The 60,948-nt window shown below is 32.8% G+C and overlaps 1 protein-coding gene across 1 annotated transcript; it reads right to left on the bottom strand.

The window, feature by feature from the left end:
* Positions 1-6,101: 6,101 nt before the first annotated feature.
* Positions 6,102-33,995, bottom strand: LOC118201175 (calcitonin receptor-like). The gene is made up of 3 exons (XM_085812357.1): positions 33,819-33,995; positions 26,385-26,463; positions 6,102-9,676 (listed from the first exon to the last, which is right to left on the bottom strand). Exons 1-3 carry the CDS (start codon positions 33,945-33,947, stop codon positions 9,576-9,578), a joined length of 309 nt encoding a protein of 102 aa, XP_085668483.1. The 5' UTR covers positions 33,948-33,995; the 3' UTR covers positions 6,102-9,575.
* Between the last annotated feature and the right edge of the window lie 26,953 nt (positions 33,996-60,948).

Raw genomic sequence — 60,948 nt, 5'->3', positions numbered from 1 at the left:
CAGTATAATATACAAGTCACATATAAACAAAATTCTGAAGTTCTACATAACGTTACATGAATATGTTAGGTGCAATATTTCCGAAATTTTGTCTTAAAACAGACTGAAAATTCCGGTATACAGATATGAATTTTATTCAGCTAACATGCTGTATCACATTTAGGTTTAGTAAAAATATAAAGTTCTCTCTCAGTATCATTCACAGTGTATTAAAAATTACTTTCTAATATAAGTTAGGTAAAAATATGTTTTACTTTTTCAGTATAATACGTGATAAATGTTTTGAAAGTTTTTGGACGCTTCCCTTTCAAAATAGCCTTCACATTTAGAAAATTTTAGTCTTTTATGCTGAAGTAATACAACAGATAAATACCAGAAAATATTTAATAAAAATAACACTGAGCATTTAAAACATACTAATGCTCGCGTGGTGGAATTTATAATTTCGAAATCTTGAATTTTCAATAAAACATGCTATATGATTTTTAATACCATAGATTAAAGAAGGCTGCGTAATTTTAATATTGCTTCTCTATGTAGAGTATTTGTGCTCATGAAACAATGAAAAATGTGCTATGGTTTTCTGAGCGTATGAAATATGAGATTCTATAACAATGAAATTTTCTTTTATTGATAGAATGTTTTTGAAAAAGAGTTATTATAACAAAGAAGAAAATATATAAAAAAATCTGAAACCTTTCAGATTTTGTATTACGCCCAATCGTGCGTTTTTTTTTATTTACAGACACATATACGTTTCGAGAGCATTTGGGTTAACGCCACATTGGACTAAAAATATTTGAAAATAGCATATCTTTAGAATTTCTGATTGACAGTATTTCGTGCTCTGGAGATAAAAATGTTTTATTCCCTACAATGTTGCCACTGCTTGCTTTGAAATTATTGAACTTTTAAATAAAAAATTCGTTAAAGTTTTATAAAATATCAAATAGACAATAAGACAAATTCGAAATTCCAAATTCGGGCTTCCAGGTGCCCATGTTAGGGTGGAGGGCTATGCTATTAAAAATTTGGTGACTCTAGGTACTGTTGTTTTTTTCAAATAATATTTGGCACAACAGTTTGAAAAGTAATTCGGACATTTAAAATGATTCAACAGAAAATGCCGATTCGAAAAGAATAGCCCTTTTGGGCTAACGCCTATTTGGACTGAAATTTTTGCTTGATTGCGACGTTAAATATTTTGATAATATTCTATACGTTTACTTCACGGCAAACACAAGAATGAGACAGCTTCTATTGGGAAAAATAAAAAATGTTTCCTAAAATCAAAAAAATTTATTTTTATATGTAATCAATATGCCTGTAATGTTTGTAAAATGATGCAAACCCATCTCATTAGCTTTAAAAATCATGAATTATACAGGATGTTTCAAAATGATTGCTCAACAACTGTTGAGAAATTCATCGTAATCCCATGCTCCCAATAAAAACTGCAGCAATAAGATATACCTTTTTGACTACGAAAATTTTGATCTCGTAATGTGTTTTAATAAAAATATATACACATAAATTTTTATGCAGAAAAAAATGTTAAGAAAAAGCTTCATGGAAAAAATATAAAATAAGGACATATTAGAAACTTTATGAGAAGAAACATTCTATGCAAATCGCAAACCAGGGAAACCTAGAAACAGTTCAATCAACAGCCAACAGCCACAGATCGAACCTAGAGCAAAATTACAAGTGGGCCTTTTTTATCAACTTTTATGGTAGATTATAGAACAATTAGTGAAGAAGTTAGTTAACGGCATTTTATACAACTCCGATGAACAGCAAATAAAAGGAACAAAAGCGATAATTAGAGGTTTCTCCCCAGATCTGATTATGAAATTTAATTGCTAATGCTACTTAAAACATTGCTGTGCTGTAATTTCGAACGGATCGATTTCATTAGAACATTTGGAGTCATTTATCCTTATTTGTCTTGCAACAACTATGAATGAAATGAACTATGTTGTTTTATTCACATTTTTTGCAAAACATTGTTTGTCTTATTTATATTTTTTGAAACAACTATATTTGTTTTATTTACATGTTTTGCAACATCTCTGTTCTATTTATTTGTTTTGCAACAACTCTGTTAGTTGTTTCTATGAAAAACAACAAATATGTTGTTTATTTATTTGTTTTGCAACAACTATGTTTGTTTTATTTATATTTTTTACAACAACTATGTTATTTTATTTGTTATGCAACAACTATGTTTGTTGTTTCTATGAAACATTTAATTAATTGGAAATTCTTTGTAAAGTAGGGCTCTTTTCAATTGCAGTCTATCTACCAGTAATGAATAAAAGTTTCAAAAATCAAATAAAGTATAGATACATAACACTTTCATGTGCTTTAATCAAACTGACAGACTTTCTCTTCTCTCTGTCATAGTTCACATAACATTCTATGGAAAACGACAATATGCGTGTATGAGGATTTAGAGGTTTCGATTTATGAATAAAGATCAGGGTTCAAGATATAGGTAGTACATATCTGATTATTAAAGTAAGACTTAGAGTTCTTTAAAGCAGTCTTATTTGTAGCATCAAAGTCATCATTACAGTTCGTTTTTTTCTCGAAATATGACTTCCCCAGATTAAATTGCAAGGTTAATCCTTTTAATTTTGCTACAAGATTTTTCTTTAATATTCCTCTTATGAAAGGTATGTTAACGCATGCTTATAAAAAAGGCATCTCTTAACGCATGTTTATCAGAAAAAGGAACACTTATAAAAGTGCTTGCATTTTAATAGTGATTTTGATACTCAAAATGTTAGTAAAATTTACAAACGTTACAGAATTTATATCTGAGATTTTATACAAATGTTTTAAGAAACTATGCGTTTCTGTTGATTGTTTTTGCAAGATGTTCAATAACGATATACGTTCTAAACTTCTTTGAAAAAACTCATTTCGGACATCCTCAAATTATCGAGGCATTCCTACAAAGAATGCGCAGCCCCTTCATTCGTTTAGGGAATATGTTATTATTAGAGAAGTAATTTTATTGCGGAGAAAAAGGAAAAATTTGTTCTGCGGTCGCGGCTCAAATATTGAAAATTGGGGAAACTTTCGCAGGAAATTTCGAAATTTATATCAATAATTTCGCAGTCGAGGATTTATATTTGGAAACGCTTCTTTCAGGAGAGGAGTATGTCTATCGGAAACGCAAGTTAACAGCACAAATATCTACTATAAGAGAAATCGAAACATATACATTTTAAACTAAAATCTATATTTACAAACCGATCAGATATTGGGAACGCATTTAGTATGATAATGCAAATTAAAATGAGCATTTAATTGGATCTTTTAACGTATTAATTTTTGAGCTGATAGTAAGTCAGCTGTCCATGGATGAAATTAAAGCATCTGGCTATGAAACTCCATTATCAGGATTAATTTACAAACTTGAGTTGTATGATTTGCTCTCTGTGTCTGTCTTTTAACAGCCGTACAAAGATGGCATATCTATTGAATGGCTAGCCATTCAATCGGATGAAGATTTATGAACTGAGAAAAGAAACATGTATTGTTAGCGCTATGAGCTGTTTACTAAATAACATTTGTAACCTATTTCTACTATTTGTGGAGATGAGGGTATTTTCATGAGTCATGATAGACCAGTCCTGGTGCAGAATAAATTTATCTTACTGAATTACAAATCTCTCTCTCTCTCTATATATATATATAAGGTATTTTCTCCTTCCTTTCCGCATGCCTTCGTGGTGTAATTGGAAGCATATTTGACGCTTATTCTAGGGGACAACGGTTCGAGTCCCGGCTAGGGTACTTCATATTTTTCACATCTCCTGCTTCAAAAAAATTAAGATTTATTAACTTTTATCGGACTTGTGCATTCAATCTATTACGAACCCGTTATAGAATTTTCGTTTTCTCTTTGGTATCATAAACTGTCGACTCTAATTTGAAGACGAAGTAGCGAATTCTCGCTATGTCTTTAAGGATAAATACTGCAGAAGAAAGGTTTAAATAACCTTTTTATTTAAACTAAATTAAAACAGATACACGCATTTCGTGCTCACAAATCACCACCCCTTGTGGATACGTAAATTAACAGAAAATAAGAATGAACAAATCACTAGTAAATTAAGATATCTAATGACTGGCTCTTTAGCTTAAACTAACTCTAAATAGATTGCACCATAAATACTGTATTCCAAGACGCTACCAGTTATAATACGTATTTACAATACAGAAATATTTAATTACTTTTAATTACAATTCTACGTGGAGGGAAAAAGCTTTCATCTTAAGCTTATCAAATAAACAGAGTGATAGTATGTCTGAAAAATATTTTTAATGTAATATAGTTCTGTTTATTAATAAGCCTAGTGCATATTTATCAGTAGATATGTTATTTGTCATTTTCTTCTAAACCAGAAACAAAATTTTGTACTTTTGTGTTCTTAATATCTTTATCATAATATCAGAGCTCATTATACATTAAAATTTTGTTCTTCTAAGCCATCTCCATTAAAACAATATAACACTTTTGGAGACAACAATAGAGTTACTGATTCATATTTTTTGTAAACGAAAATGTAACGCACAAATCATTCGATGCTGTGTGCATGGGAAAATTAAAAAAAAAAAAAAAAAAAAAAAAAAAGCTGTGATTCTATTATTTGCGAATTTTCTATTAATTTTCTCTGTTTATAATTAGACTAGATGAAATACGGTATTTATGTTTTCTCAAATATGTATGATGATTTATAAGCAGCACTTCAGAATAAAATCTTAAGGCTCCCACTGAATAACTTTAAAGGTGTTCAAAGAAAAAAGATAATTTTTGAATATGTGCTGTAATTTCTGTAGCATTTCTTAAAACATTTCCTGCAGTCAGTAAATTGATCGGAACTTCTTAATGCATTAGAACTAGTGTATGCGAATTTCCATGAATGGATACATAAAAGCCACTCAACCTTTAAAAATAAAATATATAATATATATAGAAAATTTCAGAAATGATCTTAGTTCTCTCCAACTGGCAAAATATTCTGTAGTCGTTGTTACTCATAATCTAAAAATTTAATCCAGGTCCTCGAATTTATCTTGGTCAAGAAATGAAGACCAATTATCGTTGACCGACAGCTTAGTCATCTTTTAGGTGACCGTAGAACTTCGTCCAGTTCGATGCCAATTTTGATCGAGATAACCTTGGAGAAAAAGAACCAAAGGTTCTCCAAGTCGTTTAACCAACCACCATCCTACAATTAAAATAAAATAACACGCCGAAGAAGTATTAATTTAGAAGTCAAACAACAAAAGTAAGCGTTATATTTGCAAATTTGCAAATATAAATTATATATTAAATATAAATTATATAAATATAAATTATATATATAAAATATATTTGCAAATATAAATTATATATATAAAAATAAATATTTGCAAATTTGCAAATATAACGCTTACTTTTGTTGTTTGACTTCTAAATTAATACTTCTCCGGCGTGTTATTTTATTTTAATTGTTGCAAATATAACGCTGATTTTTGTTGTTTGACTTCTAAATTAACAACCACCACCTCATATTATTGCAAGTGCCCTGTGCAGCAAAGACAATATATATTTGTAAGCAATAGTAATTTCTCTGTACACAACGATATGGCAACTAGCCTTGATAACTACGATACCGAACAGGAGTGCGGCAATATTTTCACGGTGCTAGGTCACAGCCTTAGCGTTTTGTTTTTTCGTTTTCAGTACAAACTCTGTTTCACAAGATGAAATTTCTATTCTAACATCGTAAGAATGGATCTGAAATATGTAAAATGCTGAAGAAGTGCGTTGGTCCACGAACCAGCGGTCGGCATTATTCAGCTGAATTGAGAGGGAGAGAGAATAAGCGATTGGTAGTTTGAAACAGATTTGTCTTCAAGTCCGCTTCAACTCCGAGTTGTTGGACAGTGTAATCGAGACAAACTATTGGAATAATTGCAGAAGAAAAACTATTGTTTACGGATTTTAGTCGCAAAATTAGGAATGAGTAGAGTGTACGATGATCTTTCCTAACTGTTTTATTGCTAAACAAAATACATAGTTGGGGGATTAACTAGTAAAATCATGCTTTTATTGATAGAATGGTTACAAGTGATGTATCACATGCTTAAGATTTGACATTGGAAATGACGCAGCAAAATTTAGATGATAACAGGAGAATAAGAAAAAAATCGGAAACAAAAATACAAAATTAAAGAAGTTATGGTCGCATTTTTTTTCTTTTTCATCCCTCCTCTTTTCCTCTTTTTTATGTTTGTGGAATTTTGCACTATGGATTCCTCCGAAAATGACAGTTTGTAAGTGCCGCTTACTATGTGAATATTCTGGAAAGCCTAAGAAATTAAATTCATCCTCAAGTTGTTGGAAGAAAGCTGAAGAGTTTTGCATCATTCATGTATATTATCAACGATGCAACACTTATGAACTTAAAAACCGTAATTCAGTCACTGTTCTCCAGCATCCACTTTATTCCCTTGATCTGATATCCTGTCACTTTTTCCTATCTTAAAGAATCAAAATGGGGTTGCAGAAGCAACATTTTTGAAATATGAAGAGCATCAGAAGCGGTGTAATGAAAGTATTGTAGAATCTATCAGAAACATATTTCAGAACTGATTTCAATAAAACAAAAGTGCATTAATAGCCATTTCGAAAGTGACCATGTTGACATGCCTAAAAGTGAAATAAATCTTTTATGTTCTTTGCTTATTTTTCTGATAAATTGCTTTTATTTGTTTGTTTCCTTCTTAGACTGTGATCCGACTGGGTTTATTCTTCACAGAATGGGAATGTAATTTTTTCTTCTATTATTTGTTTATTCTTACTTTAAAAGCACAATTTAAGAGATAGCATATTTTTTTCAGTCTTATTATGCACCTAACATCTAATTCTTTAATGGATAGAGTTCTAGAAAGCTTTACTTTACTTAATTAAATTGTGAAAAGTGTCAAAGTATATAAACTTTAGCTTTATTCTGAACGTCCTAGAATTTTGAAACAACTTTCTTTATATTTAAGATTTTTAAACTGCAAATTGAATTTCTCTTATAAAACTGATTCGGTTTCTGTTCTTTGAAAGTATATAAACACTTTTTTATTATTAAAGAGGAACTAAAAACTTATCATACTACTAATGAACGTAACTTAACGTAAGAATAATGAAACCTGACACAATTTATAAGAGAACCTGCACAGATTTTCTCTCGAACGTATGTGTATCTGAAGTGCTTAAAATAAGGTAATGCGTTCTTGGCTGCAGAATTTTAAGGCTTTTGTTTGACCGCTATACATTAATAAGAAGTGTTACAATTGAATTTCCCAAAAATTTAAATTTGATGTACAAACTTTAATGGGCCCACCAGCGGCCGAGCGGTAAAATCGCAGAACACTGGTAGTTCGGTCCGAGGTTCGAATCCCGCGAACGGGCTGGCTGCATGGGCATTTTCGTGGTTTTCCCCATGTGTAACGTGTATACGAGCCAGTTTCCCTTAGAAAATCCTCCACGAAAGGCATCCCTCCCCTTAGGCAGATAGCTCTAGTGTGCTTTGCCGTATCCTCAATACATCAACACCAAACTTTAATGATTGAACACCAATTCTTTGACTATAACTGATAAAAGTGTAAAATGAGATGGCAACAAGGTTATTGGAGAATAATTTTTCAAATCTTAAAAAGAAGTTTTTTTGTATTTCAAAAATATTAAGTTTCGGAATAACGACGAAGAATAATTTTTGGTTTCAAGAAAATTTTGGAAAAATAGAATTAGATTCCTCCGAAAAGCACAAAATGTTTCTTTGAAATTATCTGAAGAGTTAATTTAATATTTGAATATCGAGCTATTCTATATCTGTAATTCCAAACCCTTTAATTACAATGAAACACAATCCAGAACGTATGGATGTAAATGCATTGTTTCTTCATTAATTAAATGAAAAATGAATGAAATGTTTATTAAATAAATGAAAGTGCAATTTTTGCACTTTCATTTATTTAAAATATTGCGTTTAATATGAACCATAATGCGTTCTGAGATTTGCATTAATACTCTATAATAACACTATTATGCATTCTTCAATACATTTTAATGTTCCCTTGGAATGAATTTTTTCCTTTGTTTTTATTATTAAACTCTCTAATAAACATATTAAAAGTATTCCCTAATACATTTAATGATGTTTTACTATATTTTATGCTATTATGGGGATTTTTGCTATATTTTATGCTTTTTATCTTCGTTTTAAAGCTTTCCAATATGTGTTGTGAAATGCAAATGATAAGAAGAAACGTCAGACAATCATGCATCTGCGTTTCATCACTTTCCATACATTAAAAGCCAAACTACAATATGTAATTTGTCGAAGCTTTCCCGCATTTGGCATGTAGAATAAAATTATCATTCAATAATACCATTTAGTATATTTAATTTAGTCGAGATCGAATTCTTAATCATAATTAATCAATTAAATTTTTAATCATACATAATTATGTTTGTAATATAGCTCAAGGTTTTCCTGTATAAAGGATTTCAGTGTTTCTCTTTCTTTTATCCTTCAAATTTGTATATGACTCGAGTAGCAACGTTATCGTGGCTCAAAGTTTCATAAACTTCAGGGATTTCCTAAGATTTTGAGAAACATTATACATTTTTTAGTTAATTTTCCCCATTTTCTTCAGTTATTATTAAAACTGTTAGATTACTTTATATTTAAATAACTTGCATTCTACTTTCCGCGTAAATACACTGCAAAATCCGTTTCCCAAAGTCCAGCCTGAAAACTAATATTTAAAATCACCTTCTATCAGTGTTCAAACAAATTTAATGCTGAGTATTCCTTCAAGAAACTGTTATTTAAGGAAGAAACCCTATGTATATTTAAATGTGAAGTTAGTTCTAAGTTAACGATGCTGAATACGTTTCTAGGATTTGATAGGTTTATAAATGTAGATTTGGATTAAATATTGAATAATCTTTAATTAATTTTGTTACATACTATTTAGTATTCTTATGTTTTCATTTTCTGTAGACCCTCTGAAATGTTAATACATATTTTTGTGAAATTTTCAAAAAATTTTAGAATAAATCCTAGTTTGCAAACATTTTGAAAATTTTAAGTGTTTAGCCTGCAATTGTACGGTAAATTTTGCCTTTTTAAGCGATAAATTCAATGCCTTATTTATAATGCACTTGGTAGCATACAAACTACTAATTAATGAGTAGGATGAAATCGCTATAGCCAATAATTTGGAAGAAATGAAAATTCATAACTAAGCATTTTAACTATATCTGCCCTTACAGTTATTCTCCAGATCTTCGTGAGCTTTATTAAAGAATTGCGCTTCATTATGTACTTAAACTTTAAAAAACTTTTCATGGATGATCACTGTCTTCAAATAAGTTGGGTCGAACGAGATAGTGTAGCACGAAAATTTCATTCTTGCTCGCGATGGAAGACAACTACAGGGAGGTCCAGATAGCAGCAACCTTGTTCGTTATGCTCCAAGGCAAGATTGAAATTCTGTGCTACAGCAGCCTCATGCTATACGACGCTATTGGGCTCATCGGAGCACAACTTGGCCTCATTTTTCGATTCGTCCTTTTCTTCTGTAACAGGTCGCATCCTCGGAACCGGAAATGTTTCTGAAACGAAAACGGAATTTTAGATAAATGCTTTTGCAATACAGAGAATAAATAATTAAATTTCATTAAAAGTAATAAATAGTTGCAATATAAATTAATAAAAGATGAAAGAAAAAAATATGTTAGCTAGTAATTTATGCAAATGAATTATTATTTGGAGAAAACAGTGCTTCTTTTCGAATGAATTAAGCGTTTCGCATTTTTATACAGGATGTCTCAAAGGGTCGTTGCGAAACTTAACATGCTGGTCTGTCACACCTTGACAAACAAAATTTAGGTAGGAACTTGTGTCAGAAAATGTGAACGGCGACTGTCAAGAATTGAGCTTGGTTTGGTTTATTTAATTATGGCAAAGCACACTAGGGCTATCTGCCTAAGGGGACGGATGCCTTCGTGGAGGACTTTCTAAGGGAACTTGGCTCGTATACACGTTACACATGGGGAAAACCACGAAAATGCCCATGCAGCCAGCCCGTTCGCGGGATTCGAACCTCGGACCGAACTACCAGTGTTCAGCGACTTTGCCGCTCGGCCGCTGGGGGGCGAATTGAGTTTGTGAATAGTTGCAAATGTAAGATATTATTTTGTTACATTTTATTTTTCCCTTTGGATGCTGAATTTTGACTGTATTTGTAACTGTATGATTTTTGTAGTTAGATTCTGGAAACAGTAAGATATTGCTGTTTTGTTTTCCTTTTTTTAACAGTAAAAATGTATTCCTTTTTCCCAGAGTAAATTATGCTTTATTTTTGAGATATTAAAAAAAAAGGTATTTTTTTGTAATCTTTAAAGATGCCATCAAAGAACTTCGAGTTTTAGTGAATCGTTATTGATCTTGGAGTATTTTGTGGGACAAATATTTATCAGCGATTGTTAGAGATCAAAGTTTGCAGGCTTATGGCAGAGTTAGAAGCATGAACATTTCAAGCGAGAACATTGCGGGAAAAGGATGAATCGGTTTACGAACTCAGAATGTGTATAGCGCCGCTGATGGAAATGGACGAGCCGCAGTACGGATGTACACTGCCGAAAAATAAAGGGGGGAGCCAGTTCTGTATATCCCGTTTTACTGGGCCGATTGACACAATTCAAACTGCGTTTTTCATATCTCGAAAGCTTAGGATATATATATATATATATATATATAACATGTTCTAACATAGGTATTTTGACACAAAATCGGACTTTTTCTGAAATAATATACCAATTTTTTCCCATATTTCGATTCTACGATACAAATTACGCCCAGACATTAAATTTTGTAAAATTTGGTGCGAAATTATTTAGAAATTCTAAAATTTATCTTGGTTAATTTTTTTCAGTTTGCTGAAGAAACTTGGCGAATTTCTTAATATGTGGCAACCAATTTTCCTTTTCCTGCCATTATGCCGGAGCGGAAAAAAAGGCAACTCGTTCCTACCTTTTTACATTGTGTATGAGCAGAAAAAAAGTCAGTTCGTTTCTATTTCTAAATAATTTTAGCAAAGTGTTTAAACCACATCTGATGTTTTATCGCTTTCAACAACAAACATGCCAAATTTCAAAACGCGCCAATATATAAATTCACGTATATCTTCCATTTCGGATATCTTCCATTAAATAAAAAATTGTAATTTTTTGCAGGTATGCTTAGAAATACATCTACTTTAAGATGATGGTAATCATTTTATAGCTTATAATTGAAATGTTTTAAAACATATATATATAAAATTATTTAAAAATACAAATTTTAAAAATAAATCATAAAAATTGGAATTTTATTTGGAAGGACCTGAACTTCGAAATGTGAAAGGAAGAATCAAATAAGCTTAATAAAAAAGAGGGGTTAATAAATATATACCAAACTAAATTAACACTGAAGAGCTAAAATTTTGAGAGATAATTTTTTAAAAACTATTAAACTAAAATTATCGTGCGATTTTTATAAACCGTGGTAGTTTGGCGTAATTTTGAGTCGCAAAATTTAAATATGGAAAAAAATTGGAGTCCGATTTTGTGTCAAAATTCCGATATTAGAACAATGTTACATATAAATCTAATACATATCGTAAGTCGCACTTTCGGGACATGAAAAACGTAAGTTGAATTTCGTCAATCGGTCCAGTAGAACCAGAGATATATAATTTTTTTTTTTTTTTTTTTCGCAGGGTACCTTGAGCGCTTCCCAAACAGACGTCAGTCAAATCGTGCTTTGTTAGGACAACTGCATAGCAGATTACGTAAGCTACATGGGTACGTAATCTGCGTAAACAGCTACATGGGTCTGTCAAGCGTTCGAAGCCAGGTTCGTTGACGTCACACTCCAACCACTCGTTAATGTTTTCAGCATCGACGTTCTCACCTCCCGGAACAAGGAGGTTAGAATAGAAGGAGGGAAAGTTCAACTCAAACGGTGAAGCTTGGCGGCCATCTTCCTGTTATCACCGTGACTTGTGCAAGGAAGGCTGTCATTGCAACATTTTTTTCTTTTCTTTTTGAAGCATGTCAGCTTGTATTGCATATGGATGCACAAATAGATTCTCGAAAAAAATTCCGGGCATTATTTTTCACACGTAAGTATTAATTTTCTTTTTTTATGTAATATGACAACTATGTCAAAAAATATCACAATGTCATGTGGTTTTCTTTCCAGATGTGAAAACAAGGACTTAAAATAGGTTATTTAATATAACTATAATCAAATTATGTTAAATACATTTTAATGTTTCTGTTTATAGCTGGTATCTTCGTTCCTTAAGATACAATGCTATATGGTAGGATTTAAATTGTATAATTTGAACGTTTTAGTTAATTCGTTTTATAACTTTCATGAAAAGTAAGAAATCAATTGTTACTATTTTTATTAATTGTAAAGGAAGCAATGCTTTTCTTTATATATTAATTATTATTCATTTTTTTAAGTTAAGATAAACTGTTCTGTTGTTAAAAATTTTTTGCATAAACTTACAAATTTCTGGGCAGTATAGTGATAAAATTAAGTAAAATATTTACACAATTGAACATGTGGAAAGATGTATCCAAAAACTTATATAGGTGTATTTCTGTAATTCAACTTAATTAAAGGCAGTTTCTTTGAGATTAATAAATATGAAATGCGCATAAACTGAAATCAATGAATTCACATAAATCTGTTTTATTTTATTAAGATTTATTTTCTAACCTAAGCAAATCCGTGAAATATGCAGAAACATCATTTTTTAAAGGCTTTAATGTTATGCGCATGCATTTAGATTTCGAACTATTTCTTAATAATTTGCTGTACATAGTAAATTATGGATATCATCTTTATTACTTTAAAACAAAAATTCAACAATAGCGAGGGATTTCATTATAAATTTAACATATTTTTACTGGAAAATAAATGCACGGAACAGCTTAGAAACACGTACATGTCACTGCCGTAATGCAATGTTTTGAAGTCACAAACATGGACGCCGCTTGTTCGGCGGAGTTTCATTCCCCGATAGTGGAGGAAACTGCGAACCCTCCCTCCTTCTATTCTAACCTCCTTGTCCCGGAACTGTTTTCACCATATCGGCAAGAATTGCCGTGGGCGTGTCTACATCTTCATTCTCTTCTTCACAACTCAAAGGGGCTAGGTTGTTGTTGGCTTCAACATTAAGCATGAGTTTTCTCCATGATTTTATGAGGGTTGATGATTTCACTGAGTCCCATGGAAATGCATTATCGTAGATGCTGTCCAAGATTGTGTAGTGTTTCCAAAACTCTTTCAGATCATAACCTTCTACAATTTTGGTCATTAGCAGCTTGGTTCAGTATGTTCTCTTCATTGTTGCAATAACTCCTTCGTCCATGGGTTGGATTAGCGCAGTAACGTTTGGGGGGAGAAACTTTGCAAAAATTTGTCCGTCAGAAGACTTTAGCACGCTTAAGACGAGAGGGCGGTGGAGCGGGCACTGCAAGGGTGTAACGAAAGTTCTAGATCAAAGTCGAATCACTCATAATCCAAAAGACGAGATGCATGGCCTGGAGGGTTTTCCATAAATTTTAATTAAACTTAATATTTACATATATACAATGTAGGCTAAAATGCCTGAATCGAATATTTAATACTCAAAAGGCAAGAACCGAATAGTTCCAGCTAAAATCTCAATCGAATTCTATTGCGCAGTGCATCGAAATTCTACCTTCAAGAAGAAGAATATTTTTTCAAGTCACGTGTTCAGAAGGAAAAGGTCAAGTAAGCCAATAGATGGACCCCTAACGCCATCTCTTGGCGATATCAAAGAATATTCCTTAACACACTCCCCACCTGAACTCTGACAAGAGTTCATCTAACTCAGTTATACATACAATCAAGTACATAAATCACTATTCTATAAAAATATTAAAATATACTAATTAGTCAAACACTTCAATTCCAATACAGGTATCAAATAATAAATGTTATAACTAATAAATGAACTAAATTTTAAAATATTTTCCACTTAACTGAACAAACTTAACTAACGATATTCAATTTAATCTTTAATAGAGAAAAAAAAAAAAAAAAAAAAAAAAAAAAAAAAAAAACATAACTAAATCGTTAAAGTTCAAAATATCTAAAGTTCAAGAGGATATAAATGTTGAACAGTACGTTTTAAAATCCCATTACCAGTTTTTAATTCGAATGATCGGACTTTACCATCACGTCCAGGAATATTTTTTATGATTCTACCAAGTTTCCATAAGAGTTTGTTTTTATTATCTCCTTCGACTAAAACAACATCTCCTACTTTTAGTTCTGGTTGAAGTTGCGGATTCTTCAAGAAATGGGCAGTTCTAAGATCTAATAAATATTGTCGCTTTCATTTCCACCACAACTGTTTTAACAGCAATTCTTGATAACGCTTTCTTTTTAACAGCGTTTCTCTTGTCGTTTCGCTACCGATGATTCTAGCAAAGGTCAAAGGATACTTCAAATCAGTTTGTCCAATGTTTAAGAAGTGCATTGGAGTCAACGGTTGTGGCTCGTCATTGTCGTTGTAAACGTAACTTAGAGGTCGTGAATTAAGAACTGACTCCACATCGACAAGTAGTGTAGACATTTCTTCGAAAGTCAACAATGCTTTTCCTACGATTTTTCTGAAACATTCTTTAACAGATCTAACAAGTCTCTCATAAAACCCTCCCCACCATGGGGCTCGTTCGATTATAAATTTCCAATGGAGTCTTTCTTTGGCAATGAAATTATTGAATTTGTCATCTTTTAAAACTTTTGAAAAATTCTTAAGTTCTTTCTTTGTCCTCTTAAAGGTCTTGGCGTTGTCAGAGTAGATGATTACGCAGTTTCCTTTTCTGCTCAAAAATCTGCGAAATGCAAGTAAAAAGGATTCTATTGACGTATCTGATACAAGTTCTAAGTGTACAGCTCGGGTTACTGCACAAACGAACAAAACAATATAGGATTTTCGAATGTCTTTAGAATTCTTTACGTAAACTGGTCCGGCGAAATCAATTCCACAGACTGCAAATGGAGGCGATTCTTGGATTGTATCCTTTGGTAAGGGTGCTGTCATCTGGTCTGCTGGTTTAGCTAAATATTTTTGGCAAATTATACAACCTTTTAATGCTTTTTTGACTAACTGTCGTCCTTTAGGAATCCAGAAGCGTGATCTGACTTTAGCTAAAGTTGCAGCAATTCCTCCATGCATTATCTTCTCATGTTCTTTGCTTACGATTAGAATCATTAGTCGAGAATTTTTAGGTAAGATTATTGGATGTTTATTATCTAGTGAGAAGTCAGAAAATTCCAGTCTTCCTCTCAACCTCATGATTTCCTTTTCATCAATGTAAGGAAGAAAATTATACAAAGGAGAATTTTTTCCAACTGAATTACCTTCTTTGAGGGATTTATATTCTTCGGCAAAAAACTTCTTTTGCTCTGATCTTATGCAGAAATTTTCTGCTTCTTGTAACTCTTCAGCTGTGAGAGTTCCTTGAATGTCGCTAGTTTTTCTTAATTTTCTAATGAAACGTGTTGTCCAAGCAGTGACTCTCAACACCTTCTCTAATTTGCTATATTTTGATATGTCGAAAAGATCATCTGCACTTTTTTCGATTGTACATTCAAGTTGATGTATATCACCGGATCTCTTTCGGTATTCCAGCTTGTTTTCATCTATTGTTTCTTTAATATCTAATCTTGGCCAAAGTTCGTGAGGGAGTCGAAGCCATTGGGGACCTTGCGTCCAAATGGTCTCATTTATTAACTTGCAAATCTTCGTTCCCCGAGATACGAGATCTGCAGGGTTGTCAACACCTGGGCAATAATGCCAATCTTGAGGTGAACTCAATTTTTGTATTTCTTCGACACGATTCCTGACAAAAGGTTTGAAGGCTTCAGGTTGTTTCTGGATCCCAAAATAAGTAATTGTTGAGTCTGTCCAAAAATAGCACGGAATTCTCAATTTCAGTGCTTTCAGAATATTTCGGACTAACTTAACTGATAACAATGCCCCCATTAATTCTAACCTCGGTAAAGTAAGGGATTTTAGTGGGGCTACCCTATTTTTAGAAGAGACAAAGGCCGTTTTGATTTCTTTATTTTCTGTCATGAAACGTAAATATGCGACTGTACCATAGGCTTTGACACTTGCATCTGAAAAGCAATGTAGTTCGAGATTTTCGACATTAATGTTCGAGTGCATGAAAAGGTAACGAGAGATGGAGAATTCAGCCATTTGAGGCAGCTCTTCACACCACTTTCTCCATTCAGAGGACAAATCTTCAGGTAACGGTTCATCCCAATCTATTTGTGACAACCAAATCTTCTGTATTAAGCACTTTATTCTAACAGTGAAAGGTCCTAAAATTCCAATCGGATCGAATATCCGACCCAACACTTGTAGAAGAAATCGTTTTGTTTCTATTGGTTTAGATGTGAAAGACAATAAGTTCCGAACATCAAAATACAGTAAGTCCTTTGAATTATCCCATGCCATACCTAAGACTTTAAATGGGAAATTTTCTCTATTAAAATCTTCAGGATTTTCATCTGGAACGATACCCTTTTTTACCCACAATTCATGTAATTGTCTCAAGTTACTATGCCATTTGTGAAGCTGCATGCTTGCTTCCTTAAATATTTGGACCGATTCTAGGCTCGTAGTTAATGCTTCATTGATCGTTGGTTGGCTTCCAATCACATCATCTACATATATGTTCTCATTCAAAAAGTTAACCGTTGTAGGATAAAGTTTATTATATTTTTTCAGATGATGTTTAATGGTAGCGGCTAATAGAAATGGACTACTATTTATTCCGAATAAAACTCTAGTGGACCTATATATGTCAGGAGAAATGGTTTCATCATTAGGGAAATCGGAAAACAGAAACCTGGTTGCGTCTCGATCTTTTTCATGTATGAGAATCTGTAAAAAGGCTTGTTTTATATCTGCGGTGAAGGCTATTAGATTATACCGAAATCTTAACAATATTTCGAATATTTCAGGGTATAAATTTGGCCCAACATGTAGATAGTCATTTAAAGAAATGGATCCTGGGGCATGCGATGATGCATCATAAACAATACGTAATTTACTTGTAGTTCGATCCTCGCGTATAACTTCCCTATGTGGCAAGTAAAACACGACATCTTCTTCATTTGAAATTTCTGAAACTGGTTCGATAATATTTTGTTTTAACTGATCTCTTAATACGTTCCTGTACTCGGAAAATAGATTAGGATCTTTTTTAAATCGTTTTCTAAGTCGATGAAATCTTTGTTCTGCGATTTCCCTATTATTATTTAGATTTGATGTGTCATGTTTCCAAGGCAATCTAACTTTATAGCGAGAATTTTCATATGTTATATTTGATTCGAAATATTCAACGACTTCATTTTCAGTTGAATCGAAGTTTTCCCTCTTATCAATAAGTCCTGAGTTTTCCAAGTCCCAAAATTTTGTTATCTGTTTGGAAATCAAATCTTTCCCTACAACTACATTGAAAGCTAAAGAGACATCCTCATCACCTTTTCGTCCATGTAGGCACCATCCGAAAATAGTTTCCACTGCAACAAGATTTTTGCTTAAGCATTTAACGTGTCCCATTGCTATGTTGTAATAATAATCTGCACCAATTAGAATGGCAATGGGTTTTTTACAATCGGGAAAATCTGCGAGCAGCAAATTTTTTAATTGTCTGTTTTGCTTAATTTCTTCTGATTTAGGAGGAGGAATATCTGCACCTGATATATGATCAGTTACTAATAATTCAACTTCTATTCTAGAATCGGGAGAACTTCTATGTTCTAAAGTTAATTTAACTACGTCATAATTTTTTTGGATGGAAGAAGTATTCCCAAAAGTGTAGACAGTCAATTTTTCTTTTCTTATGACTTCGAGGTTTAATCTGTCCGCTAACTCGCGAGCACAAAAACTTTTTATACTTCCACTATCCAAGAGAAGTCTGGCAAACACCTTTTCCTTAGCTGTTTTAACTTTTATCGTGCAAATCTGTAAAAGAATTGTATTATTTGCATTATGTGAAACGGTCGAAACAATTTCTTCTTTCTGTTCCTTAGTTTGTGTATTATTTTTCGAAATTAATATACTATCCTTTTTATCGGTGTATTTTTAACTATCGAACTGGATTTAAAACATATGGCTTCTGAATGTTTACCTTTGCAAATTTTACAAACTTTAGTTTGGCGTTGTCGGCCTGTGAGATTTTGTGTTTAGGGGCCAAACAAAGAAAACAACGCGCTTGTTTTTTCAAAATCTCTCTTCTCATTAACTGTAAGGCATAAACAGGACTCTGAGTCATGGTTTTGAAAACAAAAAATGCAGTTTCGATTTGATGACGCGGCTGCCATAAATTCATGTGTGGTGACAGTTTGTTTATGTTTCGGCGTCGGTGGATATCTGTTAATACCTTTCATTTCCGGGTTTGACTTGCGTGGAAAGGATAATGAATTAATCTTTTCTCGCGATTCTATTTCTAATCGGAGAAAGTCTAGAAATTTGTTTAAATCATAGGTTGAAGGATTTTCAGTATTTGTACGATGAAATTCTAAAGTTATATCGTTCGGGACAATTTTCATCAAAATTGGAATAAACATGTTGGAATATGTTTCTGGTTTCACACCGAATGCTAAAAGGCTTCTGACTTGAACGTTAATTGTATCATAAAGTTTTCGCAATTTTGTCACTTCACTTAAACTTTGAACGGGATTTAAATTTAAGAGATTAGAAATGTGTGTATTGATAATAAGGTCACTTTGGCCGAATCTATTTTTAAGAATGTCTATAGCAGAGTCATAATTAGCCTCTGAGATTGAGAGACCTTCTTTGGCTGATGCTGCGTTTCCACATAAATAAGTTCTCAAATAATTAAATTTTTCTATCTTCGAAAGTGTAACATTGTCATGAATAGTGACCTTGAATGAATTCCAAAAATTCATCCAATCGTTATAATCTCCGGAAAATTTGTGAATTAAGAGATTGGGCAATTTCACATTGCCTTCAATCTGTCTTTTGGTTTCAACTTCTGTAGATGAAATATTTAAATTCGTGTTGATATTTTGAGTATTGTATTTCCTTAAATAGCGGTTGATTTTAGACTTCGCTATTATTATTTTATCGTTATATTCCATAGAAGTGTTAATATCTGAATCTAATTTTGATTTATCTTCAATCAAATTTTGTATTTTTTCATTTAAATCATGTAGTTCCGTTTCTTTACTATTTAACAATTCCAAACAATTTTCTAACTCTTCTTGATTTTCTTCTTTTAAATACTCATCTACATTTTTAATAATTTGAGTTACAGAAGCACGTATATGTGCTCGATTCTTAATTAGTGTCTTCTGTTCCATTTTAATAAATTATCAAAGGAGACTTACCGTGACAAGTCTTCGCTTACAAAGCTAATCCAAAAGGCAAAAAACACAAATTTTCAAATTAATCAGATTCTTTTCTGGAGCCGATGCACCATTATTTAACGAAAGTTCTAGATCAAAGTCGAATCACTCATAATCCAGAGACGAGATGCATGGCCTGAAGGGTTTTCCATAAATTTTAATTAAACTTAATATTTACATATATACAATGTAGGCTAAAATGCCTGAATCGAATATTTAATACTCAAAAGGCAAGAACTGAATAGTTCCAGCTAAAATCTCAATCGAATTCTATTGCGCAGTGCATCGAAATTCTACCTTCAAGAAGAAGAATATTTTTTCAAGTCACGTGTTCAGAAGGGGAAAGGTCAAGTAAGCCAATAGATGGACCCCTAACGCCATCTCTTGGCGATATCAAAGAATATTCCTTAACAAGGGTAAGTAAGAAATCACTTACTCATCAGAGGGGAGGTTCCGAGAAGGCCTGCGATACTTAACGTTTAGCAAATTTAACGTTTCGCTCAGTTTTGTGAACATTTTTATTTTCTTTGCTTTACGCTTGTAGGAAAAGAAAAAAAAAAAAAAAAACTTTGTGCGGCAGGCGCGGATAATCGAAAGTCTACTGTATTTTGTAATGCTTTGAATAACCATGTTTGCTAAAGACTGTTATACATGCGTAAATGTATCATAGCTTATAAATATGCATTTAAAAATTAATTAAATGGTGTCTAATTTTTCTAATAAACTAGTCATTTTGTCTTGAAACTTAATAAAATGTCTTGAAATATAAAAGATTTTACGATTTTTATCACTTATTATGATGGATTAAAAAAAAAAAAAAAAAAAAAAAAAAAACACGAAATTATTTATCATGATGAATGAAACTGTTGAAAGAATGAGTGTTTAGAGTTTTAAGTTTTTTCTCGGATAAATAGTATGAAAGACTATTTAAATAAATAATATAATATTTATTAGTATATTTATTAGATAAATAGTATGAAAGACTATACGCATGTATTTACGCATGTATATTATAAGCTATGATACATTTACTCAAGTCTCTCATACAGCTTTATTTTTCTTGAAATTTTAATGGGACTTTATTTTAAATAATTACGTTACTTAAAATAATGCTGATATGTCCCGTAAGCTAAATTTTAAGATAATATTGTTCTAATGATGCATAAAAACGTACCAGAATGAGAAGAAATTGAAATTGAAACATATAAATAGAAACAATAGCTGTTTTTAAATAAAAAATTAAATATCCACTTTAAAAACAATTTTTTTCACTAAAATCCTGCTGTATTGGATTTTACGATTTACTAAAATTTAAAGAGGAATTTCGTTTATTGCAAAAAATAGATAAGATGATAAAAAGCTAAGATACCGCTGTTTTATTCAGTGACTGATGAATACTAACGCTTTAATTGTCAACGCATACACAAACTAGAGTAGTTCAGCTGGTCGTTTTGATTGCTCAGGAAGAACTGTTCGATGAGAAATGGGGGAAACTGCCAGTTTATGTAGTCAAGCCCACTGACGTATTTCACGCCTTTTCAACGGCGGAAAGCATTGATTAATGATTCCGTGGTAAGCAACGGAGAAATTGTAAAATATTTAATAATATAAATCAGCCGTTCTCAACCTTTTGACTAACGCGTACCATCTGAATAAAAATTGAAAAACTTTAGTACCACCATTATATTTTACAATTATTATTTTTATCTTTCTCATCAATAGAAATACTAAAACATATCTATGTATATTTTATCTATGTATATTTTATCTATGTACACAACCTATTGACTATTTGTATTAAATATGCACACGTAAAAATATTAGATTAAAATTGACTACCATTTTATTTATCAAAATGTTATAATATTTTAATTCTAAAATTTAGTGTGAAATTTGGGCCTGTTTTGAAGAGATCAGTTTCTTTATGTCTGGTCTTATTTCACTTAGTTTTAACTGTAAATTAGGATCCACTTTAATTTTGTTCTGCATTTATTTTCGAAATATAATCTGGAAGAAAATCTTTATTCACACAAATAGATTGTACGAAAAGGCAATAAAAATTTAATAACTTTATTTGAAGTCCCTTTAAATTATATTTTTCAGTACAGCCAAAGTTTACAAGTGCGTTATTTTTGAAATCTTCAGTTAGAGTTCAATCACAAGAAATTTCTATCATTTGTTATTTTTCTTCGCAAGATAAAATTTCAGGTATATTTGAATAAAATGGATTTCTAATCCAATTTTCGTTTTCATAATTCCCGGGAAGATACATGTTGAAAATACACAATTATTTATCAATAAAAAACGAAGATTTTTAATTTTGGCTGCTAATTGTTTTATTTTCAAATTACTTTTGTTTAGAAAACTTTCTAAAATGGGTAAAACGTTCAATATATTATTATTGAATTCTTTAATTATTAGCTTGAGTTTATTGCATTTATTTTATCTCTAACGGTAAACAAATTAACACTTTGTCCTTGTAATCCTAAATTTAATTCATTTAACTTTCCATAACTTTCCAAAAATATCAGCAAAATATACTAAACACGTCAGCCATAATTCACTAAATGAACAATTTTGGAATTCGAAATTCGAATCACAGAGTAAAATTTGAATTTCTGATTGAAGTTGGAAAAGGCAATTTAAAACTTCGCCTCCGAATCCACCTTACTTCGAAATGTAACAAAAGCGTTTCATGTTCAATGCCCATCTCTTGGCATAAAATCGCAAATATTCTTGAATTTAAAACTCTGCTTTTAATAAAATTAACAATTTTAACCGTTTGGTTCCTAAAGATTTTCAGGTTTCAGGGCACTGTTTTGGCTAATAATGCTTCACGATTAGTGGAGCAGTGAGTAAATTTAGTTTCAGGTGCGACTTTAATGACATAAAATTGTTAATTACTTTGAAAATTTCATTTGCAGTTGCTCTATCATGAAGAGATTCACAAAATAAATATTCTTCGGCAATCCGATTATCTTCTTCGAAACTTTTGTAAGTTAATAAGTGAACAAATTTTGTTATATCAGTATTTTCATCCATTAGCAATGTGAAATACTCACCATGTTTTATTTTTTGAATAAGTGTATCTTTTATGGAATTCGAAGATTTACCGTATCATTTGATAATGGAAAATTGTTAAGTTCATTAGCTGCCTTTTTTGTTGAATAATGCTAAACTGATAATTTAGCTGCTTGTAATATAAGGTTTCCTTCAATAGTGTAAGCCTGCTCAGTCTTGGCAATTCTTATGCTTACTACGTAGATAACTAGCTTCCAAAGCCTTTTCACTTAAAGTAACAAAACATTTCATTACTTGCCAATAATTTCCTCTTAAAATATTCTTCAGATTTATCTTTTAAATTGGCATGCTCAGATTCAAGATGTCTTTCAAGAAACGATGGTTTCATACTTTGGATAATAATTTAGATCAAACAATACATTAAGTTTGAGGATTCATTTTATCTCCATTCCAAGTAAACGCAAAGGATTGCTAACTTTTATTATATTTTCTATAAACAACTTTTCTTTTCTTTTCAATATTCTTAATGATAGTAGATTGTCCTGGATCCATCACCTCGGAATCATCACTCAGTCAGTCAATCCTAGACATTTTTCTGTTTTGAAAATCTATGTTTGTTTTATTTTTTCCCAAATATTTAAATGCACAATGTATTACGAGTTCTTCAAAAACATACGACGATATTCTTAAAACGCGTAGAAAATAAGGAACACAAAGGAGCAAGAAGGCAAAGTTTCTGCTGTTAGAGACAGCAACTTAACGTAAGAAATGATAATAGATTGAAAATAATTGAAATAATTGAAAATAGAGCAATATGAGTTCGGAAAGGGTGGCGAGATAAAGCGTAGATATGCTAATAAATCGATGAACTCTAAAAGAATTAATGAGATACTGTTATCATTCTACAGGAACTTTTTTTTACTTCCTATTAAATAAAATATACATTTCTATTACTCCTTTTAAAATCATCATTTATGTCAAATTTTGTTATGTCTATGACTTAAACAATATTTGTGAGAAAACAACGGATTATTTTCCTAAAGTCTATCAGTTTATGATTTTGAACAGAGCTCAAATCGCATAAAGTTACGAGTGTTAAAGAAAAAAATTTAAACTGAAAATTGGGGTATTTAATTTTTGAATTTAATAGTTGAAGATACTTTGTTTCTTTGCGTACCAAGAATTTTTCTCTTGCGCATCATCAATAGTATGCGTACCACCGGTTGAGAATCGCTGATATAAATGATAAATCGCTGTTTCCCTGCATCCTTGAGAGATCCAACATCTCTCACTACTTAGTATATTGACTGCTTAGATTAACGCACTGTTATTGCTGATGCCACTTGCAGCTTGCTCACCGTCTTTCTAATTTGGAAAAGCTAATTACACCGTAAACTCTTAATATTTATTTGGCCTTTGCTCGTATTTACGATATCATTCATGCTTTTAGTGTTATTTTAGGTTTCGAGTTTATTTAGTATGATTTTATCAGTGTTTTGGAAGCAGCAAGGAAGCGCTCTTCTTGGGTACTGGTGTTGGTGTATTTAATTATGGCAAAGCACACGAGGGCTATCTGCCTAAGAGGAGGGATGCCTTCGTGGAGGACTTTCTAAGGGAAACTGACTCGTATACACGTTACACATGGGGAAAACCACGAAAACGCCCATGCAGCCAGCCCGTTCGCGGGATTTGAACCTCGGACCGAACTACCAGTGTTCAGCTACTTTACCGCTCGGCCGCTGGTGGGCCTTGTTCTTGGGTACTCAAGCTGCCTTTATGATGCTTAACTTTAACCTATACATTGCTTTGGGAGAATTCTGGTACATCCTGAAGATTAGATAAGAGCCTGCCAGAAATCATTAAGTCTTAAATCGTGGGGAGGGGGCAAAATGATGGCCAGTTGCACCGGAAATAACGCGAAATGATGCAAACACCAAAGGATATTGAAGTAAAGTTTTGTTCACTTGTCGCAATCTGAGGAGGCACCATCGTTCTTCCAAATGGCTTTCTGCAAAGTACTGTATGTCTACAGTTCAGGAATAATAATCTTGGACAATATATGTTAAGTACTTTGTAGCGGGGAAACTGCTTAGTGTGTAATGAATTATTCGTGTTTTCTGAAGAATCTAGGACCAGGAATCTGTCATCACTATGACTCATACCATCACTTTTTCGTACAGTGGAGTCAATACTAGTCATTCGAGAACAAGCTTTGGTGTCGGTTCAAAAATAAAACGTTTCGAGCTTAGGTAGTTGCGTAGAAAAAATTGCAATGGCGGTTCAAAGAAATCATTATGGAAAATCTTTATTCCTTCCTTTATCTCTCAGTTCGAGAATTTTGTAACTTTTTGAAAATGATCTGTATGATCGTTTTCTATCGTGCCGCCAAACTCCTATCTCCCAGCATTTGAACCTCATGAAATCATTTCGAAAGCAAGTTTAGTGTTGATCGCAGAACAACACTAAACTTGCTTTCGAACAGGTGTCTTGGATAAATCAAGGTCATCTGCAAATGTCATACATTTCTTTTGCTACCTTGAAGCTCTGTAACGATTCCACATATCTCATTGGCGACACAATAGCCTCCCATGCACTGGGAAAGCAGAAGGCTGCTTTCAATAGTATCTAGAACACTTTATGCATTTTTAAGTAAATTGTGGATCAAATTAGACTAACAGAAATCTTTTACTATATTGCGTTCAATCATTCGTGTATTACAATTTCAGAAGTTTATCATACTTCTGCAAACGTCTCGCTTGAATTCCGTTAGTGTATTTCATAATATTAAGAAGAAAGATTTGAAGAAGATAATCTGATAACCAAAGACGATGATGATCGCTGTACTGTCGCGTCTCCAAGAAACTGTGTGTTTGCTCTACGGGAGGTAATGGTACGGTCGCTGAAGACCAGTATCTGTGCTGTTTTTGTTCTTTTCACACAGGTATAGTTATATAACTTTGCTTCGTGAACGTTTCGTGGAATCTTGAAATTTTAGCATTTTTATTGGACATTTTCATAATACGCTTATTTTAACTATACTTAAATTTATTACAGTCTTTTTTCGCGGCCAGTCCATTTTATGATCATACGGCCGGCTTGTGCCGGCTAGGAGGATCGGGAGCTGTGCCCTTATAATGATAATGATAGTCTTTTTTTCGTATATCGCGGGACCATAAGCACACTAAATTACCTACCAAATTTGAAAGGATTTCTTGCTTCCTGTACTTTCAACGTTGCCCTTCGTTGCGCAATACAATTTACTCTATTCGCATGTACTCTTTCTCTGCATGTACATGCAATAATTTGGAATATGCTTGATGAAGATAAACGTGGTGGAATTTAATTATTAATTGTGAGTTTTCTTTAGCCAGCAAAAAATAAATTGGACACAATACGTGGACATGCTTGAACATTATACGTTTCTGAAGACACCGAGCAACAGCAAGTTGGCAGAAGCGAAACAAAAAGCGAAATGCGATGCAATCCAAGATGCAGGCCTGTTTAAAAAAGACTGGAGTTTTAATTTACAATTTTGAGTTTCAATTCCGACTTATATCCGTCATTCAGTAACAAAAGATGGAAAAAGGAAATACCCAAATTTAAATAAATAATGAATGGTCTATTGTAAATTAAAGTTAGTACTTTGCTTTACATATTTTATATTGCATATGTCCATTTAATTACATTATCTGTAAAATTAGAAAGGATTTAGATATTAAAATATTTGATATTTTTTATTTGCTCTTCAAATAAGAAATGTTAAGAAAAGCCTGCATCTACTTTTTTGAAGCTTCGATGCTTGTTATTTTAAGTATAGCTTACCTGGTCTAGACCAACATATAACTATTGGTTTTCCTGATAGCTTGTAATACCGCCATTGTTTTCTAACAGCTTCTTGCACCTAAAAGTATCAAGAGATATATTTTAAGAAAATTAAATTAGAATACACTGTTTAAGAAATAATGAAGTTATGACGCTGATTCTGTTTACTTCGATTTAATTAGAGAGAGACTGAGGCAAGGTTACAGGTTCAAAAAACTACAAATTAGTTTTTGAAATACATATAAAGAAATAACTTCATAATAAAGTTATTATAATGATTTCGAACAGGGAGTAATTAATTGTAGCTTGTTATAAAAAAAAGCACTCCAAAGAGTTTTTGTAATAGTAGTCCGATTAAAAACTATAAAGCCAAATCATGCTTTGCAGAATTATTTGCTGCAGGCAAAGTGAGTTTCGAAGCTTCAGATATAATTATAATAACAATAAACTCATATATTTGAAGATTCGTTTCACTGGTATTCTATAAAATAAATTGAATTGAGGACCGGACAGCCAACTTTAGGACTGCTTGAGTTAAGTAAAAGCTATTCTTTTTATAAAGAAAGAGGATAATGTTTTCGCAGTTATTTATTACTAACAGGAATATAGATCGTTTGATTACCTGCAGCTTACTTATGAATTTTTTCATTACTATAAGAACATTTTCTCCCCACTGATGTCGCGTAAGGTTTGGAAGTTTCAGTTGAGAAGTATTACAATATGTGTTAAATGTAGAAATGAAATTTAATTTTATTTAACTTTGTCATAAATTACACTTACACATGCTACAGCAATATTAGTAAACTGCTTTAAAAATATTCTAAAGAAAATCTGTGTTGCTTAAGAACCAAGATTAAGAAATGTTCACGTTATACAAACATCACAAGTATAAAAAGTAATATTATTGAGTGGATGGAAATAATTAAAAACATTCAAAAATAATAGTTTTAACTTAAATTGCGTAAAGAAGCAGTAAAAGAAAATACCGTTCTTCTTAACACAAATTAAACATATTAATGTGTTATATCAATTAATAAAAAAAATAAGGGAAATTGAGCGTGAAAGTTTATAATAAAATCTCTAAAGAGAGCCACCTCTCAGAAATGTTAGCCTGAATATTACTAATATTTTTTAGCATAAAAGGAAATAAATGCTGACATTGAACATTATGGATAATTAGGTTGTCTAAGGTGATCTTCCCCACAAAAGAACAAAATATTTTGGAACCCGCGGTCAGTTGTCAGAAACATTCTCCATTATATCTAGAAAATGATGTCAATGATACGAAGAGCATTTAAAAATTAAAGTATTTCTAAACCTACAGGAAAAGGGAATCATCAAGAATCAAGCCAGGTTAAAGAATTATTCATGGTTAAGCTTATGCCGTAAAGCGTCACAATGAATTTCAAGTTAGACACTCATTTGAAAGTGGCAGTATTTTAAAATCCTCTCTATGGTGATTACTCACAGACTGTATTTCATGCAAATAAAGTTTTGCAGTATCAAACGTACGTGGGTTTATTAACTTTCAGTTTAAGTTATTCATGATTAAGCTTATGCCGTAAAGCGTCACAATGAATTTAAAGTTAGACACTCATTTGAAAGTGGCAGTATTTTAAAATCCTCTCTATGGTAATTACTCACAGACTGTATTTCATGTAAATAAAGTTATGCAGTATCAAACGTACGTGAGTTTATTAAATTTCAGTTTAAGTCCTCTCTGTTGTAGTATGGGACATGATAAAAAAGCTCTATATGCTTAAACAGACTAAGAAGTTAAATTACTATTTTCATTTTAAGCATTTCAATAGATACAAAAATTTAATTAAGAAGTTCGTACTAAAAAGGCATAGAAAACGTTTTTTACTATTTTCGTTTTATTTTTCCAATACATACCACCACAGGTTTTTTTTTCTTCTTGATATGAATTCATCTTACTATAGTTAGTTAAAATTACGAAATTTGGACGAAATGGAGTAAAATAATTTACTGTTTGAAGAAGAGGGATCTGTGTAAGAGTTTTCGCAATGCATAGTGTTCATTCATATAACAAGCACAAGATGAACGTTGTATCGTTCACAAAAGAAACTATGCTAGCAAAAGCTTTATTTAGGTACTATAGAATCAAACTTACATTTAAACATCATTTAGTTTGATCCTGATTTAAAAAATTCTTAGCTAAATTAAAGATTTTGAACTGGAACCAAAGAAACATAGAATTCATCTATACGGTTAATTTTCAGTTTCGAGGATATTTTCTTTACATCGGTAGATTCAGTCTGCAGGAAAATGCTCAGTGCAAAAACTAATTACTGTATAGATGAAATCACATGCCTCAAATTATTAAAATAAAAGACTCATGTACAGTGGTGGCCAAAATTGTGGACACTTTTGGAAATTTTTATGTTTTTGAACTTTGTATGCTTATAGAAAATGTTACGTTTCGCAAAATGCAAACTTGTATATATCATTTTAAAGAGAATTTTTTACTGAATTCAATACAAAACACAAAATTCAATTATTTGCAATACAAAAAAGTTATATGTACTTTAATATAAATAAAAAACACAGTTATGAAGCATTTTGTAATGTATAGCTTTCCTGGCCAATCACTGTTCTTGTTCTGAGAACCAATCAATGTTAGTAACTGCCAGTAGAAGCTGACATCATGTTTACACTTGAAACAATTCATTATTTTGCTTTGTTCTGTAGAAGGAGGACCTGTTTCTTATACACTGCAATTACAAGTAGGAATTTTTGTAAAAAATTTTAATATTTAGTCAAGAAGCAATGACATCAAATAAAAGAGTAGATTGGACACCTAGAAAGAGATGTAATATTATTGTGTTACGAGAAAGTGGTCTTTCCTATGCTGAAATTGCAAGACAGGTGGGTGGTTCAGTGACTACATCTGGAGTCCGAAAGTTTTGTTTACGATATCAGGAGACAAATTCAATAAAAAACAAAGAAGGAAAAGGCCGGAAAAGGTGCACCACATCTATTGATGACAGAAGAATAAAAAGACTGTCTCCAAGATAGAAAAATGTCATCAGCGGCCATCAGAAGTGATCTGAATGATGCTGGTGTTTCTGCCAGTTCAAGAACAATCAGAAGATTAACAGATGTTCGACTGAGAGGTAGAATTCCACGAAAAAAGCCTTATCTTAATTTTCAGCAACGAAAAAAAAAAAAAAAAAAAAAAAAAAAAAAAAAAGACTACAGTGGGCAAAAGAACACATTAATTGGTCAGATGATCAGTGGTCACAAGTTATATGGAGTGATGAAACTAAGATATCGTTATTCGGTAGTGATGGGCGAAAATATGTAAGACGTAGAATAGGAGAAGAACTACATCCTGACTGCATTCAAGCAGCTGCGAAGAACGCATTTAGTGTTATGATTTGGTCATGCATGTCAGCAAATGGTATTCGTCGCCTTCATGTCATCGATGGGACACTGAATGCCAGAAAATACATTGACACTATTCTAGAACCAAAACTTCTACCTTCCATCAGAGATCTCTTTCCCAAAATGCTTCGTTTATTTTTCAGCAGGTTTCTGCTCCTTGACACTCGGCCAAAATATCGAAAGAGTGGTTTCGTACAAAGGGCATTAAATTGATGTCATGGCCAGGAAACAGTTCTGACCTCAATCCTATCGAAAATGTGTGGAACCGTTTGAAAACTCTTGTCCGAATGAGACGCCCATCAAATAAAAGGGAACTAATTGAGGCTATAAATTGTTTCCTGGCATCATGTAATAACGAAAGAAGAGCTTAAAACTCTTGTCAGCTCAATGAAACGTCGTTGTGAAGCTGTAATCAAAAATAAAGGGTACCTTACTAAGTACTGATAACTCACTGCAATCATCACTATCTAATGTATATCGATAACTGTTATTGTTTAACTTTTTTTTGTATTGCAAATAATTGAATTTTGTGTTTAGTATTGAATTCAGTAATAAATTCTCTTTAAGATGATATATACAAGTTTGCATTTTCTGAAACGTAACGTTTTCTATAAGCATACGAAGTTCAAAAACATAAGAATTTCCAAAAGTGTCCATAATTTTGGCCACCACTGTAAATGCATCATCAGAAACCTTTTTTTTTATATATATACACGGTCCAGTCACATTCATGTGATCACCGTCTATTTTCGGTGTCAACGGGAAATAACCAATCACAGAAAGCAGATGGCAACAAGTTGCAGTGGAACTTGGAGTCCGAGAGAATCAGAAAACCTTGCAATCTTTGGCGTAATGCAGAAACGGAGCGATTTATCTGACGTCCAAACATGCATGATCAGTGGCTTTTGAGCCAAGAGTGGAAGCATTTTCGAAACTGTTAATTCTGAATCCTGTTCACGTGCCGTCGTGGTAAAAGTATTCAGTGCATGGCAAAATGGCACTATCCAAAATCAGAGACGTGGAAAATGTGGTGCACCACGGGCCATAGATGACAGAGGTGAACGAGGGCTACGGAGATGCGTTCGGGCGAATAGACGTGCAACAGTTGAGCCCAGATGAACCACTGGGCTACCAACGGTGTCTCGTTAACGACGGTTCAGAGAATGTTGCCGCATATGGGCCTCCGCAGCAGACGCCTGGGCTGACTGCAGTTCATCGACGACGAAGGCTGGAATTTCCACGCCAGTCCCGCGACGTCCACTGAGTGGTGACATGTGGCTTTTTCCAATAAATCACGTTTTATGCTCCATCGAAAAGAGGGAAGTTGGTGTATACGACGTGAAACGTCGGAAATCAAACACCCTACAACAACTGCCGGAAGTGTCCAAGCTGAAGAAAGGAGCATTATGGTCTGGGGAATGTTTTCGTGGCATTCCCTGGGTGACTTATCATTGTGGAAGGGACGATGCATCAACATAAATACACATCTCTCTTTTGCAAACCATGTTCACCCCTACATGCGAATTGTTTTTTCTCAGAATGATGGAATCTACCAACAGGACAATGCGAAGTGTCATACAACTCGCAGTGCACGTGCGTGGTTCGAAGAGCACCAGGATAAGTGAGTGAGTGAGTGCACCGCTATGATGGCTTCCGACCACGGACATGAACCAAATGGAATTATATACCATCACATCGGGGAAAACTCCAAAGTAACAAAGTAAAGTCCATAGTCCAACGTAAGTTGAATATTACATACAAATAATAGTTTCTACAGCTTGATAACTGCAGGCACCAAGCATTATTTTGATTATCAGCTTTAAATTCAGAACATTTCAAACATAATATTATTCACGGTTATTTCTGCTTGTTTTTGAGTGTGATAGACGTCCGCATTACCCAGGCACAGTCCGCTGGCTTCTTTAAGTGCCAGGTTATTGTATGCACACAATGAAAGTAATAATGGTTCGTGTCGCTTTCCTCTCCGCATTCGCAGAAAGGAGTTTACCCAAGTCTAAATCTGTTGAGGTATACTGGGAATGGTCCATTCCTGTCAAAAATTTTGTTAGGCTGGCATGGTGGCTCTTTATTTCCATGTTAACGTTTAGCAGAAAGCGATATGTCCTCCGTCCTACCGCTGCCTCTTTGCCATTTGCTATTTGCTTCTTGTCAATTTTGTAGCAAACTTATCAAAGTTGTTTGTTTAATGTGAGACCAAGGAAGTTTTGTTGGTAGTTCAAGTAAATTCGTGCAATTGGCTGCCTGCTTGGTTAGTAGGTCAGCAGCTTCATTGTCTTGAATCCCTGTATGAGAGGGAAACCAATTTTAAAGTGGAAGTGGGTCTTTGTGAGATAGGCATTGCCAGAAGCTGTTTATGAATTAGGTATACCAAGGGACTCCGGCTATTATGACCTGCGATAGCCGCCTGAATTAATGCCGAATCGCTGAATAAGAAGAATTTCTGCTGTTGACATGTGTTCGCATAAATTATTGCAGCACTGATAGCTAGAAGATCTGCTTGGCATACCGAGTTGTTCAAACCTAGTTTCCTCTTCTACTCAAATGTTACAATACCATTTTCCAGTCTACAGAATGAGCTACCCGTGCCGTTCTCCCTTTTGGAAGCCATCTGTAAAATGGTTATTATTGTTGCTTTAAATTGGTTGGTCATTTTTGCTAATACCGTCGGAGAGACTAAAAGGGAGCTGGATGAAAGTTATTGCAGATGTTTTACTCCTGGTAATCCAAGTGGTGATAATGAAGACCCCAGAGTGTTGAAGTTTGACCCAGCCTGGTAACCTTTCTGACAGCTGCCTCCCTTTCAACTACCAAATCTAGGAAAGGAATTCCTGCCAGTTGTTGTAGGGCTAGTGATGACCGCATATTTGAAGTAGCTGCTGACTCTGATTAGAGAGCAGGGATATTCCCATGTGAGAGGTAAGTTTACCACGCCAGAGATTGCCGCTCCGTAAGTGATCACTCTTTCTGTAATTGTTCTATGATAAATGTTTAGTAGCTTAGACGAAATACCTCATTTATGCTTAGATGATATACCCCATTCATAAATAGTTATTAAATATAATAAACTGCGTGTAATTTATATGGGATTTTACGTTGTTACAAACGATGTACTTCCCAATGTGTATTTTATTTGAATACAGCAGTTGAATGCAACGTTCTTGATGGAAGGAGATAAGGGGATGATGAAAAATTACGTAAAAAAGCTTAGAAACTTGTGATATAAATTCCAACAGAATTAGTACTTTAAATTAATAGTCATAAATTTCCTTGTGCAACTTGATTGCATAAATGCTATTAAATTTCTCCTAGAGAATCCTACATGGAAACATCCCTTCATAAGAAAATAGTTTCAAACACTCAACATTATTAATATAGTTATTTTCTTTGAGTATGCATTATAAAACAGATATGTCTATATGATTTATTGCAGCTTTAATTGAAGGTCTCATAGATTACAGCTTATAGTTATTTTTTGGTTTCGTGTTTTATTTCCTATTCAACCTTCATGTTGTTATTTTTGATTGTTTTAATTTTAGACAATTTCTTGTCTTTTTGTTAGGATCTGTTAAGTAAGATATTATTCCGACACTATCTACAATTTTCCCATCTGCTATCTTTTTAGTATAGGCATTACTTTTGACTTGCAAATTTCAGTTTGTACTATTCGAAAATCTGTCCAAAGTTTGCACATATTCGTGAAATTGTGCTGCTAAACTTTATAGTTTGTTTTCAGCGTTTTTCAGTTTTATTTCTATATTCATATCGAACAATTTTAATGCTATTACAGTTTCTATGTCTACACACCGACACACAGTTAAAGTCACAGACAATGCAAAAATCTGGGAAATTATAACATCGTTCTGTAAATCGTAGACTAGCAGATTCGCTGGATTGAAAAAATTGTGCTTCGAAATTTTATATATTAAAATAAAACGTGAAAAGCTAATAACAGATATAAATTTATTTTTTATTGAATGATTTGAGGAATATTTTAAATGTATTTACCTCTTTATTTAAAAAGCAATATAGAAGTGAAATAAAGAATCCTTGAGAGGCCCACAGAATATGCGCCGTGTAGGACCAAATGGCAAATTCCAGAGGCGTCCGCTCTACAGGCCCAGGTACAATATCCATTATGTTTGTGATGCCTAAGAGTGGTAATAACAAAAGTGCAGCCCTCACAGCTTTCCTGCAAGAAAAATGGGAAGCAATTTTAATTACTAATATTACTACTTAATTACTTACACGGAAAAAATAAATTCGAAGAATTATAAAATGATAAAAGTAATGAATATTAATTCATAATTATTGAAACGACCACGCGAGGTTCCAGAATTCTTTTATCTTATCTGAAAATGTGAGTATAGACGGTGTTGGGTATTAGTATTTAATTTTATCAAAAGTACTGCTCACATTCGGAAATGATTGTCTATCTGCTATTAAGGTGATCACGATCACTTATAAATGTGAAGTAGTCTTGATGATTTCTGTTGATGATTAAAGTTAGCCGCTGTCAAAAGCTAAAATTTTCAGAATCTAGAAATCAATCATGAAATTTAGAGATTATCCTGGGAAAAAGTTGACATATTTCGCAATCAAATTTCTGAAAAGAGATGGAAAACAGTTTGCTGTTAACGCTTATGAAGCGCATTTCTGAAAAGAAACAAAAGGCACTTCTGATATGAAGTGAGAGGTTAACGCTCCTATAGAGGCAGGAGGGCCATTATGTTACCTGTAGAAATTCGATTCTTTTGAACGGCTGACCCAGTTGTTACCATTAACATAATTGTTTCTACTCGTGGAAATAATGCATTAGCTGGAAAATCAGAGATGGCTAGGATAGTAGGAGATATAAAACAATAATCATTGCGTTAGAGAACTTACACGCTTAAATGTAAGCCTATTACTAACTGAAATCCTCTTGCTACGCAAGGAACAACTTTACAATTATTGAAGATATCTCTATAAGGAGATTTAACGCTCACCTAAATAAACTGCCTTCTGAGCTGGATATTTAATACAGAATAGTAAACACAGACGTACACGGTAATCTTATGAGCATTTCATCCCGTTAAGCAAGGGTGTTTGGGTTTAATCTTCTAGTGGTTGAGAGGGAAGGCATTACACGACAGGTGTGACAAATGGGAGCAAATGATTCCGTTCTACTGTCAAAAATGCTATTATCATTATCAAACAATATGTGAATCCTAAGATAACTTTCTGATCTGAGATTTATGCGTGCCTATTTAACTTTCTTGCCCACTGTAGGAAATGTTGAACATTCACAGAAGATGTTGATTAGTGTGGTTATTCTTGTTGAATTACTCAGAACATTACTTCATTGGAAAGTGTTGAAATGCATATACGAGTAATAACTTATGAATGTGTATTATTATAAACATAGGACTTCAGGTTTCATGACTCAGAACTTGCTTACTTTGTTTTAATTGCTTGAATGCATTTCTTATACTTGTGCATCACCGTTCAAGCTTAGATAAATCTTCCTTTAATAAACATTCGATTAAGATTTAATCTAAATTTAATTTTGTTTAAGTTGGAAGCATTTATTTATTTTTATCTAATATGTTAAATGTCTTTATTATAATTCTCTTTTTCCGTTTTCCTGCCAAAATGCTAATTTAATTCACGCGTATTCAAGTGAGGTAGAATGTGATAATATTGAAAGGAAAATTTTAAACTGTTTAGTTAGAGCGTATTCCGCCTTGCTGAAGGATACATTACTAGTTGCAGTTTTTCGAAGCAGTCTGTCTTCGGTGTTGCGTTATTCTTGCCAATACTGCGTCGGTTTGAGCCAAAACTTGTGCGTCACCCTTTTCTGCGTAGCCTTTGGATTATATACGACTTAATTTTAATTTTAATTTCTACCATTTTGAGTTACGCCATAAATGTTGGCTGGTTTGTAAGATCAAGAAGTACTTTTCAGTAACTCATTTTGAGTTCTGAATAAAAGAGTCTTTTACACCCTTCCTAGATTCCGTTTCATCTTAGACATAGCAGTAAGTCACTTACACGCCTATTCAAGGATTTCTTACAAATTATACTTACTGCTACAGGCAGAAGTAATTTTCCAGTTGTTATTTGGACAAAAATTCTTGTTTATAAATTCATATAAATCTTGTTTATAATTTATTTTTACTATCTAATGACTTGGAGAGAATAAGCTTATATAAAAAATGTGAAAGCAACTTTTTCGAAGTTATGATTTTTATTTCATGATGAAATCTAAACGATTAGTTATATATTGCTGTACTTTGTTATTATTATTATTATAAAAATTGTATTTATTAATTTCTATAACTAACGCAACTCCAGTTTAATCAAATATGGTGAATAATCAGTTAAAACATACTGTGAATTAATTTTAAATGTTAATATCTGAATTATTCCCTTTCTATAATCTAATAACTTTACGAAAGAAAAGAGTAAACACTTAAAATTTTAATTCGTTTTAAGACACATCAAAGTAATCTATGTTATTAAATGGTGAAGGCACTATCACTCCCCAACACTTAAAATAAAAAGATTGCACGTTCTCAAAATAATTGTTGCTCAGCATTTTATTAATATCCATTCACCAGATATAACCACATGAAAAAATTAATAATGCAAGTTGCAGTGTTTTTATACCTTCCTAGAATTTACGAGCATATTTTGCTTTCTTGAGACAGTTTCAGTTTGCCATTAAATGTTTAATAAGGATCCTTGCACAATTTCTCATTATTAAAAAGTTCAATTTTAATTTGTTTCTCCTTCGTTCCCAATATAATCTAAATATAAGGTTATTTTGGGTTTGAGAGCAATCCTTCTTATGAAAAATTAACCTTTTTCAGTTTCATAAGCGCATGCAATAATTATGTCTGAAGATTTATTTGTTAAGGTAGTTTAATTATTCAAAATTTGCCCATTTCGAAAAGTATAACCACATATGATATATGGCATCCCTTATAGTTTAAAACAAATAAAACAAGATAATTTTAGTTCAGTAAATTATCGCATATGGCTATCTTACAGTACAGATTTAAAAGGTGTTAAAATTCAATGCAATTTTATAAGACTTTCAGATTTAATATGAGGATTCTCACCTGATTTGTTGAAATTCACTTGGTGTGTTCACTTGAACTTTCATTAAAACTACACAGACTATATTAAGTAGTATTACAAAATTTATCTGGAAAATAAAGCATCTATAAATGCAGTTATAAAATCATGACACAAAGTAAGGAGACTTACAAGTTAAAAAGAAAGAAAACAAAAATATCTTGTCTTTTGGCATGGCATTTCAAATAAAAAGAGTTAAAAAAATTATTATTAAATTTTTAAATCGTAAATTTAAAAATTACCTTTCAAGATCCTAGTTTTGTGCAAAATTCCAAAACTCATATTAATTTAATATGATTACGTTTTAAATATCATCCAGACATTTTAGAAACAATATATGTAAATAAAAATGTACGCATATGAAAAGTGCATACCTAAGCAAAAATAGATAATAAGAATGAATAAATTTAAGCGCATATATGAAATAATTTGAAGTCATTAGCATAGAGGTGCATAAAAAAGAAGCTTTGCCATGATGTCTGAGTTTATATCCTTTTATTCTTGATACATGGAGCCAAATTTAAGATGGCGCAATTAGCGGGTCTGTTATTGGAGAACTTCAACAGTATTTAAATATACTGTTTAATATATTAGAATAATATATTAAACAAACATTTAAATATATTAGAATACAGACTATGGAGCATCTAGGAGAGATTGTTTAGTTTAATGCTGATTGCTTAACTAACAACTTTCTAAAATTATTATTGGCTGAAAGGTTATGTAAGTATCTGCGTCGTTAGTGTTAAGCAACAATCATATGACATGGATTCATTTTGAAATGACGTAGTTTAGATCTATTATGAGTTTTTAGGAAAAAGAAAGGGAAAATAACCAAATTAAAAGAGCTATTACAAATTAAACTTAGTAATTTGATTGATACATTATTTATCTGACTGACACACAGGTGAATATAGCATATAGAAATGCAAAAACGTAGTAGCAGTTATGACCGAATTTAATATTTCCTTATTCTCGTTGGCAAACAATTTTTTAACCATTACTGATAAAGTGATACAGAATACGTTTGAAGCAGCAGGGCAGTAGAGAAGCCATGTGTCTAATTTAGGTAAAGACTGATTTTCAATTCGTTATGAATGGCTGTTTGAGTTTCAAAATGCAAACTTTTCTGCGTCATTAGCGTAATGCAAGAATCTAATGACATGGATTCATATTTTAATGACGCTGGTTAGAGAGATTTATGATAAACAGTTGCTTAGGACAGAAAAGAGAAGCATACACATTAAATGCAGAGTTAAGGAATTACTGCAAACTAAAGTTAGAATTTTGTTTTTCATATTTTTTACTTTGCTACCCCTACAAAAAGCAAAGAGCTTTACCAATAGAAAAGCTTTTTTGGAGAAAGTGTTGCAGTAATAAAAAGATGGAGAGAAATATTACATAGAAAATATAAATAATTAAAATATGAGGTAAATAATTACTTTTAAAATAGTATAGAACATAAATTTTGAACATTATATGTTTCAAAAATATAATGCTCGCAATGAAACGCATTTTTTTAATACTATAGATATTAGAATCTATCCTATTCTATTTTCAATAGAATTTCTATTCAAACAACTGAGTGTAATTTGAAAATATTCTTGTTTTTGCCTTGTTAAGTCCAAATTGTTATGTATTTTCAGAGAAAGTCTTAGCTTCCCATAGAATATTACAAATATTTAAATAAAAAAAACATATACATATTTTGATATATTATAACAAATCAGGTAAATTAGAAACATTTATAATTTACATTTTAACATTATAAATATTGTAACTTGCTACTGAAATTATGGTAAATTATGGTTTCTTTCTTGTATATTATTCACTTTCGTATCTAATTTAATACAGAGTGAAGGCTTTAAAATTCTCATAAACAAATATTTCCGTCTAAAATTCAACAGGTCCTTTTTAATTGACTGATGTATTACTACACCAGTGATTAAAGGTTGCTCGACAATTACCTAAAAAGGCCTCCTTTCCTTGTGTAAGGTAATGACCCTTTCAGAACTGTACTAAATTATTCCATAATAATAATTAAAAAATATAAAAATATTACATTCTTTCTTAAAAAAATGGTAGCCTTCTACTTTAGCTGTACGTGACGGCAAAAGGAACATTTATTCAAAGGTACAAATAGATATTTGTTTCTGAAATAGTAATCCTTGCATCATTTTTTACATTTAGTTATTCATTAAATAATCGTAACTTTCATTCACAACAATTGCAGTTTATATTTAATACATTTTACTTTTCAATTATGTTAACATATCCAGTTTTATTACAATAATTCAATATTATCATCTTAAAAGGAAGCATGAAATATGATTTATGTCAGCAGTTCCTTATTCACATTTTGTAATCCTTCCGATTTAAAAATTGTTGACAGCTATAATACGAATGATTAATAAATCGAGATAACTCAACAGGTGATTTATTTCCTCATTTAAAGAGATTGTTTGCAGTGAATCAAATTTAAAAATTTGAAATAATGAACTTTAAGTTAGCTTCAGAATATGTATATCATGGGAATGTTTTAATAGCCTCCTAGGCAATATTTAAGCTACAAAATATTGAAATTGGAAGAAAGGTACAACTGAAAGTGCGATATGAAAATTACTGGAAGATTATATTTTCTTTTAATCCTTTTAGTTACTTTTTCAGGAAATAAAATTATCCAAGTAGCATTTGGTATTAAAAGAGTACTATGCCAACAAAACAAAGAAAAAACCAACAAAGACATAAATTAAAATTTAATACTTAAAATCATCTCAGAAAAAGAATCAAAGTAATTTTTTATCAGTCCACAGTCCAACCCCTACAGGCTGTAGTAAATAATGAAAAAATTGCAAAATCACAACATCAAAGTCACGAGCAAAAATTAAAAAATACTTCGAGCAAACCGACTCCAAAAAATACAAGCAATCCAACACCGGAAATTATAACACTATATGAAAATGTGAAACCACACAGGCCGAAGTAAAGGGTTTTTGCAAAATTATAGCATTAAAATCATAAACAACCGATAAAAGCTTAAATATTTAATAAAAAAATATTTTCTACTTCAGCAGACCTAGTCCAAAAAGCAAAACATATAAATAGAAGCAACCAACATACCAAAGAATAACGAATGAAAATTTGATTCAGAAACATACAATAAAAAAATAAGTGTTAGTTCTTAAAATCTGTAACATAAGAGCATCAAAAAATTTGATATGAAAAATATCTATTTGACGTTCAGTAGCAGATGACCATTTTAAGCTAATATGTGTTAAATAATGAAACAAAATTAATTACAAATTTATAGTGATTAATAATAGTAAATGTAATTAGAAAACAACTTCTGACGTAAATTTAAAATTAATAATTCATAACAGAATAAGTTTCGAATTACTTGCGTTATAAAAATGATAGTTTGCTACTGAACATGTCGAATATATAATTTTCATTTTCAAGCGTCTATTAAGCAGTTTGCCTTACTTTTTGCATATGGCTTGTTCCAAAATGAATATGGGATGTATCTTAAACACATCTTTTATTTTAAAATATTTTGTATTATTACCACCACTTGTTGCTGATTCAATGAGCAATGCGATAACGTTTTAAACTGCTTTGTATTTATCCATTACTCGTATATATATACATATATAATATATATATATAAACCAATACTTTTCAGGTCAGTCTGCATAGCAATGTTCGCCACGTAATCTATTAATGTCAACTTGTTATTAATTTTTAATTACGAACTCAAATATTTATTTTTTAATTTGTGTGTTACTCCTGAACATGATCTCAAACTTTAAAGTTACCATATGATCCAGGGTATAAGGCGACATTTAATAAAAAGAATAAGATAAAAATTTATGGGTGCACGTTATACGCCGGATAATGATAGATTTAAAAATAAGGAAAGGCGAGCATATAATAGCTGATTTCTACAGGCACCTAATGCTGATTATTTAAAAGAAATGACATACCTTATGAATTTAAAAATTTACATTATTCTATAACATGAAAAGTTCGTAATCTTTTTCTTCCGTTTTATCTTCAGGCACATCATCGAAATCTATTCCATCTTTACGATCACGGCTGCTCTGACCCTGAACAATCATCTTCCGTTTCATCTAGATTGTTAGATAGATTACATTTTTTTAATATTCAATTATATATCTGGTTTAACTTCATTCCATGCTTTTATTATCCACTCTATTTCGAGACTAGCATGACGCATTTGGCCTCCTTTTGTAAATGTTCTTTTACCATTTAACATAAACGTATTCTACTGTCGTTTTGAATTTTCTTTGAATTGTTTATTGATACGCACATTTAAGGATTGAACTAATAGTGTTCATCCGCTTGGAAAAACTGCCATTGTCTGTAATACAATTTTTCAATAAATTCTTCTTACTGTCCGTTGGATGGGATCTGAACATGGTCCAACTTTTGTAGATTCTTTAAGGCAACAGTACGCTTTTGCTAAACAATTCCATACCATTTTCGTCCATTCATCCTTTCTTTTGAACATGAATGAAAACACCATTTGGGAAATTAAATTTCGGCATCATCTTTCTTCTAAAAATAACCATGGGATTTAATTTTGTGCCTTCTACCAAGCAGGAAAGCAGTATGGTGAAACGAGATCTTCGTGACATGTTGTTTTTATGTAAACGGTTCTTGTACCTTTCACATCGATTGTTTTATTTTCTATCATATCAGATATTTTGTAGTATCGGCCATATTTTTGAAATGTGACAATAAATAATTTATTTGGCTTTGTGGGTCAGTGATATACTTCTGGAAACTTATGAGTTTGTAGTTCAGATCTCTCGAAAGCCTTTGCGAAACTTTTGTTGTCTCTCGTAGAACTAAATTATTCCGTACCAGAAATCAACTATCCCAACTCGAAGTTGCTTTAATGTTTTCACTTTCATTTGCAGTTTTTCCCCTCTTAAGGCAAATAAACGTACGCTATTTCTTGTTGCAGTTAATCCATTCTGGGGATTTTCTAAGATCCAGTTTACAGCACTTTCTTCTAGGATAGGCCTTTACGCAAATCACATTTATTCTTTGACATATTAGTTATAGTGATTTCATTTTCCTTAGTCACGTATGGAGCTTTCTTCAACACCACACATCTTTGTCCAGAACGATTTCTATTTTCTTTTGGAAACTGAATGACTTCATTTAAAACCGGTACTGTGTTTATTTCGTTTGACAGGAACCATATTTACTACTTATTTCGACTAAAGCAAATGCGATTAACTAAAGTCCTCCACGTTCACTTCAAATTCAAGGCTCCAAATGACTACATAAAGAGAAAACAGTTGACTCCGCGAATTCATTTAGGTAGGAATTGCATCTTACCTCAAATTATGTCCCTCTTTCCTCGAAACCCTAGAATAACATTCTAGTACACCTGCATTAAATGCAGCCCACCCTCTTCGCAGAATTTTCTCCCTCAAGCATTTCCCCTTCCCTCACCCACACATATTGTTCCTCTCGCTTTCAATTCACTATACAGTTACTCAAAAGCCTGAGAAAAACGTTCGACTTCAAAACATAAGAGTATCGGACATGTATTATTCAGGTTCCTTCATAAAGGAAATAGTATTCGCTATGCGACGAATGTACATAAAAATTATAAAAAAAAAAAATGAAGTCTGAAATTATAGGTTTCCGTTATACGCCGGAATTTATGGTAAATAATATCTCTCAGTTTTTTTTGCATGAAAATCAAATATTATGTGTTTTATTTCTTAGAATCAGTGTAAATGTTTACTAAATATAATTACAGAAATACAAAAAGCCATAAAAAATTCAGATTTTTAATTTTTAAAAAATTATTTTTTTAATTAAAAAAATTCTCGTGACATTAATATTTTCTTCTTAAAGCAGTTTGTAACTGGAATTCGCCACCAGAGGCTGCAAAAACAAATGCTGCGTAAGTATTATGGATATAATGGATATCCAGTAATGTGATTAGTATGATTAGTAGATTTGGTTTCTATCCCAGGAACTCAAGCGATTATTAGCTTAAGTTCTTAAGATTTTTCAAATTCAACTGTAATTTAAAGGTACACTGTACATAATCTTACAGGGAAACAATTATTATTTATTTATACCAGTACAGCAGAAGAAAAATCTCTGAAGTTTTGGTGTGAATGCATTTATCTAAAAAATCACCAAAGAAATTTTATTTTAATGTATAAAAATAAACTCTCAACCGATTGTTTGTAACTATTTAATTTTTTTGATTAAAACAGTAGATTTTATTTACATATTTCTTTATTGCGAAGATAAAATTCACACTTACCCTACGAGTCCAGCACTTTATCTAACAGTATTTTGAATAAAGATCAGGCAAAAATTCAATTGGGGAAGGAAATTGCATGCTTTTTCACATAACACTTTTGAAATGTGAAAAGCTTCTTCAAAGAAACCAAAACGAAATACTCTTCTGTATTTAAGGAAACTTACCGCTATAATACACATCCTTGGTCCCTCCAGTATCCAAAAATATGGACTAAAAGAGTATCCCCACCAACATCTGCAATTAAGAACCAATTTATTGTTTCAATTAGGTAATATCTCCATAAATATCTATGTATATAAATATCTATGTATATAAATATGTATATAATGTATATAAATAATAACATGTATATAAATATGTACACTGCTAAAAAAATGGGACAGTGCTATATCTCCCGTTCTACTGGGCCGATTGACAAAATTCAAACTGCGTTTTTCATGTCTCAAAAGCGCGACTTAGTATATATATTAGATTTATATAAAGCACTATTCTAACATAGGTATTTTGACACAAAATCGGACTTTTTCTGAAATAACATACCAATTTTTTTTCCATATTTCGATTCCGCGACTCAAATTATGCCAGAATACCAAGTTTCGTAAAAATCGTACGAGTAGTTTTTAAAATATTAGCTCTCAAAATTTTAGCTCCTCAATGTTAATTGAATTTGGCAAATATTTATTAATATCTATTTTTTTTAAAACTTTTTTGATTTTTTCTCTCACATTTCGAAATTTAGGTTCATTCCAAATAAAATTTACCCATTTTTTGAGTTTTATTTTTTAAATTTCTATTTTTAAATAATTTTTATAAATTTTTCAAAAAAAATTTTGAATTATAACCTATAAAATTTTTACAATCATCTTAAAGTAGGCGTATTTTTAAGCATATCTTCAAAAAATTAGACTTTTTTATTCAAAATTTTCTAAGATATACACGAATTTACATATTTTCGCGTTTTGAAATTTGGCATCTTTTTTTTGAGGGATAATAACGCCAAATGTAGTCTATGAATTTTTGTTACAGTGAATTGCCACAGCTATTTTTAACCTTAAATTTCAAGTAAAATTTTACGGAGAATTAATTATATGACATTTTTTCCCTCAATGATGCATAATAAATATTTATTAATACTATATCAAAAGCTATTTGTTTTAAAATTATAGATGATATTATTCAAATTTTTAACTGATTTTTTTAATTTCTTTCTATCCTTTTTTTTTAAAAATAAGAGTAAATTTTTACCTTCGGCATTTTAACGTCTGCTATTTTACTTCGTTTAAATCGAATTGTCTAAAACTGAGAATTTTCGTTTGATGTTTATTTGAATTTTATGACATTAATTGCATAATTTATTTCTAAACAAACTGTTGCTTTTGAAGTGGCTAAAAGAGCGGCTGATACTATCATCCATATTTTTAAAGCACAGTATATTTTTATAGAAACATAAGAATTAGAATAATCCTTTTTATAAAAGTCAAATTATGATATAAACATACAACCCTCTAGAGATTGAATAAATGGAATTTCAGTGGTTATGTAGAAATGATCTGCAGCTACGTAATGGCTGGATAAGTCAGCAGATTCTGTGGACAAGTAAGAATAATTATATAAACGACACCCAACATTCTGGATTCAATTAACAACGAGGACGCGATGTTTATTAAATGAATTTAAGAAGTTTTAAAACATAAAAAATCAACTAATTTTTTTTATCCTAAAATGTATTTTTGTGCGTAGCGTATTTTCATTATCTCCTTAAAATTCTGATTTAGAATGTAATTGTCAAGAACTGAACCCTAATCATCAGTAATATAATAAGTAATTATTACGGTTATTAATAAATCCTTCTTATAAAGTAATTGCAAATATTTCAAAAAACTTTCTGTCTGAATGCAAATATTTTTTGTGCAAATATTTTTAATTTTATATTAATTAAGATTGCACACCATATTATTTATTTGCACTTCAATTCTTACCGCCATTTCTAGTAGAAGTTACAAATCAATTATATTTAATTAAGAATTGGATTGGCTTATTTAATTATGGCAAAGCACACGAGGGCTATCTGCCTAAAGGGAGGGATGCCTTCGTGGAGGACTTTCTAAGGTAAACTGGCTCGTATACACGTTACACATGGGGAAAACCACGAAAACGCCCATGCGGCCAACCCGTTCGCGGGATTCAAACCTCAGACCGAACGAACTACCAGTGTTCAGCGTCTTTACTGCTCGGCCGCTAGTGGGCTATTTAATTAAGGAATGACCATCTAAGTTTAGAAACAGCGTACTATAACAGCAATTCAATTGTTGGCGCCGTATCTTTCATGTTACTCCCGATTGGCAAGCTACATGATTTTTAATGAGTAATCGGGTTTTGCTAGTAACTTCACTTCGAAATCGCGCTTAAATTAGGTTAGTTGGTTATTTGAACATAGAAAGAACATGGGATCTCTTTGATTAAGATGCTTTCATAGAGAACCTTTGTAAAGAGAACCCAGAAAACTACAAAAACCAACCATGCAGCCTGGGTTAGACTTCGCAAAAACAATTAGTATTTAACAATCTTCAAATGCTAGGCAACTGGTGAGGCTCTAATTAAATCTCCAATTTAATACTTCATTTGTAAATATTTAAAATATTGTTGTATTCTTAGACACAAAAAGAAGAATTTAAGTTTTGTTAACTTGTTAGTAAACTACCAAGCCGTAGTGCAAATGAATATTCAATTTCGTTTGCAATAATTGTATTCACTTAATATTCTTGGAATATGAGCTAAAGAAGGAACGTTCTCGGAAGATTAAAGAAGTGTTTAAATCCAGTGATATTAGGTTTGTCTTACAAGCTCAGGATCAAAACGATTCTGCAATTGCCCGAGTAGTTGATTTGTAAATGGTTGTGAATTAAGCAGATGACTTTTAATCATTCATACTTTCTTTGGAATACGTTTTCAGTCAGAAAACGTATTCCAAATGTTTTGTATTGCATGACAATGCATCTTTTCATTATTCAATAACCAGTCGGAGAACCGCTTGTGTTCCGAAAATACGAGTAAGTATGTGTACTCAATCGTCCTGCATGGTCTTCAAATTTGTCTTCTTGTGATTATTTTTCTTTCCCAAAAACTAAAGTTGCCTCTGAAAGGAAAGTTTTTTGAAATAGAAGAGACAAAAGGAGTGTGACATCTACTTTTAGAGGCATGTCAAAAACAGTTCTCTACAAGCCTTCTCTTCCTTTACATGTTGTGAAGTCAGACAAAATTTGCATCAGCGTAAATTCTATAATCTATTTTTATTACACTCTGATTACTTTATTAACATACAGTGAATATATACTAAATCTTTTACTTCAGCTTAAGTAATTCGGAATTTTTGATGGAATTGTTGTCGGAACTAGGACATAGAAGATAAGTCAAATTAAATATTTCGATAACACAATAAATTCAAGGTCGAAGTTTCAATATTTTATTTTGGGAGTGAGGGGAAATTTCTTCAGTTTTGGTCCATTATCCTAAGCATATTTGCTTCGAATCTTTATTTTTCTATAAAAGCGGAAATCATACGCATGGTATACATATAACGCATAGCTTCAAATTAAAATTTAATAATATACAGAGTGGTTATAATTAAAGTTCCACATTGAAACGGTCATAAAAGGAAAACTACTGGATCAAATGCTATCAAACTTGGTAATCGTGTAAAGGAGGTCATTAGAATTTATTTTCGGAGAAAAAGAGGAAGTTCGAAACCTCACCACCAGGGGGAAAATTGAGCTGTATGCAATATTGTTAAACGAAATATGGGTCGGAATCTAACTTAACCTTTTGTTACACAGGTTTAATATGCTGTATACCCTTAAGAAACTTTGAAGTAGGTAAATTATCATTTTAAAGCGTTAAATTCGGTAAAAGTCGAGTGCGCCATCTGTGTAAGTGAGAAATTCGTCCGTGAAAACCACGAATTAGCGATTAGAAAATGTGAGATCGCAAGTCACTCGCACAAGTGCGTACAACCTGGAAATCGTTTTCTTACAGATCGCTAATTTGTAATTTTTTGAAGCCTGAATTCGGCACTAAAACATGAAAATGCCGATTCAAAACGCTTTTAAAAGATTTCGGCCAAAGAAATCCCTCATGTTATCTATCTAGTTTCATTGCATTCTCCTACTGCATTCGATTGCATAGCAGTCATTCCACACCGTTTAATGTTGAATGACGTTTTATAACTGAACCATTTTTCTCTGAAGAGCAGTCGACAGCTGGACCACTGTGATTGCAACTCACTTAGAGTCAATGTTAAAATGCTTCGTGATACATGAACTGCAGTAACGTGGCATTTTAGATACTACGATTTTTATGCAGGGCTGGGCCCCACCTCACGTGTGTCGCACAGTTGCTTAGGCAACATTTCACGAATGAACATCTTATAGGCCGACACTTCCCCTCTTCCCACCAGACCTCAACCTCTGTGACTTTTGGCTATGGAGTTATCTCAAAAGCACTGTTTATGGTGACAATCTAAACAATTTGGCAGAAATGAAAAATGTGATACACTGACATGTCCGTAACATTCCTCCTGATATGCTAAGAGCTTCTGTTGAGAATGAAGTAACAGGATTTAACTTGCTTTCGGAAAATGCTAGACGCTACACTGAACATGCTTTGTAACACGTTTCGGAAACTATTAATCACATTTTAAACAGATGTTTTCGTGTCTTATTTCATTTAACAATCTTGTATACAGCGCCATTTTTCCCCTGGTGGTGAGTTTTTGAAATCTTTTTTTTTTCCGCTGAAAATAAATTCCCATAACCTCCTTTACACGATTCCCAAATTTGATAACATTTGCTCCGGTAGTTTTCCTTTTATGACCATTTCAAATTGAAACTTTAATTATAATCACCATCTAAGTTAAACTTTAAAAGTTTGACAGTTTGGTTCAAGTCCCAGGTTTAAAAAATTCTATATAAATATAATCTTTTATATTAATTCCCTTAGAAAGAATGTTTTAAGAAGCTAATTTTTCTCTCGCGTTATAGATTGTATAAAAAAAACATGATCTTTAATATGATTTAGATTGTTTAAGCTGATAGAAAAATCGGATCTTTCGGTGGTACAGAATAAACCCTGCTGGACTGTTTTATTTCTTTGTCATTTAGCAAAAATCTTTTAAATGAAATTTTTATCCTTTGGACTTCGCTTTAAACTTTATTTATAGTTAAAATGACTAGAAAATGAAAAGCTGTCTTCAGCTGAAACGCAATTCATGTAATTGATATTTTAAAAAATTGACAAGAATACAAAATTTATGGAAGTCTAGCAATCGAAAAATCTTAATTTTCTTGTGTGAGCACTGAAAATAACTGTAGAAGGAAAGAAGAAAATTAGGGAGAAAAGTAAGCAAACATTTGCAGGGAAATTTGGCTGTCAGACATACCAAGATGTTTCAAAAAGTTGGACGCTTTTGAATATACTTTCAGGATACTTCAAAGAATTTAGACGTTCAAAGAGAAAACACTTGGCCGTATACACCAGCAAATACCATCAATTGAGCTTGTGTTAGCAGAAAAGACAAAAACGATATCATTGCAGATTAAAGTGAAGAGCGACTGGTTTTAGACTATATGGTTGTATAAATTTAAATTAAGTTATAGAACATCATATCGTATCATAAATGGAGAATCCCATGATTTTCTCAGTGGAATTATTTGAAGATTCAGGAGTTTATCCAGTATTGTATGTGGATGTTACCTAAGGCGTTTTTTCCCCTCCTGATGAAACAGCGGCCGAGTAGATGAACACTGGTACTTCGGTCCGAGGTTTGAATCCCGCGAACGGGCTGGCTGCATGGGCGTTATCGTGGTTTTTTCCATGTGTAAAGTGTATGCGAGCCAGTTTCCTTTAGAAAGTCCTCCACGAAGGCCTCCCTCCTCTTAGGAAGATAGCCCTAGTGTGCTTTGTCATAATTAAATAAACCAAAACTTCTTGATGAAACCAGTCTTTCCTTTCATCTTATGCCTTCAAAATGTTTAGCCTCTAAAGACTGATAAAGGCTCCGACGAAATACTTCATGAAGAACTTTCTAAGAAAAACCAGCTGTCGTTTGTGGGTTTTTATGAAATGGAAGGCGATACCTTTATTTAAAATGATTGTTAGAAATATCAAGATATTTCGAAAAGTTGGATGCTTTTTAATATACTTGCAGAATGCCTAAAGAAAAAGAGCAAGAATAAAGTAGAATGCCTGAAGAAAAAGAGAAGAAAAAATAAATTTTTGAGTAAAATTTAATATTGATTTAAAACCTTTTAATCTTATGATATATGATTCTTGCGATTTCAAAAATAAAATATTTGACTAAAATATGAATAACATTTTAAGAAACCAAATGTAGGATAAAATTGTGTAAAGCAATGGGCACAATGATAAAACTGTTTAAAGCAGTGTATGAAAGTCATTTTAAGTTAAAATGTCGGTTCTACATCTGTCTTGTTTATATATATCTTTTCTGAACGGAATATTGAAAGGCGTGTTAACTGTGTTTTACTGTATTTTATCTTTTAATATATGCAGTTTTCAAACGCATCGTAGTCTGGGTTACAAAGTATTCTTCCGAAAGAAACGCAATTCAAGTAAATAAAATCAAATTCTGGAAAATTTATATTAATAAATATATTTAAAATGCTCAGTTCGAAGAAATAAATAGAAAATTTTAAAACAATTATCTGAAAAGACAATGCAACACAAACAATTAAAATAAAAGTATAAAAATTTTAAAACTACCTAAAATAATAACTATGACAAAAATATATATAAAGATATAACGTTGCGAGCCTCCAACTTGCACGCAACCAAGAGGTGACTGTGAAAACTTGTATAGATAAAGATAGAGCCTTGTGAAGGGTTTAAGTCCCTTTTTATTCAACGTAATAAAATTACAATTGCGTGCTCTTGATGCTCACAGACTGTGCCAACTTGGCAGTCAAAATAAAAATAATAACCTGAAAAGAAAGTAAAGACAAGATTCTAACTACGAGGCTCTCTAAAATAACTAACTCACCGCGTTTTACAATACCGCTGCTAATTCAGCAGACTTGAAGCTCACTGGAACGATTACCACTACTTCCCGCCAAGCACATAGGCCGCAACGCGGGGTTCTTCAATTCTCGCTAACTACATCCGCGCTCGTGCAGTAAGAATATCACACCGAACTCGTTTCCTTGCTATTTAACTCAGAATACTTCCGCTGATAATTTGAATGCTTGCGCGTTCTACTAAAATTTACATATTCTGGCATTGGCAGTTCCAGGGGAAAGTAAGGCTTGACAGGAAAGATAGTTTAAACTTAAAATAAATGTTAGTTAAAATAAATATAAACCCTACATTTGCCGCTGCCAGAATTTGGAAAACTTGGAAGCAGGTCCTACAAACGACCTGTTGTAAGTTTCTCTAAATCTGAACTAACTGGCGAGAACCTCGTTTACACAAAAAAAATCTTATGTAACAATTATATACTAAAATTCTGTTGCTCGTTATAACATTCTTCTTACAGCAACTTTTCCTGGACTTCATCAATCAATCTTGGTCTTTCCTTCCAGCATCTGGAAGGAATAAGTATCAGTATCTTTCTAAATACATTATAATTTACACTTTCTTGACACAATAAATTTTTGTTTTTAAACGATTCGTTTTTCTTAGTTATTGCTTACTTCACATTCATTCAATTTTTCAAGCATTAATTTAACTTTACCCTGGCTCTCCACCGTGTGTGGTGTCAAACGGGAATATTCGTGTTTTAGTCTTACAACACTTCCCCTAACCACCATGATTTGTTAGAATTCAACGACCAAATAGACACACCTTACTCGACATTCTACAACTCAATGAACTACTTTAATAGTCTTAAAAATTCAAATGTAGGTGGAGAACCCTACAAAACACATTCATTCTAACGTCCCCCTCATTCATCTTTAAACATGCAGGCTTTCGCTCTAAAGCATGACTTTACAGTTTAATACTTAAATTTTGACTTCATTGCTTTTAAGCATTCACTTTTAGCATCTACAATTTTATGCTTCTAGACTAAATTCTACTTTTACATAACATGCAAGTATTTACATACATTTACAAATTTTTAATACATATGCTTTTTACAATTTACCATAAAATGAATAAGAGAAAATAAATTTTTACTTTACTCATTCTTCGCCAAGCTGGCGGCACTGAAACTAAAATTCTTATTAGTACAAGAATACGAAGTTATTTTTATCTTCGGCCAAATTTTGGCTTTAACATAACAGAATTAGTCTTTCGACCAACAGAAAATGCTTGTTTTTAGCTTTTACACTTAAAGACAATAATACTTTTTGCCTTAGCTAAATAAAGTAAAACAAAACTAAGTCTCAACCGAGACATATTGACTTTCGTCAAAACATAGAACTTCGTACTTATGCATAACATTTCGGAACAAAAGAGAAAAAAAATTTATAGAAGGTTTTAACTTAGAGTTTTCGATGCTTGAAACTCCGTCATTCGTTTTTGGCAGAATTGGTCCCAAGTTAGAGGTTTCATGGATGTTAATCTTCTCCTTACTGATCTCCGAGTGTCGTCCACGTTGCTTTTTCTTTTGCGTCCTCTACATGCTGGCCTCTTGGCGGAGTAATCGTCTGGTTGTTGACCTTTCCGTTTCTCCCTGGGACGGCTGGTCTTGACGTCCTCCGGTCTGGAGTCCTTCTTGAATTTCTTCTGTTCCTCGTATTTTTGTGCCTCCTGTTGGCGTTTCAGTCTCCGGAACGGCAGCCTTGCTGGCACCTGACTCTGTGGCCGTGTGCGCGTTCTCCTTGATGTGTAATTTCTCCTGCTATCCTTTGTAGGTGGTGTTTTTCTCTTTACCACGGTTTCTTTACCCGGTTCATCTGCATTTTTGTTTTTCTTAAACGCCGGAGTTTGAAAATTATTTTTTCTTTTTGATACCGACGTCCGGGTTGTAGAAGTGCTAGGTCTCTCTTCAGTTCTCTGTTTCTTGGGTGGTGGAATAGTTGTTGTAGACTCTGGACCTTGTATTTCGTTTAGACTTGAGTCCTACAAGAAACTTTTAAGGATTTCAAAATCATTTGGATTATAGTATTTTTTCACCTGGTCGGGACTTGCTTTACAGATTTCCCCTCTCTCGTTTTTAAGATATAAGACTACTCCTTTGATTTCCTGAATTACATAGGGGCCTTCAAACTTTGGAGCTAGCTTTGCCATAAAATTGTCTGGGGCACTTGATAAAGAGAATTTCCGCTTCAATACACTATCCCCAACTTTAAAATCTGCTTCACGGAGTATTCTATCGTAATATAATTTCTGCCTATTTCTTGCCGTATCCGAGGTTTTAAGCGCCTGATCAATGAGCTTTTGCACATCTTTTTGTTTAAACTCCTGCTCTCTTTGTTGCACAAAGAATAATTTATCTAAAGGCGTAATTAACTTTCTGCCTAAAAATAATTCTGCTGGAGTTTTTCCCGTAGTATCATGATGTGCCGTTCTTAAAGCATAAGCTAATTCATTTATGTAGCCATCCCAGCGCTTGTGATGTGTGCTCACGTAACTGCGAATTATTTTTACTATGTTTTTATTAACTCTTTCTGCTATGTTAGCCTGTGGTCTATACGGAACCATTTTGATATGGCGTATGCCAAGTCCATTGCATATGTTTTCAAATATTTGACTAATGAATTGTTTTCCGTTATCGCTAATAACTTTTATCGGTGCACCGTATTTTAAAATGTATCTGTGCAAGAATGCATCTGCGACTGTTTTGGCTGACGCGCGTTTAAGTGGAACAATTTCTATCCATTTTGAAAAATGATCTACTATTACTAAAAGAAAACGATTTTTATTTAACTCGCTCTGGGGGAAGGGACCAAGGAGATCTATGCCTAAAATTTCATTCGGAAATGTAGCGCGAATGCTATTTAAGTACCCGGCCGGGCTGTAATTAATATCATTTATTAACTGACATTGATTGCAGGACCTGACATACGCCGTTACTATTTTGTATAATTGAGGGAAATATAGCGCCTCGTGTACCCTTTTTAAAGGCTTTCTGACCCCTAAATGACCCGCTGTTTTCGCTTCGTGTAATTCCTTCAAAATGCTTAATCGAAGCGAGGCTGGGATGACTGGCTTATACTCAAGATTTTCGTTTGTTGTTTTCGTATAGAATAATAAATTATCTATTATTTCATAGTTTTTTGCTCTATTTCTTATCGCATCGATATCTGTATGCTCAAAGCTTTCGGGGTCTTGCAAATAAGCATAGATATTTCCAAATTCAGGATCAGCTTTCAGTTCAGTAATAACCGTATCTCTAGAATCTAAAATTTTTGAAGTCAACACAGCGCATTTAAGTTCATTTCCCTCATCGTCCAGTTTTATACGAGAAAGTGCGTCAGCTACATTGTTTTCCTTACCCGGTTTATATTTTATTGTGATATTATATTCTTGGAGTTTTAAAGCCCATCTTATTAACCTGGGCGTTAGGTTTTTTCCCGAGTAAAGTCTACCAACAGCCGCATGATCCGAAAAGACTGTTACTGGCGATTTGCCGAAATAAACTCGAAATTTGTGTACAGCCATTAATACTGCTAATGTTTCTCTTTCTGTAGCTGTATAATTCCTTTGTGTCTGATTCAATGTTTTACTAAAAAATGCCAGCGGATGGTTATTTTGCATAAGAACCGCACCCACCGCATAGTCTGACGCATCTGCTGCAATTTCCAGGTTTTCGTCCCCCTCAGGGAATTTTAAAACAGGGGCATTAATAAGCGCTTCTTTTAATCTTTCAAAAGCTGTGTTAGCTTCCGCTGTCCACGTAAACTTACTCTTTTTTCTTTTGATTACTAAGAGTGGTTCAACAATATTAGCGAAATCTTTTATGAAAGATCGATAGTAAGAACATAATCCAAGGAAAGAAGAAAGTTTCTTGGCGGTGTTGGGCGGTGGGAAATTCTTAATAGCTTTTATTTTTGAATCTTGCGTTTCTATACCCTTTTGCGAAATTTTATAACCGAGATATTTAAGTTCTTTAGTTGCGAACTTGCATTTTGAGGCGTTAATTGTAAGACCGGCCTCTTTTAATAATTTAAAAACTTGTTGGAGGTCATTAATGTGTTGTTCCAACGTACTACTCGTTATAATTATATCATCTAGATAAATTAAAATTGATTTTCCTAGGACAGGCTTTAGAACAATGTCCATAGCTCTCTGGAATGTTGATGGGGCCCCACACAACCCAAAGGGCATGCGTAAAAATGCATAAGTGCCCGATTTTGTTATAAACGCGGTTTTGTGTATATCTTCGTGTCTCATAGCTATTTGATAGTAGCCAGACGTTAAGTCCAAAGTAGACATATATCTTGTCGATTTGATCTGTCTAATGATCTCGTCTATAACCGGCAAAGGGTAAACTGGAAATTTAGTAATACTATTTAGTTTTCTGTAATCAATAGCAAACCTCCAAGCCCTTTTATCCGAAGGAGGAAACTCGTTCTTTTTCCTACATAGTACGACTGGACTCGCGTACTCACTATTTATGGGCGTTATTATTTTATTCTTTAACATCTCCTGAATATGTTCTTCGATGATTAGGTCTTTTTGTTTATCATAACGATACGGTTTAGTCCTACAAGGTTTTTCGGCATTTAATTGAATCTTGTGAGTTATTATTTGGCAGTTTCCTGGTTTTTCTGAAAACAAATGCGAAAAATTACTCACCACTTGCTGTATTGCTTTCCTTTCCTGGTCATTCAAATGGCTAAGGTCCACTTCAGGTGTCTCCACAGGTTCCACCACCCTCTGGTCCATCTCCAACACCACGGAACTATCTTGAAAATTTAATTTGGCCCTCGCGGCCCTTAGAAAGTCCATACCTAAAATAAGAGAGTGTTGCAGGTCTTTCACCACAAAAATTAATACTTTGAGATTTTCCTCTTTTACCTGTAAGTTAAATGATAATTTCCCGATGCAGTGACATGTTTTTCCTTGCGCTGCTATAATTTCCGTATTTCTGGTTTTAAATAGTCGTATCCTATAAAAATTCTTTTTGAAGAAATTTTCACTCATAAAATTTCCTTCTGCTCCTGTATCTATGAGGGCTTCTACTGGTACATCGCCAACCAGGACTTGTATAATTGGTAGCTGTGAGTTTTTTACGATGACCGTGTTTAAATGTCTATTTGAGGGTTTTTCTAAAACTTCCGGGGTCTGGACCCTCCCTTTCACAGGCCCCTCTACTCGTTTAAAGCTTTCTTTTCAATCTGTGTCTTCTGGGTACGCGGATGTTTATTTTCAAATTTTCTTTTTGGGCCTTGACCTTCGAGTTTCGATGCGTTAGCTTGATAGTTCTTTTCCCCATAAGAGCGATTTCCATTTCTGGTTTCCTCCTTCCTTCGGGTACTTTGAGAATATGTTTCCCCTCTCGCTTTTTCCGCTATTCTGCGATTTTGAAACTTCACCGCCAATTCGAAAAGTTCCTGCAATGTGCTTGGGTTTCTAATTTCAAAGTAGTCTTGGACAGCGGGTAACAATCTTGGTAATATTATTTCAATTATCTCCGCATCGGGTTTTTTTCCATACAGCATATCCGTTAGCTTGATTTTTCGTAGAATAAAGTCCGTCAATTCTGCTGTATCCCGTTGATAGAAACTATATAGCTCGGCTTCCAGCCGTGCGCGATCTTTCACTATGGGGAAGGCCTTTACTAACAATTTTTTGAAATTGTCAAATATATATGTCGGGCTTCCAAATTCACCTAGTAGAAATTTTCCTATGTTTTTCCACCATAGCGCAGCCTGTCCTCTTAGTGCTGATGTGGCGATGGCAACTTTTTGTCTTTCAGGCACAGGGTAGAGCTGAAAGTGGTTTTCTAGACCTTCTAAAAATACGGACACCGAATTTTTTCCGTCGAAATAGACGTTTGGCCTGATTGATGCTCTCAAAGTCTGGACCAGGTATCCAAATCCTTCTAACTGCGTTGTCATTTCTTGGTGTTGTCCAGCGGCTTCCATCCAATTTTCGGCCATTTCAGTTCGATAAGTGTTCGGGCGCTAATATAACGTTGCGCGCCTCCAACTTGCACGCAACCAAGAGGTGACTGTGAAAACTTGTATAAAAGATAGAACCTTGTGAAGGGTTTAAGTCCCTTTTTATTCAACGTAATAAAATTACAATTGCGTGCTCTTGACGCTCACAGACTGTGCCAACTTGGCAGTCAAAATAAAAATAATAACCTGAAAAGAAAGTAAAGACAAGATTCTAACTACGAGGCTCTCTAAAATAACTAACTCACCGCGTTTTACAATACCGCTGCTAATTCAGCAGACTTGAAGCTCACTGGAACGATTACCACTACTTCCCGCCAAGCACATAGGCCGCAACGCGGGATTCTTCAATTCTCGCTAACTACCTCCGCGCTCGTGCAGTAAGAATATCACACCGAACTCGTTTCCTTGCTATTTAACTCAGAATACTTCCGCTGATAATTTGAATGCTTGCGCGTTCTACTAAAATTTACATATTCTGGCATTGGCAGTTCCAGGGGAAAGTAAGGCTTGACAGGAAAGATAGTTTAAACTTAAAATAAATGTTAGTTAAAATAAATATAAACCCTACAAAGAAAATTATTTAAAAAAAAAAAAAAAAAAAAAAAAAAACGCTGCACCTTTATTTACGCAGTTCGAATAGGTAAATAGAAATTTTTAAAACAGTTATTCGAAAAAAAAAATGCAACTTAAACAATTAAAATGAAATTCGAAAAATAAAATACTACTTAAAATAATAAGTTATAATTAAAAATATAATATAAAGAATATTATTTGGAAAAAAGGAACGATGGTGACTTTTTTTCCTCTTACGGGAAAGGAAACTAGGTTGCCATATATTAAGAAGTTCGCCAAGTGAACTATTCTTGGCGCAAACTGAAAAAAAGTGCCAACATAAATTTGTGAATTTCTCCGTAAATTTCGCTCCAAATTTTACAAAATTTCATATTTAGGCGTAATTTGAGTTGTAGAATCGAAATATGTAAAACAATTGGTATGTTATTTCAGAAAAAGTCCGATTTTGTGTCACAATACCTATGTTAGAATAGTGCTATATATAAATCTAATATATATCCTAAGTCGGGCTTTCGAGACATAAAGAACGCAATTCGAATTTTGTCAATCGGCCCAGTAGAACGGGAGATATAGAACTGTCCCATTTTTTTTAAGCAGTGTACATATCCACATATATTTTAAAACAGAATGAGGAACAAGTTACTTTAATAAACATAAGGAATAGTAGCATCAGGAAAAGAAAAAATCACGTTTTAGGAACAGCTATACGAATTATGAAGTTGTTTATGTGACCCCATAGGTTGCCTTAATAAGCTATATACGAAAATTAAGCCTATGAGGGGGCACATGATTTTGATGAGCTAGCAGGTGAAACTTGGGGAGACCATTGTCCCCTGTACTGCGTGTGTGCCAATCAGAAGAAAAGCTATGAGAAGCAAAAGTCACGCTCCACAAAAAAAAAAAAAAAAAAAAAAAAACAAGTAAACGTCAGGAGTCCAAGCTACGTTACGAAGTTGCGGTCTTTAAGTATTGGGTAGCAAATAGATTAATCAAACTATTTTCTGGAATGATTTGATAGCTAAGAACTTTTGAAAAATTTGTAGCATCTCAGCTGAGTCCAAGTTTGAAGAAACGCTTATTTAGAATGTTATCCATTATAGAGTCGATTTTCAACTGATCATGGATCAGTTTGAGTTTAACTAGGTGAATCATTTACGATTCTCCAACTTTTATTCTATTCTACCTGAAGTTTGTAGAAGTCTGCGTTTGACGCTAAGATCCAGGTTGGAGATTATTAGCATAGAATTGGCCTTACAATATACGTCATTTTAATTTACAGAATTTTATATAATGATAAATTGTAAGGAAACGTTTTACATGTTGCTAACAAACTATCGAATGTTGCTGACTATGTATTGCACTATCATTAAGATCTTTCTTGCATATATGGATATCATACACTTTTATAAGTAAAGATTTCATTAATTATTAATTGTCACTTCAAAATCGTTATGTTTTGCTACTAAATTAAAGCATTCAAATAAATATTCATTTCAGTACTGATTATTTTAAAAATCCTTTCAGCGAAATCTTTAGTTAAAAAATTACAAGTGACAAAGAATAATAGAAAGAACTTGTGTAATGTGTATTAACTATGATAATAAGATTCAGCATATAATAGAGATTCTATGAAACGGAATTAAATTTGGATTCACTGGCTATTTTGAAATTAAGCTTCATTGGTTAAGTTCCTAAAATCGCTTTAAATTTTAATAACTATTAACGTACTTCCGAGTATTCTGAATGTAAAATTTTGCATAGGAAAACGGGTTTCCAAGTTGCTGCATACGGAAATTTCTGCCAGGCCCTAATAGAGCCGAATTCAGTTTAGATGTATATTGAAAGAAAAGGAATCCCGGCAACAAGCGAAAGGGTTAATTTGGAATTGGTGTATTTAATTATGGCAAAGCACACTAGGGCTATCTGCCTAAGGGGAGGGATGCCTTCGTGGAGGACTTTCTAAGGGAAAGTGGCTCGTATACACGTTACACATGGGAAAAACCACGAAAACACCCATGCAACCAGCCCGTTCGCGGGATTCGAACCTCGGACCGAACTACCAGTGTTCAGCGACTTTACCGCTCGGCCGCTGGTGGGCCTGGTTAATTTGGAATTATATTTGAGAAAAGAAGCTAAAACGTATTCCTGACATTCTGGCGAAATCTAGGATTTCAGAGCCAAACCTATAGCGCTTAAGGGGAGGGACTGTTCTTCAGTCTGTTGATTTATCTTATATGCATTTGCTCAAGTAATTTATTACACAATTTAAATCATACGCAAGAAAGTTTGAAATTAGAAAAGATTAACTGCAACTCATGTTTGCTTCATAAAGAGTTGCCTTATTGTATGCAATAACTAGCGCTGGTCTAACTACAGGAGCTCGAGTTATTTAGTTTTGGTCGTAGAAAGTATGAGTTCCAGTTGCCTTTCAAGCTTGGTGAGTGACACGTTTCGTAATACATTGCAAAAAGATAAAACAAATGTCTGTTTTTAAACAATTTGAATTTTGATGTTTGTACATTTCAAGATAATGATTGCCTGATTGGCATCCGTCTTTGTAGATCAATAAGAAAAAGGCATTGGCTAATTCCTTTTACAGCCTGTTCCAAAAAGCGAAATAGGCTCTAAAAATCAAGTTTATCAAATATAAATACCGGTATGTAGTTCAGCTCGAGTCTTTAAAATGTTGTCTTAAATAGCAAGCTGAGAGTGTGTTTAATGATAATTTTCTTTGCAGAATTTCAGCTAATATATTTTTTTGTTCCAGTGGTGAGCTTTAACCGTTTATGGGCATTAGCCACAACTAATGCAGGGAGCGGTGGTCTGTTCGTTGCGGAGGCACCTAATAGGCGGGCCACCGTTGACCCCTGGGAAGGGATGGATAAATTACATCAATACCTTCACCGGAAATCGAACCGGCGCTCTTCGGTGTCGCTAACCACTTTCCCGTTTGGGAGGCATGTCAGCTAACATAGTTCAAGAGTTTCTTCATAACAATCTATGGTAATGTACCGCTTTGGAAATTTGCGATTCGTCTGATCTAGATTTACTGACTGACTACTAAATGGTTCTTTGTAACTTTTTAGGGACCTGCAATTTTGATAATAAAATTAAATTCATTTTGCCGATAAGTAAGTCAGCGTCATTTACACTCAGCTTCAGTATTGAGTTTATTTGTAAAAATACTTCAGGTTTGCTTAACAAGTTAAATTGCCTGGTCAAGCTATGACTATTTTCAAGGATGAATCTACATTGTTACGAAATCTTAATTTCGCGGAATGCTCGTACATTTTGTTAGTCTGTGTCCATGAATGTCCTTACCTGGCACTTATTTTCACAACTGTTGGTCACAGACGTGTACTTCCAGATACAAAAAATGCTTAAATGACGAAAAAATTTATGTTTCAGCAGTCTGACATTTATAATTTTCCAATTTGTAAAAATTAAAAAATCTAACATTTTTATATGTTCCTCCGGTATCTACACTTATATTTAGGAAAAATGTGTATTTGTTATAAATAGGAAAATTCAAGATGTCTGACAAAAACTGACCGAAGTATTTGGCATTAAAGTCGAATCTGATATTCAAAGGGCGTACACAAACTGAAAAATAAAAGGTTTGCATATATAAAAATCCAAACACTTTACTAAGCTTATTATTAAGTTATGTGAAAACTAAAAATAAAATGTAAGTTTAGGAAAATGTTTCTACTGTTAAGAAATTAAGTGGGCATTTGTGACGAGGTCACATTGAATTAATTATTTACTACTTTATGGCAATATTTAGATATTTGCATCAGATTCCATTGGTGACAGTTTCCTTTTATCGCCAACTTGTGTTGTTAGGTGAGGTACAGATTTCATCAGACAACTGTTGTAAGCGGAGGAAAGTATTGCGTCAGACAACTAGCGTCTTCACTTCTGTTTGCCTGGCTAGCTGAAGTTATTTTGCGATTGGTTGCCTTCTGACGCTGGATTTTTTTGATTGGCGGCTAAACTTAACTGTGGAACTTTATAAAAGGCGGTAATTTTTGTCCACCTG

Source organism: Stegodyphus dumicola, chromosome 3 (genome assembly GCF_044657685.1).
Source record: "Stegodyphus dumicola isolate Sdum_Otavi_A_Nest chromosome 3, ASM4465768v1".
Classification (NCBI taxonomy): domain Eukaryota; kingdom Metazoa; phylum Arthropoda; class Arachnida; order Araneae; family Eresidae; genus Stegodyphus; species Stegodyphus dumicola.
Note: the sequence above shows the minus strand (reverse complement) of the source record. Positions and strands in the feature narration are given on the sequence as shown.

Coding starts and splice junctions, on each gene's coding strand:
- LOC118201175 (XM_085812357.1), bottom strand. CDS start 33,947: ATGGATATTGTACCTGGGCCTGTAGAGCGGACGCCTCTGGAATTTGCC. Junction 26,464..33,818: donor ATTGCTTTTTAAATAAAGAG/GTAAATACATTT, acceptor TGATACTTTTAG/GTGCAAGAAGCTGTTAGAAA. Junction 9,677..26,384: donor TATATGTTGGTCTAGACCAG/GTAAGCTATACT, acceptor TTTTCGTTTCAG/AAACATTTCCGGTTCCGAGG.